At 36.0% G+C, this 62,498-nt stretch overlaps 1 protein-coding gene across 1 annotated transcript; it reads right to left on the bottom strand.

Moving 5' to 3' along the window:
* Nucleotides 1-2,849: 2,849 nt before the first annotated feature.
* LOC139484640 (uncharacterized) lies at nucleotides 2,850-24,540 on the bottom strand. The gene is made up of 6 exons (XM_071268468.1): nucleotides 24,407-24,540; nucleotides 21,496-21,610; nucleotides 17,421-17,509; nucleotides 16,567-16,683; nucleotides 15,530-15,586; nucleotides 2,850-4,738 (listed from the first exon to the last, which is right to left on the bottom strand). Exons 1-6 carry the CDS (start codon nucleotides 24,476-24,478, stop codon nucleotides 4,631-4,633), a joined length of 558 nt encoding a protein of 185 aa, XP_071124569.1. The 5' UTR covers nucleotides 24,479-24,540; the 3' UTR covers nucleotides 2,850-4,630.
* Nucleotides 24,541-62,498: the final 37,958 nt, after the last annotated feature.

Below are 62,498 nucleotides of genomic sequence, written 5' to 3'. Positions count from 1 at the left end.
CCCTCGATATCGTATTATTCATCTGTTAATCAAGCTTGCAGTAATGGAAAATATGAAATTAAAAGATAACACATTCACATACATATTTTAAATAGCAAGAACAATCAAAGTTCCAACATCGTCAATCTTAACGTCAACGTAGTTATTCCTGTTACTAAAACAGTTAGCTAATATATTGAGTGTTTGATTAAGTTAATTAATTATTGCTTGTTAACACAAATGTAAAGAGAATATTAAGCTATATATAAACAAATTTAGAGACATTATGAACCAGTATGTATATTTTTAGAATACATTATAACGACATTTATAATGAAAATACAGAGATAATCAAAAGGTTCTAAAAAGTCAAATGTCTGAAATAAAATGTAAAGTTGTGAATCGATCCAAGTCTAAGAACGTCTTGAATAAATGAACCAGGTTATATAAGAAACATCATCCTCTATAATTCCACTGCAGATCAAGCAACAATAAGATACAATCTGAAACTCAATAGTGGAAATTGTACCAATCTGGCCATCATTTTCAGTTTTAGATGGATAACTTGCATGGGTTTTTCGCATTGTTGTAAACTGTACAATGGTTTTACATCCTTTTCCTTTGGTCATCATACTATATCTATTTACATGATATAAAAAACGGATTAAAAAACCTGTTTACAATATCTTACCCCAAGTTCCTGATCTAAATCGAATAGTCATCTATTAATCAATATCAAAAATATTTAATATGGATGATTGGTAGAAATACATTTTCATTTGTCGTGAATTTCGCTGTTTACATTTTCTGTCAATGGACCAGTGATCCGCTTCTAGATTTAAATAGCCCCTTGCAACAAGCCAGTCATTCTATTGTAATTGACATGTGAATTGAGACTTGATTTAAATTGGCCTTTGTGATTGGTATGTTATTCTAGAATTCAATGGCCCTGTAATGGGCCTGTGTTATTAGATTTCATTTGCCTTGTGACATAAGATTTAAATGGCTCTTTGTTTTCGGTCTTTGAAACTGGATTTCAATGGTCTTTGTGATTGGCTAGTTACAGTATATCAATATTGCTAAAAGTATTTGAGAAACGGATCTAAAAGGAAGTAATGGTTGTCTTTCTGATGTTATTTTACATTTAACCCTTTGTTTTATCAATTTTGTGTTTACTTTGTGTCATAAATTTACTTCGTTCGTTCAGTTTATGTTCACTTGTTTTTCTTAACACGTCTTTTGAATGAGTAAAGCCATTTCAACTGAAAGTCTAGTGTGTCTGTATTTGTTGTGATCTTATACTATTGTTTCGGGTTGGGTACAGGTTGGCACCTATTAATTCGATTAATCTCGCTGTATTTGTTTGCACCTGTCCTAGGACAGCAAGCTGATGTTCAGTGGTTGTCGTTTGTTGATGTGGTTCATAAGTGTTTTCTCGTTTCATATGTTTGTATAGCTCAGATTGTTGGTTTTCCTGTTTGAATGGTTTAACACTAGTCATTTTTGGGGGCCCTTTATAGCTTGCCATTCTGTATAAGCCAAAGTTCCTTGTTGAAGGTCGTATAATAGTTTACTTTAAATTTACAAATTGTGACTTGGATGGAGAGTTGTCTCATATTATGAGACTGCACTAATATCACATCATGCTTTATCCATCAACCCTGAAAACAGAATGCTGAGTATTGAACAATGAGAATGAGATACAGTACAGCGGAACTTGCGAGACGGACATATACCACCATTTCAGACACCAAATACAGTTGACATAATTCTGATAGAACCTGACATACAGGCCTTGCCATGTAAACTTAATGAGGTCAGTCAGATAAATTCTGCCAAACAGACATGTATACCATGATATCATTCAAATACACCAAATATTATAGTTAGCCAATTGTTTATAGTATCTGAGAAACGAACTTAACCATGGAAACATTACATTCATAAATGAACCATGAGATTGAGGCTCAGGTTAAATGAACTGTGCAAGACAGACATGTACACCATACAATCATTCAATATACCAATTATAGCTGACTTAAATTTCCGAGAAACGAATACAAATAGCTTATATAGCTATTGTCAAGGCAGGTTTGTAATCCCTATCATTCACATTTTGCAATTTTTCAAGCCATGACAAAATGAGAAAGAATTTAAAATAATCACAACCAAAAGGACTGTAGATCAAGTTAGGAAAGATCCTGAGTCACAAAATGTCAAACAATACAACAGATAATACTAATGAACTCATTTAATGAAAAAAACATGAAAATAATGATGGAAGACTGCAATCCAGGACATCCTCTGAACCACATGTTTATGGCTTGGTGCACACCAATCTCCGTACAGCGGTTGTTTCCTTTCCATATACTTAGTACACTACAATACATATTTAGTGTAGTGATACGAAGTAAGTACGGAACGGATGTGAGCTCTGCTCCGGAGATTGGGTGCACACATGTATAAAGAAATTGATGGAGTAAAATGTTCATTGGACCATGAAAATGGGATAAACTCCTCCTTTGGCATTAAAATTAGAAAGAACATATCATAGGGATGTGTACTAAGTTTCTAGTTGATTGGACTTCAACTTCATCCAAAAACTTCCTCAACCGAAAAAACTTTAACCTGAACCAAACAGACGGACGACAAAAGGAACGTACGCACAGACAAGAAAATATAATGCCCATAAATTGGGCATAAAAATACATACAGAAAACACCAAGGGGAGATAATCTAAATATTCTCTGCCACAACTGTTAAATGCCATGTCATAAGAAAATTAACAATTATAAAAATAAAGTAATATAAAGTATAAAGACAATAAATGCCAATCTTATTTGGAACATAACTATTGAAGTAATAAACCATTCAATTGTATATCAATTTATTTATTAAAATTATGACAAAATTATATGGCTTATATACATGCTAGGAATGTAAATGAAACTAGATAAAATGGTTCTTTAGTGAACATGAATGAAAACAACAAGAGATTCTCATTATTAATTATAATAGAAACATTTCTTATCCTTTCCAAGAGTCTTATTTCTTGGTTATTATTTATTTCTAATTTACTTTACATACACATAAACCATTTCTATATTAATAATGTGGTAAAATTCCTCACAATCTGAATATAAAAGTGATAATGTATGCCATAACCCTAACAGATATGAAATGTGTGTGTATAGTGAAAATGATCCTTGTGGTCATTTTATTGTCTATAGTTATTGGTCTTTGGAGAAGTTATAATTTAGCTAATGCAGTAAAAAAGACTTCAAATTCAGTAAAATGATTTGCATTTTTGAATGTGATGGTTTTGAAAGTATAAATATTATGATAAGACCTTGTTGGCTAGACATTCAGGCCACATTAAGAGAGTCTCATCCACAAAATTATTTTTGTTCAAAATTTAAAATAACTGCTCAGGATAAACTTGGCATCAATATTTTAAATCCAAATAAACTTTGTTCAATTAATCTTATTTACATTTGATAGTAAATAAAATTAACAAAAACATCCCTGGTCCATTTAATGCAGGCCCGATAGAAAAGAAGAATATATTTGAAAATATCTGCATACTCATGTATGAAATGTTGATTCCATCAAATAAATATACACCTAAATTTCTTATTTACAATAGTCATTTTTAGCATGGTAAGAGCTCGAGGGAATAATTAGATTTGTCTACAAAATTATTTTACAAACTGCTTTCTCTGGATCTTAATAATGAGAAACTAAATAGAAATGTTCTCAATATTATATTTATCCTTTTATTCTTTACAAAACCTTAAAAAAAGAAATTTTGTATTTTGCTTGATTTGTTTTTGATTACTGTTTCATTCATGCTTTGAACTTTTTCAATCATCCCAAAATAGAAGAACAATAGAGCAGCAAAATTTCACTTGCTGACAAAAAATTAAAATGTGTCTGCAGACAAATCAAGTTAAAGCTTCATTTCATAATAATTTTATCAATGATGTGTTTGAACAATATGTTATTATCCATTTTAATCATATCTCAATTGAATGTACATACAGTATACAAATGAGTGTAGGTCTTGTTCAGAAAATGATATTTATAATTTTCCCTGTGCAATGACAATGAAATGGCACTATAATTATATTGATATGTACAATACTATATGTATATTATTTACATCACTGATCAAAACAGACTGATATGTATAAAATCAGAAAATTAGGAAAAGTCCTAATGTTTGAAATGGATTGACAAAATCCGACAAAATCCTCAAAATGTGTATCCATGGATATGTGCTTACTGATATGTGGAATGTAAAGAATTCTTCTCAAAACTTACACAACAAAAATATTTTAGCGTTTTGTAATTCAATATACTTACACCCAGAACTTTACAACCAAAAGAGAAAATCTATTAAACAACCTCTAGTAGCAAAACTTAAAATGTATATAAAATCATTGTAAAATAATTATTAAAATGCTCATAAAAATAAAATTTCCTATATTGTTTTATTTACACCCAAACTTTGATAACTTGAGGCAGGACATGTCAATAGACATGTTTTAAATGTAATTTTATAAGTATCGAAAGACAATCTACCAGCTTTTGTTTAAACAATAGAATTTCCATGTATAATAATTGTAATTGTGTAAATTCATTAAAAAGTTTAAGCATAATAATTTCCTCTTTTCTTCTGTCCAGCGTAACGTAATTCCATGTCCATCTGTTCAGCCATTTCCTGTTTTCTGGCAATCATCACAACAACAAATATAAGCTGTAATTGATAAATACATATTTGTACATTGTATATATTTACATTTTAAGGATGAACATAATATAACCAGATGCTCCGCAGGGCACAGCTTTATACGACCGCAGAGGTCGAACCCTGAACAGTTAAGGCAAGTATGGACACAACATTTAAGCTTGAAACAGCTCTGAATTTGGATTGTGATTAAATAGTTGACACAACATAGGTTTCTGACACAGAAAGAATGTGAGCTATGAACTTAAACTTAACAACTTAAAAATTTTAAATTGGACATTTGCCTATTATGGTCCAAAATCCAAAATCTAAATATATGGTTAGATTCAGCATATCATAGAACCCAAGAATTCAAATAATGTTCAATTTTAGACCCTTTAGACCTCAATGTGGACCAATTTGATAGCCCGGCCCAAATATCAAAAATCTAAATACATGGTTAGATTCAGCATATTGAAGAACCCCATATTTTCAATTTTTGTTGAAATCAAACAAAGTTTAATTTTTGACCCTTTGGACCTTAATATAAACGGGACAATACTGTGCAATTGAATATTTCTTGCTATTGCGCAAAACTGTGCAATTGAAAATTCCTTGCTATTGCACAATATTGTGCAATTAGATATTTCTTGCTATTGCGCAATACTGTGCAATTGAAAATTTCTTGCTCTTGCGCAATATTGTGCAATTAAAAATTTCTTGCTATTGCGCAATATTGTGCAATTAGATATTTCTTGCTATTAATCACTACTGTGCAATTGAAGATTTCTTGCTATTGCACATTACTGTGCAATTGAAGATTTTTTGCTATTGTGCAATACTGTGCAATTGAAAAATTGAGGCAAAACTTAAGTTAAAGAACAGAAACCAATCAAGGGACGTACAGACATATGTAATTAAATTGAGAATGGAAATGGGGAATGTGCCAAAGAGACAGCAACCCGACCATAGAAAAAAGAAAAAAAAACAACAGCAGAAGGTCAGTAGCGAGAAATTCCTGCACCCGGAGGCGTCCTTCAGCTGGCCCCTAAACAAATATATACTAGTTCAGTGATAATGAACGCCATACTAATTTCCAAATTGTACACAAGAAACTAAAATTAAAAAAATACAAGACTAACAAAGGCCAGAGGCTCCTGACTTGGGACAGGCACAAAAATGTGGCGGGTTAAACATGTTTGTGAGATCTCAACCCTCCCCCTATACCTCTAGTCAATGTAGAAAAGTAAACGCATAACAATACGCACATTAAAATTCAGTCCAAGAGATGTCTGAGTCTGATGTCAGAAGATCATTAGATGTAACCAAAGAAAATAAACAAAATGACAATAATACATAAATAACAACAGACTACTAGCAGTTAACTGACATGCCAGCTCCAGACTTCAATTAAACTGACTGAAAGATTATGATTTCATCATATGAACATCAGGCACAATCCTTCCCGTTAGGGGTTTAGTATCATACCATCATAACATATATGAGAAGAACATAACCTGTGTCATGCCAACAACTGGTTTTTGGAAAATGACGCAGTCATTGTTCCATAACTGCCGACCTGATTTCTCTGCCTACCGCGCTTGGTTTCGTATTTACTAATTTCAATACAAACTGGAATGTGCTTGTGTTATCATTAATATGCATGAGCATTGTGTAGTAATCAGCCAGGAACCAGTTTACAAACTAACTGGTTCCTGTTTGTATTCCACTACAGTCGAACAAAGTGTTGTAGTTTGACAGGAACCAGTCTAGAATTTTGTAAACTACAAAACGTAATCGGTTATTATCATTCCGTTTTGGTGTTTCATACCGACTTCTATGGTTTGAATAAGCTTAAGACCCTTCAAACATTAATGTGATAGGTATATTAAAGACTGTTTTACAAAAGGATGAAACTGTTTTGCTTTAAAAGTCGTACTATAGTGATATATGTTATGTACGGATTTCCACTCTCACCGGTTAATTTCTTCTTTTACACGTGCTTTTGAAACTTCCTGTTTAAACATCGCAAGTTTTAAAATAGTTTTTTGAGTGAATTAAACTTATTTTAACAATCACGAAGCGTTCGGGAATCATTTCAATCAGTTTCTTCTTCTCTTTGATGATGGAAAATAGGTTTTCTCAAGAAAATACCGCAAACGATCGCAGAGGAATTGAAACGTACAAGTCAAGTCGGCACCTGGTTAAATTCGCATCTAGTCAAATCGGCACCTATTTGACGTCAATTCGGCTTCCAATAATATTTATTATAATATTTTCTATTCAATTAATTAATAACTGTTACCAAGTACATAGTGAATATTAGGTAAACAACGAAACCAAAGTGAATATGTTGTTGTGTATAAAAGTAAACAACGAAGCTATTGTTTTAACCATTAGACAATTATTAAAATTAAATGGAAAACTATGAGTCCCTTTCAATAAATCAAACTTTCATGCCAAATAATTAGCAAATTTAAGGTGTTTTTTTTCAGTAATGTTTAAACAGCATTAAACAAACAATCCTGTAAAAGACTCAACTGGTTAAATAATGCATAAAAATATCCAATATCTCATGTATTAGTCCAAATAATAATGACGTCTGACAAGGCTATTTTATTTTTTTCTGGGACGCCTTCCTAAGACGTTCGTAGGAAGGCTTCCTAAGAAGGCGTCCCAGAAAAAAATTAACATAGCCTTGTGGTCATAGGAAGGTGTCCCAGAATAAAATTTAAAAAGCCTTGCCAGATGTAATTATTATTTGGACTACTCATATATATCATTAAAAATACACCAAAAAAATCATGTAGTTGAGAAAAATAAATACATACAAAATGTACATGAACATCCAAAAAAGTGAAAGTTAGTATTAACTCTTTTTGCTTTAAAAATTTACAACTGCATTTAAGTGTTGAATGCTTTTTTTTTGTAAATTCATTGAGGTGTAAAAGCGTTGACCGAAGTACTTTTTGTATGAAGCGCGTAAGCGTAAGCGCTTCATTCTAAAAATGTGCACACGGTCAACACTTTTGCAACCCTATGAGGTTACAAAAAGAAACATTCAATACTTATAATTACTTTTTTTAGCTAGGATCATGAAAACACGAATTTTTTAACTTTTTTATTCAATTCATCTGTGCACTTTATTGTGGGACCACGTGTTATCATGAATGAAAAGTTTTATTGAGTGATGCAATTGCTTGAGGAATAACATGTGATGTGCAGTTAGCCAATCAGAATAAAGTATTATAATGAAACATATATCAAATGTAGTTATAACAAAATACATTACGTTGTAAGAGTTATCTCCCCAAACACTGTTTTTCTTGTGGCCACCTCTCCTTCGTAACCGTAAAAGATTTTATTTTACCAAATTGCTCGTTACATATTTAGGATAAGAATATTTGTTTGAACCATAGCTCTATGGGGACTCCATATGAGAGTTATTCCCCCTTTTGCATTTGATTCAAGCGATATGCATTTTCAACTGGTAAACCATAACTGATAGAGACCTAGGGTCTTCATGAGGTCATTGGTACTAAAAATGAAAATGAGGTCAATGTCAAAGGTCAAGGTCATATTATAAATTTTGATTTTGGCTTATTTTCACTTCTTTTCAAATACTGTATGACATTTTGACAAATAATTTTTCATAAATTATTAGTTGCGACATGTCCTTACTTGTATATTTTGGTTGAAAGGCTGCGCATACAATAAAAGGGAGTTTTTGTCCATCTTACATTTAAAATTACGCGTCAAGTGGTAGTACTCATAAACCAAACATATTAAAGACCTAGGATATTTTGATTCAAGGTCCATGGTTTGTGACCTTGAAATTGAGGTCAAGGTCATAGGTTAATAGGACGTCATAAAGCCATAGGAACTAACATTTTAAACTGATTTTTCATATTTCAATATAAAAATAGATCTTTTCTAGTGGAAAGACTTCAATTGTTCTCTGAACAATTTGTTTTTAATTTACTTCATATTTTGTGGGAGAAGGGGGTTCAGACTATGTGGTATCAGGTCTGTTTGCGCCCAATACACTTTCGCACCTCGCACGTTCACACCCAAGGTCCGTTCGCACTCTACTCATTCGCGCCCAATTTTAATTCAAATTCAAGTTGAATAATTGGAAAATCATGATTGTTGTTTTAAATTGCTTTGGTGTAAATACTGAATGTATTTATAGCTTGGTATGAGTAAAACATTGAAGATTTTAAAGGAAAAACACAAAAGATAATTGTTTTTAAGCCCTTTGATCTGAAACAACGAAACAATAAAATATAGGAACCAAAATATAGCAATCCACTACTATAACCAAAACATGATAAAATTTATTCAACACACAGAAAAAAAAATAGTCAGAATCTCACTTCATTATGAAAGAGGTCAATGAAACAAAGTATAGCAATACACTAACCAAAACATGAGGCCAAAATAAAAAGATTGTATGTTTGCCCAAACGCGACCGACCCAAAATAAACCCGCCGACTCAAATTCTTTTTTTGACGTTTTTTGGAAGAATTTTTTTTTTCGGATTTATTTTGGGTCCGCTCCGTCATCGTACGAAACTTAATATTTGTTATCTTTGCGTTTGAAAGTAACTGTGAATAAGATTAAAAGAAAGCGTATAAGAGACGCAGTTAATCGATATTCGATGTTCTCTGTTTTTATCTTCTGATTTAACGAACGTAAAGAAGTAAAACATGTGAAGTGGCACAGTTTTTTTTACGCTGTAGTTGTTTGTACTACCAAACCCTTACCTATATGCTCAATGTTAATTTCATCGTGTTATCGAATATCTGATAAGAATATTCAGGTAGATTTGTTCAAAACCATGTGCAATCGAATATTTTCAAAGTTATTCTGACAGGAAATGGATCCGGAAGTTGCGAATTTACAATCATGCAAAAAGATTTTGTTTTTACTGAATAAAAAGGAATTATTTCTTGATAAATTGTTGTCTTTAATTATAATCTTCCTTTATCATGTAAATTAGATGCCCTTTTATTCAAATAGTTCAAATTTACAAGTCTCATTTATAGACAGTCAGCACGTTGCTGTTTGGGAGAATTTGATAAAACTATAATTGCTCACAGAATCAGAAATATAATCTTAACTGAATGTAGATCCTTCTGAATAATTTATTGCAATATAAATATAAATCCCTTTTGACAAGAGAAATCTGACTTTTGTCAGAAATATTTTTTCACATGTGCAAAAGTAAAAACATGTTATGGACGCCATATTGGATTTTTATACAACTTGTGAGGAAGCCTGTAGAACTATGACCTAAAAATAAAGTCTTCAGAAAACGTTAACTTTATGCAATTATATTTTATCAATAATGATTATTTTCAAAAATTTAAACTTGATTATTTAAAGAAAATAAAATTATAACAAATACGTTTTTAGTTTGGAGATTCTACAGAACATGCTTTGGTCTATTTATGACACAGGTACAGTATTCGACAATCGATTGAATAGACAGTTTACAAAAATTACTATCTATTGTATAGTCAATTCAAATCAATTGACTACTGTTGTAGGATCAATCAATTGTTGTCAGTGTATTACTATCATTTGTAGTCAATTCAGTGAATCTATTCAATCAACCCTTTTTTTTTTAAAGTTAATTGTATTCAATCGTTAGGATCGATTAAGAGTTGATCTACTCAATCAACTTTATCTTTTGTATTTCAAGGGTCACGATCAGATCGATCGTGTTTAATCGTTACGATCGATTAAGAGTTGATCAACTCAATCAACTCTATCTTTTGTATTTCAAGTGTCACGATCCTATCGATCGTGTTCAATCGTTACGATCGATTAAAAGTTGATCAACTCAATCAACTCTATCTTTTGTATTTCAAGGGTCACGATCGTATCGATCGTGTTCAATCGTTACGATCGATTAAGAGTTGATCAACTCAATCAACTATATCTTTTGTATTTCAAGGGTCACGATCGTATCAATCGTGTTCAATCGTTACGATCGATTAAGAGTTGATCAACTCAATCAACTCTATCTTTTTTTATTTCAAGGGTCACAATCGTATCGATCGTATTCAATCGTTACGATCGATTAAGAGTTAATCAACTCAATCAACTCTATCTTTTTTATTTCAAGGGTCACAATCATATTGATCGTATTCAATCGTTACGATCGATTAAGAGTTGATCAACTCAATCAACTCTATCTTTTGTATTTCAAGGGTCACGATCGTATCGATCGTGTTCAATCGTTACGATCGATTAAGAGTTGATCAACTCAATCAACTATATCTTTTGTATTTCAAGGGTCACGATCGTATCAATCGTGTTCAATCGTTACGATCGATTAAGAGTTGATCAACTCAATCAACTCTATCTTTTTTTATTTCAAGGGTCACAATCGTATCGATCGTATTCAATCGTTACGATCGATTAAGAGTTAATCAACTCAATCAACTCTATCTTTTTTATTTCAAGGGTCACAATCATATTGATCGTATTCAATCGTTACAATCGATTAAGAGTTGATCAACTCAATCAACTCTATCTTTTGTATTTCAAGGGTCACGATCGTATCGATCGTGTTCAATCGTTACGATCGATTAAGAGTTGATCAACTCAGTCAACTCTATCATTTATATTTCAAGGGTCACAATCGTATCGATCGTGTTCAATCTTTACGATCGATTAAGAGTTGATCAACTCAATCAACTCTATCTTATTTTTTATTTCAAGGGTCACGATCGTATCGATCGTGTTCAATCGTTACGATCGATTAAGAGTTGATCAACTCAATCAACTCTATCTTTTGTATTTCAAGGATCACGATCGTAAACTGAGCTTGTAACTGTGTATACCTTTTATAAAAAGTGAATTACATTTATATTCTAGTCAGCATAAGTCATGTAAGTAGCCATACACACCTTTCAACTGTAATATATCACAAAATGTAATATATAAGACAAAGTGAGGAATACCATTAAAAGCAGAATTAATTTTCAAAGTGTTTGCATATAATTAAAATAATCTTAATTTTTCGGAAAATTACCAGATCCTCTTTAAAAGGTCATAGGTATCAAATTATGTTTGTTGAAAAAAATGTCTAGAATAGAGACCCCATTTTAAAAATACTAATCAAATATTACTTTTTTCAAAGATATGCAACATTTTAACCAAGCTATGCTAATGTATAACATTTTGCGTTAAAGTAAGTATTTGTTTTTAATTTTAGTTAAAAAAATACGTTTTTAAAATCTGAAATATTGCAAAAACAATTTTTTGTGTGTTTATGTCTAAAATCATTGCTTTTAATTCAAAAATTGAACATTGGACCATTTGGGCCATTTCTAAGATTAAAGCCGTGTATATTGAAGACACATTGTATTGTATCGTTTCTTTTGTTGACTAGTATATTACTAAATTAATTAAACGTGCCTAAATGTGTATTTCCAATACTGATAATGCATATAAGTAATCAATATCTGTTTCTGTATAGTATTTCGTGTACTTCACTTTTATTAAAGTTAGTTGATAGAATTGAAAACTGGTTATCAATCGTGATCAATCGTATCAATCGTTACGATCAAGTGTTTGCAATTTCGTATTGAGTTGATTGAGTTGATTTTTGGTAATCAATCGTATCGATCGTTACGATTGAGTCGTTGTATTTCGTATTGAGTTGATTGAGTTGATACATGATAATCAATCGCATTTATTGTTACGATTGAGTGTTTGTATTTCGTATTGAGTTGATTGAGTTGATTTTTGGAAATCAATCGTGATCAATCGTATCGATCGAGTCGTTGTATTTCGTATTGAGTTGATTGAGTTGATATATGATAATCAATCGTATTTATTGTTACGATTGAGTGTTTGTATTTGGTATTGAGTTGATTGAGTTGATATTTGGAAATCAATCGTGATCAATCGTATCGATCGTTACGATCGAGTGATCGAATTCAGTATTGAGTTGATTGAGTTGATTTTTGGTAATCAATCGTGATCAATTTTATCGATCGTTACGATCAAGTGTTTGTATATCGTATTAAGTTGATTGGGTTGATATTATATAATCAATCGTATCTATCGTAACGATTCATGGTTTGTACTTTTTAGTTAGTTGATAGAATTGAAAACTGGTTATCAATCGTGATCAATCGTATCAATCGTTACGATCAAGTGTTTGCAATTTCGTATTGAGTTGATTGAGTTGACTTTTGGTAATAAATCGTGATCAATCGTATCGATCGTTACGATCGAGTCGTTGTATTTCGAATTGAGTTGATTGAGTTGATTTTTGGTAATCAATCGTGATCAATCGTATCGGTCGTTACGATCGAGTAGTTGTATTTCGTATTGAGTTGATTGAGTTGATTTTTGGTAATCAATCGTGATCAATCGTATCGATCGTTACGATCGAGTAGTTGTATTTCGTATTGAGTTGATTGAGTTGATTTTTGGTAATCAATCGTGATCAATCGTATCGATCGTTACGATTGAGTGTTTGTATTTCGTATTGAGTTGATTGAGTTGATTTTTGGTAATCAATCGTGATCAATCGTATCGATCGTTATGATCGAGTCATTGTATTTCGTATTGAGTTGATTGAGTTGATTTTTGGTAATCAATCGTGATCAATCGTATCGATCGTTACGATCGAGTCGTTGTATTTCGTAGAGTTGATTGAGTTGATTTTTGGTAATCAATCGTGATCAATCGTATCGATCGTTACGATCGAGTCGTTGTATTTCGTATTGAGTTGATTGAGTTGATATATGATAATCAATCGTATTTATTGTTACGATTGAATGTTTGTATTTCGTATTGAGTTGATTGAGTTGATTTTTGGAAATCAATCGTGATCAATCGTATCGATCGTTACGATCGAGTGTTCGTATTTAGTATTGAGTTGATTGAGTTGATTTTTGGTAATCAATCGTGATCAATTGTATCGTTCGTTACGATCAAGTGTTTGTATATTGTATTAAGTTGATTGGGTTGATATTATATAATCAATCGTATCTATCGTAACGATCTAAGGTTTGTACTTTTTAGTTAGTTGATAGAATTGAAAACTGGTTATCAATCGTGATCAATCGTATCCATCGATGTTTTAAAGTCAATTGTTATTGTATCAATCGATTGTCGAATACTGTACCTTAATGCTATTTATAGCCAAATTAGTTTACCTGTGTGATAATGTAAAATATAAATTTGTTTTCAAAACATAAAAAGACACAAACTAAGGATGGTAGATAATAATTCATATAAATATTTTAGGACATTTAATCTATTTTAATAGAAATAGGATTTAAAAACTGCAAACAAATTTAATCATTACATAATCAGCTGATATTTTTTTTACACAAACATCGTGTTGATGGAACTGTTGAAAATCACTTCACAAATCCAACAGCCCTTTCACACAGTTAGCAATTGTCAGGGTTATAAACATATCAGGATACAAATCATATAGTAGACTAATTTATTTATAGAGGTTTTAAATTCATGGCTTTTGGTTGTCACGGCTCTACAAAGGTTTGACAGAGAAAAAAAAGATATACTGTTTAAGATCTTTTAATATTTTCATGCAAATTCGGATGAAAAAAAAAGAAAAAAAAAGAATTTGCCTACCTACCTACCCACACCCAGTCAACATGGGTCGGGTTTGGGCAAACTGAAATATTTTTAATTGTGGCCTGATTAAGAGTTATTCCACGCTAAATAAAACGTTGACAAAATACCACTTTATTTAGAAAGGATTATTATTATCTTTAACAATACGCTATCCAAAACATGATTAAGATTTATTCAACACAAAAAAAAATGCTGTCTCACTTTATTTTGAGACAATGACAACAATTATACTTATAAGAAAACACTTGCTTACAGAGTTATTAAACACAAAACCAATTAAGATTAGTTGCGAACATGTAGGGTGTGAAAGTGAAAGGGGGCGAACATGAGTTGGCGCAAACGTGAATGGGCGCGAACGGACCCGGATTCAGCCTATGTACCAGTGAGAAATATAGAAGCCTTTCTACAGTATTTATTTGTACAATTCAGGTAGTCTTGACCTATTCATTTGTCTTAAAAAAAGCACCTTCACTTCACACACACACATATATGAATATCAATTATATGCTTACGATACATGTTGCATTGTTAAACTAATTACGGTATGTGAAAATCAAGACTTGCATAAAAACTATCCCAATATTAGAGACAGTGGCGTCATTTTTCCTCAGAGCTTTCAGCTCTTTGATTGAATAAATGTGTTTAGTTCCGATGCAAAGACCCTATAAGTAAATCAATATTAACGCCAAAATATGCAATCTTAATGTAAGCACATACAGACAAGGGTAAACTTAATGCCCCCTCTGCTACAGGGTGGGCATAATGAAGGGTCTGTGTAAATTAGAGAGATCATATTATAGGGAACATTCGTACTAAGTTAACCTGAAGCGGGACAGACGAACGAACAGACTGACAAACAAACAAAGGCACAGACCAGAAAACTATGCACATAAATGGGGCATAAAAATAAAAAGGATTTAAAAAGATTTTCAAAGTAGCATTCTAAACTATATGTTATAAAATTATGAAATTTGAAGTGGGCACAAATACATGGATAAAACAAGATTACAAATATCTGGCAAACATTCATTAACAAGAGGAGAGCCCATCCAGATCCTTTAGCAGTATTGTTACTAATTAAGTAATATCATCATATTATTGATCAACAAGAGGAGAATCCATCCAGATGCTTTAGCGGTATTGTTACAAATTTAGTAATATCATCATCAGATCATATTATCAACTTACATTGATTACATTCCTCATCATCCAGAACAACCAGGTGAATACAACAAAGGATAATCGCTGAAAGTAGAAAGATAGTGCTCAAAATAATAATGTCTTTATTCATTTGTCTTTAGATTCTATTTTATTACAGTACAATGGTATGTTTTGCTAATGACATGGATTAAATACACCCCAAATCAATATATTTGTACTACAAGGATCTAGAAATTTTTTCACATAATTTCAGTCATTTTGAGATTACTTAAAATTTTGTGCCCTTTTTAAAAAAAAACATTGCTGAGTTAATAAGCCAGAACGAACTTGTTTTACTGGTCCTTGCATTGCATTTACTTCATGAATTTTCCTACCATTCCTTTTCCTAAAATCATTCAACAGCAATTAACATGATTAAGGGAAGGGAATGATTCAAAAATGAAATGATTTTAATGACTGAAAACGATAAATTTTTCAGACAAGGCTTACGTGTCTTTCGATTTTGATGACAAAATTGTAACCAGATGTTTTGCGAAATTCTAAAACTAGCAATTTCGGACTCATTCCCGTAACATGTAAATTGTGTCCACTAAATTATAAAGAGTGTAGTTTTAAAATTTTTGTTTCGAGAAGTATCATTCTATGATTATTATTACTTCAGGGTTCTCATAATGACACCCTGTTGTACCCTTCCTTTAATTTGCTTCAAACTTATAACCAATGTAAATATGAAAAATTCCACTAAAACTTTTAGCAATATCAGTCAAAGCAGTTTAGGATGTGTTGCACTTTTAAAAAGATAGATGACATATTATATATAGAGGTTAGTTTTTATTATCTCCCCTTTAACATACTTCTATGGGAACATGATCATATTCCTTGACGCATATCCTTAGGTATTGCTTTATAGCTGTTTTAAGTTCATCCAAGACCGCTTATGAGGAGGAGTACTTTCACGGTACATGGACAGGTGGACAGAGTGATTCATATGTACCCAATACCTTTTATAGTAAATCAACTGTTTGGGGTATAATAATAATTAGAATATTGAAAAATATACTTACAAATGTGTTCATTCCATAAAATGAGTACTCAAACACTGAAAAGGCCAGCTCCACCAATATGTAGGTTATAAATGTACCAATGTATATCTTGTGTTGTAGCATGTACATCACAAAATGCTGAAAAAAAGGAAAATCATCATGATTATTGTTCACAATTACACAAAATGTACAATTGACATGTAAATTTCTGTTGAAGTGTGTACAATGTACCCTACATCAGCCATATTTATTTTCTAAAGTTAGGTTTCATAACGAGTGAGAATTGGATTGCACTTGATATCGACTCCAGTTATTTAATTTCAATATAATAATAAAGAAGCAGGTTTATTATTACTATTTGAATTAAATACCAAGAGATGATATTTCACAAGTTGTTAAACCTATAAGTATATATTTGGCCAGTATAATGTATATATATGTTCTTATCCAGTGTCAAACTTTAACATAAGACATTTTAAGACTTTTTGTACACTTCAGAATATAATACAATTTGACAAAAAGAAGATTATCAGTTGAAATGTGTCAGTATTTTCTTTATCATTGAAGAAATCACATAGATGTATACTGCCATTGACGGAATGTTCATTATCTTAACCTTTCAAAGTCATCATTGATGTAACAAGTAACCAATGGAAATGCTTTGATATCATCTTGTGATACTCAATAAGCCAATCAAATTAAAGCTCATTATCGTATATTTTTTGTATCAAACAACCATAAGAGAAAAAAATTTATGAATACAGTTGGAATAAAAAGAGATTAGAAATTACCTGATTACAAAATTTACACAAATGAAATTATACAAAAATAGATACATTATAAGTTATTGTTTATTGTTGCATAAATAATCGTACCCTGTGTCTAACTTGGAAGATCATAAACAAACTAAACAGTACAATCACAACATGGAAAAATGTCAACACTACATCACTGGCTAGAAAGGCTAAAAAAGAAAACATTCAAATTATACTAAATAATAAAATCACAATTATGTAAATAACTAAAAATACTCATACAAAAAAGTACAAGCTAATTAAAGATACTCCGAAATGTAATTCAAAGTATCATAAAACTAGAAGTCGGTATTTGACAGATCTTTAGAGTGCTTAATATCTTTTTCCAAATCACCTCTGTTTTGCCAAAGAACAAATATAAATCATCATGCTAATTTAAACTGACGAAATATGTGAATAAACAAGAATGTGTCCATTGTACACAGATGGTCCACTTGCACTATCATTTTCTATGCTCAGTAGACCGTGAAAACTCTAATTTGGCATAAAAATAAGTCAAAGACAGTTCACATAGGCGGATCCAGGGGGGTGGGCCTGGGGGGCCCCGGCTCTCCCTTTCGTGGGAAAAATTTGGTTGATCATATAGGGAATCACTGAAGCATGACTGGAGAGGGCCCTCCTTAGGTCAGTCAGCGGGAAACCCCCACCCCCCTTTAGGAAAAGTTCTGGATCCGCCACTGGTTCGTAGGAAACATGTGTACTAATCTTCAAGTTTGATAAAAAAAAACTTAAACCTGAAGCAGGACAGACGGACAAACAGTCCAAAAAATATCCAGTTCATACACTACATTAAAGAATTTGAAGTACATTTTGTATTTACAAACATGACATAGGTGTCTGATGGATCCAAAAAGTGCTCAACTTTTCAATTAAAGACCAAACAGCCTATTGTTTATGCGCATCAACTAAAGCAACTTAGTGAGTGACATTTAAAAGCTCTATGACGTTGTTTCTAGCAATAAAAAAAATATCAAATTATAACGTACTATTTCACGTTTTTCATGGATTCCGACATTCTCGCTTTAAAATACGTCTCCCAAGAAAAGAGGAATTAAGATTCGAGCTGATATCTTGTGGAAATTTAACACAAATGGACACAAAACATACTACACTATATTTAACCTTTGTTCTAATAAAATAATAAAATATAAATTCTGATCTCGGCTTTTTGCGTTTGCGCCGATTTGCATTTCATTTTTTATTCTTTCACATGCGTAGATTCTGTCTAATATTTGCGCTGATCTGCATTTCATTTTTTATTCTTTCACATGCATAGATACTGTCTAATATTTGCGCCGATCTGCATTTCATCTTTTTTTTATTCTTTCACTTGTCACTGCTTGTATAGATTCTGTCTTCCATTTGTGCCGATTGTGTACAGGTTAGATAAGTGAAAGTTATTTCTATGCCCTATTGATGGGCATTATGTTTTCTTGTCTGTGCGTCCGTTCGTTCGTTAAAGTTTTTGGTCAAGGTAGTTTTTAATAAAATTGAACTCCTATCAATTTAAAACTAAGTAAACATGTTCCTTATGATATCCTCCTTCTAACATCATGAACATGTCTAATTTCAATGTTAATTTTTTCTTTTTTGACAAAATCTTATAGTTAAAATAAAATTATGACAAAAATTATTTCAAATTATGTTAAGGAGAAATGATAAACATTTCGCCTGATCTCACTGAAGCTTACAGCTTATTTCCTACTGTATGTAGATCAACACTTTGGTTAGCTTGCTTGATTTGTTTGTATGTTTGTATAATTATATTTTGATAACGTCCAATTGAATTTAAATATCATATATACAGATTTATGTACCAATACATATGAAGAAGTCAATCTTAATAACAAAGCTTAAATAAACATGTATACAAACAGAGCAAGGAAGCCAACCAAAGTTTTACCACACATGCAGTAGGAAATTAGCTATAAGACAAAACATATTAATAAAATCAAAATTCTCGGTGTTTAAAACTAAATTGTTGTAAATTTAACTTAAATGACTTGAATGACAAAAACAATTGCTCCAAGAATAATATCCAACATAAAATCTCCCACCTTTCATTTAAATACAACTATGACCGGAAAGATTGACAAAAAAATTCAATTTGCAATGCCGACAACAACCTTGTCCTTGTTTTAATTTCCAAAATGAGCAATTTAGATTTATAATATTTAATCCTGTTGGAGAAATCGTACTTTGTAATGTTCAAGGGAAAATTATTTCTTAATTAATTTTTGAATTAAATCTTTTTGTATTTTAGGTTTACTGTCTCGTTTATTCAAAGCAAGTGAGGTAGTGAATAACAGGGATTGTAGTTTGATAGATGTATAACGTTTTAGAATCAAAAACTTTATTTCATATATTATACCTATAATCTTGATTACCTTATATCTTAAATATTCAGAAATAATGAATTCACCAACTAGATGAAATAATTTCTATGCGTTCAAATTAATGGTATAAAGAAGTCCGTCCATGCTTTTGTATGTCCGTCTGTCAATGAGTTTGTTACGGCAAACTTCAGAAATTGATGCGAAAAAAAACACACATCTAGTCTGATATAGTCAAATACTGTGTAAGTTAGCCAGTCCCATGCATCTTTCATTTCTTTTTATTTTCAATAATTTTGCTAATGATGTGCAGAGGACAAAAACGGATTTTCCTAACAAAAGCGAGTGTAAGGTTATTTCAAACAATTTTCCTTTCCGACAGATGGTGTTTAAATTCTAAAGATTAATATTGTGCGGCAACAACTTCATAAGATCTGATACTAGTACATGCATTTAATCTCTTGTATTACCGAATAATAAAGAATGTGAATATAGTTGTTATTCTTGGAAATTTAAATGTGGGTTTCAAACGTCTAATTTGCGATTTTTTTTCAAATAGTGCGCCAGCAAGGAAAGTTTGTACTATGACGTCAGATGCAATGTTTTGAAGAAAGACAATTCTTTTCTTCAAAACGAATGAGAAAAAAACATGAAAATTACTTATAACTTTTTTAAAGGTCGGTGACATACACTTTTTTTGGCTTTATTTTAAAGAGCACACATGGCACTTTCCTAATTGCAATTTTTATGAAGAAATCACTGGTAGATATTTTTTAATACTGAAAACGTTTTTATTTTTACGTTTTATTTTTGGCGGGAATGAAATAAATCATATTTCTAAAGAACAAAACAATATGAGTCTTAAACTCTTGAACCTGTTTTTGATAGATACAAATCTACTGTTTAACGTGAAACAAGAGTTACATGTATGCTAGTAGGTTTGATAGGAAATTTTTTTAGAGTTTAGATAACAAGCAAATATTATGTTAATATTCGGAAAAACACGAAACTGAGGTTGCTATAGTGACAAAACTAAGTCGGTGACCCCCAATTTTTTTCATCATATTTTGTTCCTCAAATCATGAAATACCTTTAAACAAAATTTTAAGGAAAATCACTGGTAGAAATGAATAGGCTGTTTGGTCTTTAAGAAGGTAACAACCATTTTTTATTGACCCAGGCTTATGTAATTTAAAACATATTTTATTTAAGGGACGACATCAAAAGATCGATGTAGGATAAACAAGAATGTGTCCCCAGTAAACGAATGCCCCACTCGCACTATCATTTTCTATGTTCAGTGGACCGTGAAATTGGGGTAAACCCTTTTATTTGGCATTAAAATTTAAAAGATCATATCATAGGGAACATGTATACTAAGTTTCAAGTCGATTGGACTTAAACTTCATCAAAAACTACCTCGACCAAAAACTTTCACCTGAAGTGGGACAGACGGCCGAACGAACAGACGGACAAACAGACGGACGAACGAACAGACGGACAAACGGACGCACAGACCAGAAAACATAATGCCCCTCTACTATCATAGGTGGGGCATAAAAACTTAGTTTTAGGGTGGGGGGTCAACATTGCTGCAAGTTTTGTTAATCTAAAATCGATTTTACATATATCCCTATTGGTCAATCAATTTTTCCCAAATTAAGTTAAGAGGGGGGGGGTCAGTGAAAAAACTATGTGAATTAAGTTTTTTATACTTCATTGAACTTTTGATGTCGTCCCTAAATGAACCATTATTTTGCCTTTACACGAGTAGCTTCAACAAATTAAATCAAAACATTTACCTTGCCAGAAATGTGTTCTCCACATAGTGCTAAATCCTCTGCTGATCTGGAAATCTGGGGAAGCTATGGCCCACAGGTCTGCTACCCTCATGGCAAGAGCAAAGGCTGTGGTAGCCTGTAAAAAAATCAATGATAAAAATTAACAACTCATATAAAACATCATAACATATATCATGAATATATACAAATGTAAATCACATGATTGGATCCAAATGAAGTGGAAAAAATGGTAAAAGTCAATTTGGTTGTTTCATACAACAGTGTCCGTTCATTAATGTACTAATATTGATTTCAAAAGGTAGAAAATTGATACCTCAAAAACTTTTTTAATCTTTAATTTTATGTTTTTTATTTGCCGTCTAAATTCAGCCAATTTTTGTTTCAATTGATTTTATTCACTACCTCTAGACTGGAAACAATTTAGTGCTTAGTAATTTGTAGACTTTGATTTACCTCTGCAATTGTACCTTTTCTACACAAAAATGAAAAACTATTCTCCTTGTACCTCATATAAAAAGGAAAGAAAAAGGAAAAAAATAATATTTGGTGCCAAATTGACAAACAAAAGGCTGAATTGACTTTAAATAGTTGCCGCATTGACTGTATGCTGATTTATCCAGGTGCCGATTTTACTTTTTCTAAAAGTGCTGAATTGACCAGCTAGGTTCCAATTTGAAAACACCTAAGCGCTATTTATTTCATTCTGGATAAGTTCTAAAATTGCACAAGTTTTTCATCCAGTTGAAGCTATCTGGGACCCTGTTTAAACAATGCACCATGCATGATACTTTTTAATGAGACCTGTTTAAACTATCGTTATTACTATTTTTTTTACTTCAATTTTAATTTCGAAAAAGTGGATCATAATCTATCAAGTTTACTACTGTATATAAATGATCCCTTTCTAAAGTTTTTCCTCCCTCAGCTCACTACTGATGAGCTCTATTTTTCGGAAGTCTGACCAAAACAGGAAGTTGTAAAAATTACTGTTTTTCCCGGATTGGACTAAATGACGATAAGGTGTATAGGTCATTTCTAGAATCATGTCTTTCACCAGAAAAAATCGTCAATTTCGCACGCCTTTATGACGTCATTTACCAAATATAAGCTAAGGCTCTCCTGTATCCCTGCTCAATAAAAAGTTTCCAGCACTTTCATAATCTTCATTCTTTAAGGTAGTATAGAAATAATTAATGTTCTGTAAGAACATAATCGTGATTGCTGTATGATCATGATGATCCCAGGGAGGGATCCTTTTAGATTTTAATTTCTCAAATATTTTAAGCAGAATAAAATAAAACTTTTTCACCCGTTTGCTCAACATGTGTTAGAATTTCTATGGATACATTTCTGTCACGTGATGATGGAAGTCACATGACAGATTCGTCTGAAAACCGTATCCTGGAACTCAGCCTATTGTTTCACACTCTTATTAATGTTTTTTAAAGTCACAATAAACGAGTGACCGGTGAAAAATAATGTTATTCTAATTCTTGAACCAATGCATACAAACATCATAAACTTAGTCTTCTCTGCACGATTTTATCATTTTTTTTGGCCTAAATTTCGTATAATCGTCAATTTTTTTTTCAATCGGCCAGTGTTGTTGTGAAAATATGGCAGGTAATTAAAGTTCGTGTTTTGAAGCCGAAGTTTAACGATTGTCACCTGTTTGTCAACAATAAACAAAAAAGTGGTTAACATGTACAATCAGATAAAAGTTTATTTAAGGACATCCATGCATATTGCGATCACCGGATTTTTACGAGATGGGTCACACTGAGGTCACTTTGCATACGGAAAAAAATATGTCGGCGAATTGCTTCCTGGAAGGAAGCAATTAAAATAAAGTAAACTTCTTCTAAATATGAACATATTAAAGAATTTTCTTCAGAAAAAAGTATATGTACATTTTACATAAGTTTTACAATGAAAACTTTCCATTGAGTTATAAAAAAACATATGCATTATTTTTTTTTAATTTGAGGTTTCTTACGACTTTAAGGAGGCTCAAAGGTATATAAATTTCAGGAAAAAAAATATATCTATTTTTCATTACAAATTTTATTTTTTACCTTAAGTAGTTGTTACTTTATCATATGGTACAAAAATAATTCAAAAACATAAATTCGTGTTGGCCCCAGATGAATTTTAAAATGTAGATATCATTGAAAACACTCCAAATTATCTCCTTTTGGTATAAAAATTGAAATATCTTTTTTTACTCATCAATGACCTATATTTTTTATTATTATTTTCAAATAAGCTGTACTTAAACTTAATTATTGTAAAATTTAAGCGATTTCTGTAATTAAGTTCTCTTTTTATTTCGATATTACCTCTATTTCTATTATTAGCATTAGTTCAACTGAAAAAAAGGTACCTTTACAAAAAGGTATGCTTCTTTCAAAGGCAGTATGTGAGCGTAACCCCCTTAAGCGAGACAAGACAAATTAACCATGTTAACTTTTTTAAAGTTAATATAATAGGTAAAAAATTGAAAGTCAACAACAAAAAAACTTCTTTTTATCTATGACTGTGACTATACTTTTATCAAATGGCCTAAGTACTAGTGGTACCTGCCCGAAATGACCAAGGCCGAACTGACTCCATTGTCCATGTTTCCTATTTAAAATAAAGAGTTTTGGAACCTCAGCTCTCTTTTAACATGTTACTAATTTTATACTTAAAAAAGGGTCATAAAAAAGTTTTAAATGACATTGAAAATAAGTCTTTAGAATTTCAATTTAACGAGAAATGTTTACAATTATGCATTTGTTGTTTTCATTTCCGGTATTCAGTTCAAACGAAATGCTATATTATTATTGATTTTCGTGTTATTTTACTTGTATATCTTCTACCTAATAGTGCCATAAGGATCATGAACATGACAAAACATCCCTTGACTTACAATTATAAGTATATAGTACAGAAAACATGCTGTTCGCAGCTTCCAACACAAAAATCTGTTTATCAACGCCATTTTTGAACACCTGAATGGAGCAGTTTGTTTACAAATGAAGACTTCCGATTTACCTGCGTTTATCGAAGAAGTTTTCAAAGTCTTTATATTTTTATTTTTCTAAACAATTTATCTATTAATAATTTATTTGAAAAACTGAAAAGACTTTCTAACGCAGAATATATATATATATGATATCAAAATTAAAGGTAAAGATGCAAAATAGTTGATTGAAATTAACATATTCTCCCTCAGGTGAGTCAATTTTTCAAGAAGTATTATCTTTATAAAAAAGCTTGACTAAGTTAGAGACAACATCATTTTGTTCATTGTAGGATAAAAAAAAAACTTAGTTCACATAGTTTTTCACTGACCCCACCCCACCTCTGAACTGAATTTGGCAAAAATTAATTGATCAATATGGGAATATGCTAACAGAGTATACTTTTTATCATGGGTCCTGTTTTTCCTTTAACAATGTATGTTTGTTCTGGATATATTGACTTAGGCACCACCTTTTAAAAATATTGTAAAAAAAGTTATGTTTAGTATGCATAACTATGTCAAGAATGTGTTTTTACTGTAAACCATATATTATGAAAGGTATTGAAATAGTCAAGGAAATTGAAAATGGTAGGGAGACTGGGGTTGAATGTGACACGGGTTGAATGAGACAGTGACTGTAAATCTTCCTTTAGAGAAGAAATTATGGCATATTTAGAAAGTTTTCGTAAAGTCTTTTTCAAATTGTATGGAGATAGAAATGGTTATGCCATAGAAGCGTTTTTGAAGATTTTATTAAGTAAATACTGAAAATCTAAGCCGTAAGTATTTTTTACGATTTTCAAAATATTTTTTATGCTATTGATATTAATGATACCTTGTAAATAATCAAGATATATAAATGAAGATAAAAACCCGGGGCCCAATGTGTGATATCATATAAAATCCAAGTACAATAAGTTTCTCCACGCCTGATCGCCACGTGACCAACACTTCATAGGGGCAGGTTGATACAGCACAAACGGGGCAGGTTGTGACAACCTCAGACAAGTATATTGTGAGTCTTTTCGCCCATTAATTCCAATAAGAATTATTTTCAATCCAAATGAGGGATATACACAAACAACATCTGACGTAAAAAACTTTTGTTTCCACTGTTTTTGTTTCAAGGTAGGAGAAAACTAGATTGTTCAGTCAAAAAGACGTACAATTGGACAGTGAGGAAAAGTTATGAAATAATGCAACATAAATACAATGTAACACAAAATGATATTTTCATTTGAGCAGCATCTGCTATATAAAACCTTATCCACAAATGGCAATGCAAACCACACTCAATCACATACCAACGCATCAGTATATCATTTAACTGCATTATACATGTATATATATACTTAAAATTCAGCATTTATATGTCTTATAAAACAAAGCTTATTCATTCGTCTTAAACAAAATAATTTTTAAAGAGTAATACCATTTCAGTCCAACATTACACAGAAGTATGGTTGTATTTGAGCAGCATCTGCTAGTTTTTATACTTTTACAATTATGTAATGGAGTTTTATATGACAGCACAAACGGTTCTTTTTTTTTTTTTTTTTTTTTTTTTTATCTTCGTTGATTATTTTACAAAGTATTATTAATATTAATAGTATTTTTTTTTTCGAGCATCGTAAAAGATAGCCACTGCTTAGACATTCACTATATGGCATTACCATGTCTGAAATGTCTCGCCTGCTTTTATTATAATTGAATTTCATTCATATATAGATAAAGGAAGACGTGGTGTGAGTGCTTCATTCATACACCGAATACAGTAGACTATTGCATATATTTCTATGGGTATCTGTGATACGGACATGATAACTGATCCATGAAATGAGGTTGTCGGTTAACACTGTCTGAATGACATGTACACCTTGCAAGAATCCAATATACAAAATACCAAACATAGAAATGATCATACTAGTAACTAAATATAAGTGCGGTATTTCATATGACAAAACAGTTCCTTGACCATAAAAATGAGGTCAAGGACAAATAATACATGACTGACGGAAAAGCTCTTAACATATCGTATTTCACGCGCAATACAAGGTATGACCCATCTAGTAGGTCTTCCACCTTCTGAAATTGCGACAAAGCATGTACATCTGAACATGTAAACAGGACTACCAGTACTGTATGTATGTCACAACTTACCCCAACCTCTGTCTCAACGGCACACGGGGTAGGTAGTGACATGCGACAACCCCCATTAAATCGTCAGATGCGACTTCAGAAATAGCTTTAGTGGATTCAAATCCTTTTAAAAATGTACACGAGATGTTTGTCTAGTTTGCTAGGTCTAGCGAGAAAGCTGCGTATAATTGATTTGTATGTATAGACAAGAACATAAAAAGTGTCTCATTCAACCCCGGTCTCCCCTATTTCATTGATAAAGTTAAAAAAAAAAAAAAAAAAAGGATTTTTTTCATATTGATACTGATATTTACATATGTTTTGTGTACATATACCATGAGAAGTCTTCATATTATAATGTAAATGACTGTGACTTTTTTTTAATTAATTGAACATATTGTTTTTGAGTATAGAGAAAAGGAAGTATACTTGTTTGTGGTGATTTTAATAGTAGAGTCGGGTTACTAGATAATTGGCTAGGTTTTGACCATTTAGATAGATATGTGACTAGTGTAGTGCATGATGAAAATCCCATTACTCCGCCAAGATGTTTAAAGGATACAACAGTAAATAAGTTTGGTCGAAAGCTTGTCCAAATGTGTCATAACACGGGTTTAACTATATCAGAGACATATATATATCATGTATATATGTCTCTGACTATATGTCATGGTAGACTACGAAACGATCTGGCTGGACAGTTTACATTTTGACTTCAAACGGAAGAAGTGTGAATGATTATCTGTTAACCTGTCCATGTGATTATAAATTGGTTGAGAATTTTAAAGTTCTGGAACATAATGAATTTTCTGACCATTAGCCTTTATTTTATGAAATTCAGACTAATCTAACGTATAATGAGGAACATTCTTCAAACCATTATGCATGTATAAATGTAAAGTGGGATAATGATAAAGTTAGCGATTACACGCAAGCATTACGGGAGAAACAAACTGATCTGTTTGAACTAGTATCAGACAACATGAATGACAATGAAAGTGCAAACAACGCCGTAAATGTGATTACCGATGTTATATTAAGGTGGCACGGTAGTATTTCCTGGCCCATAGGGATAATGATAGCCTTTTTAGAATTTTCACCACTTTCTAATACCCTAGTCCCACTAGGCCACGATCGCACTACGATCTGTGAAAAAAATGTAAATTTGGATGATCGTGGTACGATCGTGTAGGTCGCAGTAAGGTCGTACCACGGTCGTGGTGAGGTCTTCAAGATCGTGAAGAGCGTGGCCAACTTTGAACATGTTCAAAACAATCGTGGTGCGGTCGTGCCGAAATTAGGTCGTAGTAGAAGCGTAGTGAGAGCGCACTTAGATCGTAGTAAGATCGTAGTAAGATCGCAAAGGTCGCTGTACAATCGTAGCGAGAGCGTGATTCTATTCGGAGAGATTGCGCTACGATCTCACAGCGACGTTATCACGACCTTACTACGACCATCACGTTCTCACCGCGACCCAACTACGCTTCCACTACGACTTTACCACGCTCTTCACGACCATAGTACGATTCTAGCACGCCCTTGCCGTCCTAATCACGCTCTTCTCACGACCTTACTACGTTCACACTACGACCATCATTTTTATTGTCATTTTCACATAAAATATATAAAAAAACTCCCTAGATTTTGTTTGTCTGAATGTATTTATCCATTTGCTCTAACGGCTCAACCATGCTTCTCGTTTTTATATAGAATAGACCGTTGGTTTTTCCCGTTTAAATGGTTTAAAATTAGTTTTTTTTTGGGCCCTTTATAGCGTGCTGTTCGGTGTGAGCCAAGGCTCCGTATTGAAGGCCGTACCTTGGCCTATAATGGTTTACTTTTATAGATTTTTACGTTGATGGAGAGTTGTCTCATTGGCACTCATACCACATCTTTCTACATATATTGACACATCTGTGTCATCTCTGCTATCGTTCTCTAAAATATCGTCATTTGAGCTTTATGGATCAGGCAGAAGCTAGCGAACAATAGCTAGCGAACAATAAGCCAGCGAACAATAAGGCGATATATCGAGAAACCAAAAAACAGAATAAGACAACAACGGCCGTTAAATAAAAAAATATTTAAAAAGGCAGAAAATCAGTTAAAATATAGCAATTTAAACTCAATTTTGAAATGGTTTTTATCCAATCTATTGATTTAACAAGTCGCATAACTTTTTAGGCTAATATTCAGTACCACAATAACTATGCATCTATCAACGGATTATTTGTAGGTGTAGGGCCACCTATGCACCCTCTTCAATTTAGAACGTATGTAAAAGTAGTCCTACCCTGTAAAATATAGCACCTTTTATATCATTGTTTAATCTAGAGCTCAAAATTTGAAAAAAATGTCAAAAAATTAGGAGGGTCGGCCTATTCCAGGGCTTCTAGAGAAAAATAATGAGGGGTGTCACGGGGAATGACTATATAGGTCTTGTAGAGGAGAAACAGGCGCTTCTTTTGCGCTAGGTATCGAAGGGCGCTATGTTCAAAAATCTGAAACTAGAGCTCAAAATTTGAAAAAAATGTCAAAAAATTAGGGGGGTCGGCCTATTCTAGGACTTCTAGAGAAAAATAATGAGGGGTGTCACGGGGTATGACTATATATGTCTTGTAGAGGAGAAACAGGCGCTTCTTTTGCACTAAGTATCGAAGGGCGCTATGTTCAAAAATCTGAAACTAGAGCTCAAAGTTCGAAAAAAATGTCCAAAAAATGGGGGTAGGGTCGGCCTATTCCAGGAGTTCTAGAGAAAAATAATGAGGGGTGTCACGGGGTATGACTATATAGGTCTTGTAGAAGAGAAACAGGCGTTTCTTTTGCGCTAGGTATCGAAGGGCGCTATGTTCAAAAATCTGAAACTAGAGCTCAAAATTTGAAAAAAATGTCAAAAAAATAGGGGGGTCGGCCTATTCTAGGACTTCTAGAGAAAAATAATGAGGGGTGTCACGGGGAATGACTATATAGGTCTTGAAGAGGAGAAACAGGCGCTTTTTTTGCGCTAGGTATCGAAGGGCACTATGTTCAAAAATCTGAAACTAGAGCTCAAAATTTGAAAAAAATGTCAAAAAATTAGGGGGTCGGCCTATTCTAGGACTTCTAGAGAAAAATAATGAGGAGTGTCACGGGGTATGACTATATAGGTCTTGTAGAAGAGAAACAGGCGCTTCTTTTGCACTAGGTATCGAAGGGTGCTATGTTCAAAAATCTAAAACTAGAGCTCAAAATTCGAAAAAAATGTCCAAAAAATGGGGGTAGGGTCGGCCTATTCCAGGAGTTCTAGAGAAAAATAATGAGGGGTGTCACGGGGTATGACTATATAGGTCTTGTAGAGGAGAAACAGGCGCTTCTTTTGCGCTAGGTATCGAAGGGCGCTATGTTCAAAAATCTGAAACTAGAGCTCAAAATTTGAAAAAAATGTCAAAAAATTAGGGGGGTCGGCCTATTTTAGGACTTCTAGAGAAAAATAATGAGGGGTGTCAGGGGGTATGACTATATAGGTCTTGTAGAGGTGAAACAGGCGCTTCTTTTGCGCTAGGTATCGAAGGGCGTTATGTTCAAAAATCTAAAACTAGAGGTCAAAATTTGAAAAAAATGTCAAAAAATTAGGGGGGTCGGCCTATTCCAGGAGTTCTAGAGAAAAATAATGAGGGGTGTCACGGGGTATGACTATAAAGGTCTTGTAGAAGAGAAACAGGCGCTTCTTCTGCGCTAGGTATCGAAGGGCGCTATGTTCAAAAATCTGATACTAGAGCTCAAAATTTGAAAAAAATGTCAAAAAATTAGGGGGATCGGCCTATTCCAGGGCTTCTAGAGAAAAATAATGAGGGGTGTCACGGGGAACGACTATATAGGTCTTGTAGAGGAGAAACAGGCGCTTCTTTTGCGCTAGGTATCGAAGGGCGCTATGTTCAAAAATCTGAAACTAGAGCTCAAAATTTGAAAAAAATGTCAAAAAATTTGGGGGGTCGGCCTATTCTAGGACTTCTAGAGAAAAATAATGAGGGGTGTCACGGGGTATGACTATATAGGTCTTGTAGAAAAGAAACAGGCGCTCCTTTTGCAGTAGGTATCGAAGAGCGCTATGTTCAAAAATCTGAAACTAGAGCTCAAAATTTGAAAAAAATGTCAAAGAATTAGGGGAGTCGGCCTATTCTAGGACTTCTAGAGAAAAATAATGAGGGGTGTCACGGGGAATGACTATATAGGTCTTGTAGAGGAGAAACAGGCGCTTCTTTTGCGCTAGGTATCGAAGGGCGCTATGTTCAAAAATCTGAAACTAGAGCTCAAAATTTGAAAAAAATGTCAAAAAATTAGGAAGGTCGGCCTATTGTAGGACTTCTAGAGAAAAATAATGATGGGTGTCACGGGGTATCACTATATAGGTCTTGTAGAAGAGAAACAGGCGCTTCTTTTGCACTAGGTATCGAAGGACGGTATGTTCAAAAATCTGAAACTAGAGCTCAAAATTTGAAAAAAATGTCCAAAAATTAGGGGGGTCGGCCTATTCCAGGGCTTCTAGAGAAAAATAATGAGGGGTGTCACGGAGAATATCTATATAGGTCTTGTAGAAGAGAAACAGGCGCTTCTTTTGCGCTAGGTATCGAAGGGCGCTATGTTCAAAAATCTGAAACTAGAGCTCAAAATTTGAAAAAAATGTCAAAAAAATAGGGGGGTCGGCCTATTCCAGGAGTTCTAGAGAAAAATAATGAGGGGTGTCAAGGGGAATGACTATATAGGTCTTGTAGAAGAGAAACAGGCGCTTCTTTTGCGCTAGGTATCGAAGGGCGTTATGTTCAAAAATCTAAAACTAGAGGTCAAAATTTGAAAAAAATGTCAAAAAATTAGGGGGGTCGGCCTATTCCAGGAGTTCTAGAGAAAAATAATGAGGGGTGTCACCGGGTATGACTATAAAGGTCTTGTAGAAGAGAAACAGGCGCTTCTTCTGCGCTAGGTATCGAAGGGCGCTATGTTCAAAAATCTGATACTAGAGCTCAAAATTTGAAAAAAATGTCAAAAAATTAGGGGGATCGGCCTATTCCAGGGCTTCTAGAGAAAAATAATGAGGGGTGTCACGGGGAACGACTATATAGGTCTTGTAGAGGAGAAACAGGCGCTTCTTTTGCGCTAGGTATCGAAGGGCGCTATGTTCAAAAATCTGAAACTAGAGCTCAAAATTTGAAAAAAATGTCAAAAAATTAGGGGGGTCGGCCTATTCTAGGACTTCTAGAGAAAAATAATGAGGGGTGTCACGGGGTATGACTATATAGGTCTTGTAGAGGAGAAACAGGCGCTTCTTTTGCACTAGGTGTCGAAGGGCGCTATGTTCAAAAATCTGAAACTAGAGCTCAAAATTCGAAAAAAATGTCCAAAAAATGGGGGTAGGGTCGGCCTATTCCAGGAGTTCTAGAGAAAAATAATGAGGGGTGTCACGGGGTATGACTATATAGGTCTTGTAGAAGAGAAACAGGCGCTTCTTTTGCGCTAGGTATCGAAGGGCGCTATGTTCAAAAATCTGAAACTAGAGCTCAAAATTTGAAAAAAAGTCAAAAAATTAGGGGGGTCGGCCTATTCCAGGGCTTCTAGACAAAAATAATGAGGGGTGTCACGGGGAATGACTATATAGGTCTTGTAGAGGAGAAACAGGCGCTTCTTTTGTGCTAGATATCGAAGGGCGCTATGTTCAAAAATCTGAAACTAGAGCTCAAAATTTGAAAAAAATGTCAAAAAAATAGGGGGGTCGGCCTATTCTAGGACTTCTAGAGAAAAATAATGAGGGGTGTCACGGGGAATGACTATATAGGTCTTGTAGAGGAGAAACAGGCGCTTCTTTTGCGCTAGGTATCGAAGGGCGCTATGTTCAAAAATCTGAAACTAGAGCTCAAAATTTGAAAAAAATGTCAAAAAATTAGGGGGGTCGGCCTATTTTAGGACTTCTAGAGAAAAATAATGAGGGGTGTCAGGGGGTATGACTATATAGGTCTTGTAGAGGTGAAACAGGCGCTTCTTTTGCACTAGGTATCGAAGGGCGCTATGTTTAAAAATCTGAAACTAGGGCTCAAAATTCGAAAAAAATGTCCAAAAAATGGGGGTAAGGTCTGCCTATTCCAGGAGTTCTAGAGAAAGATAATGAGGGGTGTCACGGGGTATCACTATATAGGTCTTGTAGAAGAGAAACAGGCGCTTCTTTTGCGCTAGGTATCGAAGGGCGCTATGTTCAAAAATCTGAAACTAGAGTTCAAAATTTGAAAAAAAAGTCAAAAAATTAGGGGGGTCGGCCTATTCCAGGGCTTCTAGAGAAAAATAATGAGAGGTGTCACGGGGAATGACTTTATAGGTCTTGTAGAGGAGAAACAGGCGCTTCTTTTGTGCTAGGTATCGAAGGGCGCTATGTTCAAAAATCTGAAACTAGAGCTCAAAATTTGAAAAAAATGTCAAAAAAATAGGGGGGTCGGCCTATTCTAGGACTTCTAGAGAAAAATAATGAGGGGTGTCACGGGGAATGACTATATAGGTCTTGTAGAGGAGAAACAGGCGCTTCTTTTGCGCTAGGTATCGAAGGGTGCTATGTTCAAAAATCTGAAACTAGAGCTCAAAATTTGAAAAAAATGTCAAAAAATTAGGGGGGTCGGCCTATTCTAGGACTTCTAGAGAAAAATAATGAGGGGTGTCACGGGGTATGACTATATAGGTCTTGTAGAAGTGAAACAGGCGCTTCTTTTGCACTAGGTATCGAAGGGGGCTATGTTCAAAAATCTGAAACTAGAGCTCAAAATTCGAAAAAAATGTCAAAAAAATGGGGGTAAGGTCGGCCTATTCCAGGAGTTCTAGAGAAAGATAATGAGGGGTGTCACGGGGTATGACTATATAGGTCTTGTTGAAGAGAAACAGGCGCTTCTTTTGCGCTAGGTATCGAAGGGCGCTATGTTCAAAAATCTGAAACTAGAGCTCAAAATTTGAAAAAAATGTCAAAAAATTAGGGGAGTCGGCCTATTCCAGGGCTTCTAGAGAAAAATAATGAGGGGTGTCACGGGGAATGACTATATAGGTCTTGTAGAGGAGAAACAGGCGCTTCTTTTGCGCTAGGTGTCGAAGGGCGCTATGTTCAAAAATCTGAAACTAGAGCTCAAAATTTGAAAAAAATGTCAAAAAAATAGGGGGGTCGGCCTATTCTAGGGCTTCTAGAGAAAAATAATGAGGGATGTCACGGGGAATGACTATATAGGTATTGTAGAGGAGAAACAGGCGCTTCTTTTGTGCTAGGCATCAAAGGGCGCTATGTTCAAAAATCTGAAACTAGAGCTCAAAATTTGAAAAAAATGTCAAAAAATTAGGGGGGTCGGCCTATTCGAGGGCTTCTAGAGAAAAATAATGAGGGGTGTCTCCGGGTATGACTATATAGGTCTTGTAGAGGAGAAACCGGCGCTTCTTTTGCACTAGGTATCGAAGGGCGCTATGTTCAAAAATCTGAAACTAGAGCTCAAAATTCGAAAAAAATGTCCAAAAAATTGGGGTAAGGTCGGCCTATTCCAGGAGTTCTAGAGAAAGATAATGAGGGGTGTCACGGGGTATGACTATATAGGTCTTGTAGAAGAGAAACAGGCGCTTCTTTTGCGCTAGGTATCGAAGGGCGCTATGTTCAAAAATCTGAAACTAGAGTTCAAAATTTGAAAAAAAAGTCAAAAAATTAGGGGGGTCGGCCTATTCCAGGGCTTCTAGAGAAAAATAATGAGAGGTGTCACGGGGAATGACTTTATAGGTCTTGTAGAGGAGAAACAGGCGCTTCTTTTGTGCTAGGTATCGAAGGGCGCTATGTTCAAAAATCTGAAACTAGAGCTCAAAATTTGAAAAAAATGTCAAAAAAATAGGGGGGTCGGCCTATTCTAGGACTTCTAGAGAAAAATAATGAGGGGTGTCACGGGGTATGACTAAATAGGTCTTGTAGAAGTGAAACAGGCGCTTCTTTTGCACTAGGTATCGAAGGGCGCTATGTTCAAAAATCTGAAACTAGAGCTCAAAATTCGTAAAAAATGTCCAAAAAATGGGGGTAAGGTCGGCCTATTCCAGGAGTTCTAGAGAAAGATAATGAGGGGTGTCACGGGGTATCACTATATAAGTCTTGCAGAAGAGAAACAGGCGCTTCTTTTGCGCTAGGTATCGAAGGGCGCTATGTTCAAAAATCTGAAACTAGATCTCAAAATTTGAAAAAAATGTCAAAAAATTAGGGGAGTCGGCCTCTTCCAGGGCTTCTAGAAAAAAATAATGAGGGGTGTCACGGGGAATGACTATATAGGTCTTGTAGAGGAGAAACAGGCGCTTCTTTTGCGCTAGGTATCGAAGGGCGCTATGTTCAAAAATCTGAAACTAGAGCTCAAAATTTGAAAAAAATGTCAAAAAATTAGGGGGGTCGGCCTATTCCAGGGCTTCTAGAGAAAAATAATGAGGGGTGTCACCGGGTATGACTATATAGGTCTTGTAGAGGAGAAACCGGCGCTTCTTTTGCACTAGGTATCGAAGGGGGCTATGTTCAAAAATCTAAAACTAGAGCTCAAAATTCGAAAAAAATGTCAAAAAAAAGGGGGTAAGGTCGGCCTATTCCAGGAGTTCTAGAGAAAGATAATGAGGGGTGTCACGGGGTATGACTATATAGGTCTTGTAGAAGAGAAACAGGCGCTTCTTTTGCGCTAGGTATCGAAGGGCGCTATGTTCAAAAATCTGAAACTAGAGCTCAAAATTTGAAAAAAATGTCAAAAAATTAGGGGAGTCGGCCTATTCCAGGGCTTCTAGAGAAAAATAATGAGGGGTGTCACGGGGAATGACTATATAGGTCTTGTAGAGGAGAAACAGGTGCTTCTTTTGCGCTAGGTGTCGAAGGGCGCTATGTTCAAAAATCTGAAACTAGAGCTCAAAATTTGAAAAAAATGTCAAAAAAATAGGGGGGTCGGCCTATTCTAGGGCTTCTAGAGAAAAATAATGAGGGATGTCACGGGGAATGACTATACAGGTATTGTAGAGGAGAAACAGGCGCTTCTTTTGTGCTAGGTATCAAAGGGCGCTATGTTCAAAAATCTGAAACTAGAGCTCAAAATTTGAAAAAAATGTCCAATAATTGGGGTAAGGTCGGTCTATTCCAGGAGTTCTAGAGAAAGATAATGAGGGGTGTCACGGGGTATGACTATATAGGTCTTGTAGAAGAGAAACAGGCGCTACTTTTGCACTAGGTATCGAAGGGCGCTATGTTCAAAAATCTGAAACTAAAGCTCAAAATTCGAAAAAAAATCAAAAAAATGGGGGTAGGATCGGCCTATTCCAGGAGTTCTAGAGAAAAATAATGAGGGGTGTCACGGGGAATGACTATATAGGTCTTGTAGAGGAGAAACAGGCGCTTCTTTTGCGCTAGGTATCGAAGGGCGCTATGTTCAAAAATCTGAAACTAGAGCTCAAAATTTGAAAACAATGTAAAAAAAATAGGGGGGTTGGCCTATTCTAGGACTTCTAGAGAAAAATAATGAGGGGTGTCACGGGGAATGACTATATAGGTCTTGTAGAAGAGAAACAGGCGCTACTTTTGCACTAGGTATCGAAGGGCGCTATGTTCAAAAATCTGAAACTAAAGCTCAAAATTCGAAAAAAATTCAAAAAAATGGGGGTAGGATCGGCCTATTCCAGGAGTTCTAGAGAAAAATAATGAGGGGTGTCACGGGGAATGACTATATAGGTCTTGTAGAGGAGAAACAGGCGCTTCTTTTGCGCTAGGTATCGAAGGGCGCTATGTTCAAAAATCTGAAACTAGAGCTCAAAATTTGAAAACAATGTAAAAAAAATAGGGGGGTTGGCCTATTCTAGGACTTCTAGAGAAAAATAATGAGGGGTGTCACGGGGAATGACTATATAGGTCTTGTAGAGGAGAAACAGATGCTTCTTTTGCGCTAGGTGTCGAAGGGCGCTATGTTCAAAAATCTGAAACTAGAGCTCAAAATTTGAAAAAAATGTCAAAAAATTAGGGGAGTCGGCCTATTCCAGGGCTTCTAGAGAAAAATAATGAGGGGTGTCACGGGGAATGACTATATAGGTCTTGTAGAGGAGAAACAGGTGCTTCTTTTGCGCTAGGTGTCGAAGGGCGCTATGTTCAAAAATCTGAAACTAGAGCTCAAAATTTGAAAAAAATGTCAAAAAATTAGGGGGGTCGGCCTATTCCAGGGCTTCTAGAGAAAAATAATGAGGGGTGTCTCCGGGTATGACTATATAGGTCTTGTAGAGGAGAAACCGGCGCTTCTTTTGCACTAGGTATCGAAGGGCGCTATGTTCAAAAATCTGAAACTAGAGCTCAAAATTCGAAAAAAATGTCCAATAATTGGGGTAAGGTCGGTCTATTCCAGGAGTTCTAGAGAAAGATAATGAGGGGTGTCACGGGGTATGACTATATAGGTCTTGTAGAAGAGAAACAGGCGCTTCTTTTGCGCTAGGTATCGAAGGGCGCTATGTTCAAAAATCTGAAACTAGAGCTCAAAATTTGAAAAAAATGTCAAAAAATTAGGGGAGTCGGTCTATTCCAGGGCTTCTAGAGAAAAATAATGAGGGGTGTCACGGGGAATGACTATATAGGTCTTGTAGAGGTGAAACAGGCGCTTCTTTTGCGCTAGGTATTGAAGGGCGCTATGTTCAAAAATCTGAAACTAGAGCTCAAAATTTGAAAAAAATGTCAAAAAATTAGGGGGGTCGGCCTATTCCAGGAGCTCTAGAGAAAGATAATGAGGGGTGTCACGGGGTATGACTATATAGGTCTTGTAGAAGAGAAACAGGCTCTTCTTTTGCGCTAGGTATCGAAGGGCACTATGTTCAAAAATCTGAAACTAGAGCTCAAAATTTGAAAAAAATGTCAAAAAATTAGGGGAGTCGGCCTATTCCAGGGCTTCTAGAGAAAAATAATGAGGGGTGTCACGGGGAATGACTATATAGGTCTTGTAGAGGTGAAACAGGCGCTTCTTTTGCGCTAGGTATTGAAGGGCGCTATGTTCAAAAATCTGAAACTAGAGCTCAAAATTTGAAAAAAATGTCAAAAAATTAGGGGGGTCGGCCTATTCCAGGAGCTCTAGAGAAAGATAATGAGGGGTGTCACGGGGTATGACTATATAGGTCTTGTAGAAGAGAAACAGGCTCTTCTTTTGCGCTAGGTATCGAAGGGCACTTTGTTCAAAAATCTGAAACTAGAGCTCAAAATTAAAAAAAAAGGCAAACAATTAGGGGGGTCATCCAGTAGCGGCATAACACAAAAAAACTCATCATAAATACCAGATGCGCGTTTCATCTACAAAGACTCATTAGTGACGCTCGAATCAAAATAATGATTGAAAGGCCAAAATAAAGGACGAAGTTGAAGAACATTGAGAACATAACATTCCTAGTAGTTTTGCAAAATACAGGTAAGGCAGTCTATTCCTGGTGTAGAAAAACCTTGGTTTTTTTCAAAAATTCAAAACGGTGTTAATTTATAAGATTATATCAATGATAAGCCAAGACAACACAAGTGCTGACTACTGGGCTGGTGATACCCTCGGGGAAATAAATCTCTACCAGCAATGGCGTCGACTCAGTGGTTGCATTTTAAGTTTTAACTCATCATAGATACCAGTATTTAAATTTTATATTTACGCCAGACGCGCATTTCGTCTACAATATATCAGTGAATGTCCTGTGAAGGGAAAACAGGCGCATCGTTTGCGTAAGACTTCAAAAGGTGCTATAGAAAAAGGTAGATGTGGTGTGAGTGCCAATGAGACAACTCTCCATCCAAATAACAATTTAAAAAGTAAACCATTATAGGTTAAAGTATACGGCCTTCAACACGGAGCCTTGGCTCACACCGAACAACAAGCTATAAAGAGCCCCAACATTACTAGTGTAAAACCATTCAAACGGGAAAACCAACGGTCTAATCTATATAAGCAAAACGAGAAACGAGAAACACGTATATATTACATAAACAAACGACAACTACTGTACATCAGATTCCTGACTTAGGACAGGTGCAAACATTTGCAGTGGGATTAAACGTTTTAATGGATCCAAACCTTCTCCCTTTTTCTGAAACAATAGCATAACATCACAACATAGAAAAACACACGATAAAATATCAATTGGCAGACTTAATAACTCAATCAAAAAACGTATGATTACACAATGAACGAATATATTTGATCTGCAACATCTGAATACAAATGCATAGTTAATTAAATATTAGAGACAAAAATTCATGAACAAAAAGCTAACAAACAAATTTAAACAAAGCCATGGCAGGACATCACTGAGAAATATTTAACCCTTCGAAAATATTGATCAATATTCACTTTAGAAAAAAACCGGTTTTAAAAAAAATAATTATAATCTTGAAGTTTATACAAATGTAGTAAGAATAATGCTATGTTCAATTTTGTCGAAAGGAACTAAAAACTTTTAATGAAAAACTCAACTGTCAGACAAGAACGCGAAAACCAAAAAAAACATATCATAGTCAGCAAAGACTAATTTGCAATTTCTTGTCATATAAAGTCATAATTTCCCCATCCGAATAACATGATAAAAGAGTTTGTAAAATGTGTTATGTAAATACTGATAAAAAAATGCTGATTACTGGCTGATTTTCTTTTTCAAGGGTATGTCGAAAAGAAAACGACGAAGATAAAAAGAACTTTAGTGCGAATGGCAGCTGGTATATAACCAAATTGGAATTGAAATTAAAAAACCCTCTTTATTTTTTTATGATATAATTTGTTAAAATAGAACTAGTTTAACACTATTTAAATATCACCTGAGTTTGATCAATAATTATCGACTCGATAAGTTCTTATCTGCACATGCAGCTCCTGTACCCGTACACAGCAAAACATGTGTTTCATCCTCATTGTTTTCAACACTTTAAATAACCAAGTTTATAAAGTTATGTGATTGACCCCTTGAAATAGGTCCTCCACAACTCATAACAGCAGCAAGATGGCAGATTATCAGCATGAGAGAGGCAGGAATGTCGCTGTGACAATTGCATGTATTGCCGTTCATCACTTTTCCACTATAAGTCGTTTAGAGAATAAAAATTAGGCAATACACGATATAAAAGACTATCCGAGACCAAAAAGACCCCCTATGCCACCTGCTAGGGAAAATCAAGCATGATGAAGCTTAGTCAGAAAGAAACCCATTGCATACAATACAATCATGAAAAGAGAGAGGTGGGCATACAGGAGCCTTTTAACAATAATTGTTCGAGATTGAATCATCTCTACTGGTTATTGTGCGATAAGACCATTTCAGGGACGTTTGCTTACGAACAGACACACAGTTATCCGTATCAAATGTAGTGCAGAGCTCGCCAAAATTGGAAATTAGCATCTTGGAGGAAGATCCAATGTTCAAATGGAATTCGGTTCATCTTCCTTGGCCAGATCGTAGCCCGGATTTGAACCATATCGAGCATATTTGGGACACTATTGGGCGGAAAGTGCACAAAAGGACACACCAGTTCAAACACATCATGAAATAAACAATGCCCTTCATCAGAAATGGTTGCTGCTACCTTTACATTACTTTATTAGCCGATTCATGGCAGGAATCAAAAGACGTTGAGATGCGGTAATTCGTTTGATTGGAGGCTGCGCACAAAGTACTAATTCTTTGGCGTATAACGACCAACCATGATGCGAACAGTCATCTGAAGATTAATTTTGAAATACCTGACATTGTAAAGTTCGACTACAGTAAAAGTTGAAAAATGCATTTTTTGTACAAAAAACACTACATTTTGTTATTAAAATTGTGGTTGCCAATGTTATCATAAACTATGTTTCAATAATATCCTACACATATTTTATTATATTTCATCCAAAAAAAGAGGCTGATTTTTCAAGTTTTAAAAAATCAAGGTGCTGCAATACTTTTTTCCATGTGTATATATAATACAGCCGTGCGTAAGATGGGTCCATTAGGGTTGTTAACTAAGCGTCTTTTTGAAATAAGTCACTCGCCTATTGCAAATAAGCAGTCGATGCTCAACATAAGAATACAACGACTCGCAACTATGTGAGTTAAAGAACATAGGTTGTTAACTATGCACTATATAACCGACTTCATCTAGTCAGCCGTTTAACAAACCTCATCTTCACAAAAGTACAAATCGGTCTAGGTGTCTCTATAGAAAAGTTTGTTAAACGGATAAAATGTTTCGACGTAAATTCGAGAAACGATGCTTGATCGTTGTTCGTTTGAGTGAAACTTGGATTACAGTTCTGTTTCAACAGAATAAAGAATTCACGTTTATTCTTCGCATCATTTATGTTTTACTTGCCAATATGACTAAGTGCCGCCCAAGACCAAGAAGTTGTGATGATCCAGGTTGCTTTTCATTCCATATTCAAGTCAAGCATTTTCATAAAACTATGAACGGAAAAGATTACCGAATTCAACAACAAAGAGATCAAAGTACTATGTATAATACACTGCGTTGATGTCTACTCTATCGATCCCGTAAGATTTGAGGAAACTCGAGTTTTTCTCGATCACTGAGATCATACCATGATGGGGAAGATGAACTAATACTTTAAAGCCAAATATATTCGCAATTGCGTGATTGGTACTTTAGATGATCTCTTAACCAACAAAAACACCACAAAACAGAGACCGACTTAGGACATGTGGCCGCAACTTATAAGACATATGAAAGATAATAAGGTGAAGTGTAACTTGTATGCAGACATACTAATTATACAGCAGGGTCAGTTCCGCGTGATTACCAATTCCAGAATTTTAACAATGAGGAAAAACAGGGTTCCCGAACTTCTGAATACCGCGTATCGCATCTATAATCGTATAATTGGGGTGATGTAAATGATCTCTTGGAGGAATGGAAAGGTATTCTCAGTCATTTATTTCTTGGTTCAAACAATAAGACATGGAGTCACAGACTCTATTTTCAAACACAAAGGTTCGTGGTTCCATCTCCGTTTCTGGGAGACAATTTCAGGGACCAAATTTTCGGCTCTTCATTCACACCATTTGCGAGTATTATCTTCTGGAACAACGATAGTCTGTCGGAAGGATACGCGACTGATCACGTGTTAAAAGAGAGCCATACCACTTGCACGTAAAAGACAACTTGTTAGCTTCAAAAAAAGAGCAGGCTAATGGCGCTACAAGGCAGCACTCGCACAATAAAAGTAGAAAGGGGTATGATTACTAGTAATTTAACTCATAATAACTTGTTTCCGAAATAACTATGATTAAACTAACATCTCTAGAAGGTCTATATTCTTGATGATTCTCCAAGACTGTAAAGGTTATGAGAATGTAAAGGTTACTACTTGTAACCAATGATTCAGCGGTTTTCTCTGATAAATCAGAGTAACTACTATGAATATATGCTGCATTCTATTAAACAAGAGATGTCGACGTGCATCAATTTAATTTGCGTGCATGCCGGTGCTATTGAGAGGAGTGACTTGCGGGTACACATTGTCTGTAGGTGAAATTATGATATGTATTCTTAAAAAAACGATAGTATTGACGGGTAAGTTATAACTAGATGATTGTGAGGATTGAATAAAAAAATATAATTTGACGGATTTCTTAATCTTAACGAACATTTACGGATTTGTTTGCTAAATCTCTTCCACCACCTTTTTATAAGAGGAATCTTCTGCAATTTTATCATGATGACCTATATAAATGTCATTTTTTGTGAGTATGAATCTAAAATTTCTCAATTTTTATATCGAAACTATCCAGTTATGTATCCAAAATTCTTCTAAAGTCTTGTAAGTGCTCGTTCATTTCCGGAACAAATGGCTTTTAGCTTTGTATTACTTTTCCTTTCTTAAAATAGAAATAAAGGACTTCTTAACTATGTGAGAGATGTATTAATCATAGAAAGATGTCAAAGTGACGTGACATTACATTGAGTGCGGCACATAGTAAACGCCATGTGTGTGGTATTTACGAGAGGTATGAGTATGATGCAACGTATTACCCTCAATTTTTAAGGTTTCAATATCTACTCTAGTTTGTCTCAACACATCTCACTCCGTGAATCTATTCAATTTCTCTTTCTTGTTCTTCTTGTTTTGCTTACCAAACATTCATCACCTGGATCTCAGCTGCCGTTTTATTTTCGTGAAGTTAACAAATCAATGGTTCTGCATGTTTGAATTTGTGGTCATACTTGTCCAGCTTGTTCATCATTTTATTTTCACGTTCTTTTATTGCTGCATCATATTTTATTTGCATCCATTTTATATCCGTTTCATACGTGCTTTTGAATGAACTAACATTTCATTACAGAATCCGAAATGGCCCTCAGAGGTTTCAGGATGGTGATATTGTGGTAATTCATGTTCCAGTATCTGAAGAAACTATTCTTGATCGTCCTTTTTATCAATGACCCTTTCTGTTGTTACTTTCCCTGAAAAGTATTATTCAAGTTGGATGACCGTTTCCGATGGATTTGGGCTCTTTTTGGTGAGTCGTCCAAGTTCGTCCCAAAGATGTCCCATTGGCGATAATCTGAAGACAATACTGGCCACGGCAACACTCGAATGCGATTATTCTCCAAAATTCATTAAAATGTGTTTACAACGGGCGTTTTCTGTTTAGAATGTAGTTTAACGATGCCTTCGGAGAAACGGGAGAACTAGTGGAGCCAGAATTTCGTTCCTATACCCTTTTGCATTTAGGTTTCCTTCACTAATTGTCAGATCGGGGCGTTCCTGGTAGGTTATCCATCCCATACCATTAATTCGCCACCCTAAAGCCAATTTGTTTCCTGTACGCACGCATCAAAAAGCATGCCTTGTACCTGCGGCAGACCATGTCTCTGCCATCGATAAATGTCAAGTTGAATTTCGATTCAGCGGTAAAAAGGATTAGTCTCCATGTTAGTCTATGTCATCGAATCCGTACCCTCTCCATTCAACTCGCGACATCCTTCGATTCTGCGTAAGGATAGATCACTTCAACGAACGACGAGCTCTTAGGCTGCCCAGATGAAGTCGGTTACAAACTGTTTGCGCATATAGCCTATTTTTGTTTCTTCCATGAGTTTCTCCAAATCGATTACGGAGATAAATAATGCGGATTTGCCAATCTTCACATAACTTCGTTTCATGTGAGTTGAAACCTCGGGGACGTTAAAATGTTGTACCAGTATCTCTAAGACGGGTCTTTAGCGCCTTTCAAAGTCATTCTAGAGACATTAAATAGTGCTCGATACATTTAATGATCAAAAGGACAACTCAGTTCCATCTCTATAAAGGTAAATGGTTGAAAAAATGCGTATTTGTTTGAAATCGGAAAATGGCGTAAAGTTATCTTCGAATTTAAAAGAAAATACTAAATGATCATGAATAGATTATTCAGGTCATTAGTTTTAATCGTGAAAATATTACAAACTAATATATTAAATATATTTTACTTAAAAAGCAAAGTAATGTTTCTTTTTTTATATATACACATGGAAAAAAGTATTGCAACATATTGATTTTTTAAAACTTGAATAATCAGCCTTTATTTTGGATGGAATATGATAAAATATTTGTAAAATAATATTGAAACATAGTTTATGAAAACATTGGCATTTTAACGAACAAAAAATGTTTGAAAAAAAAAAATATTTATCTAACCACAATTCTAAAAACAAAATGAGGTGTTTTTTTGTACAAAAAACTGCATTTTACAACTTTTACTGTAGTCGAACTTTACAATGTCAGACATTTCAAAATTAATCTTAAGATGATTGTTCACATCATGGTTAATCGTTATACGCCAAAGAAATAGCACTTTGTGCGCAGTCTCCATTTAAACGGTCAACCGCTACTTAACGTCTTATGATTTCTGCCATAAATCGACTAATTTGTTGCTTAGGTAGCAGCAACCATTTCTGATGAAGGGCATTGTTTATTTCATCACGTGTTTGGACTGGGGTGTCCTTTTGTGCAAATTACGCCCAATAGTGTCCCATACATCCTTGATATGGTTCAAATCCGGGCTATGATTGGACCAAGGAAAATAAACAGAATTCCATTTGAACAATGGATCTTCCTCCACGATGCTTATTTTCAATTTTGGCGAGCTCTGCACTACATTGGATACGGATAACTGTGTATATCTTACCTCCTATACATTTCCAGGAATATGATTGGTTAAAAGCGTCCGCGTGCAAACCGTGTATATTTGATATTAGGTTAGTAGGGAGGCGGGGCTTATTTCATACACGGTTAGTAGTGGAGTTACGTCCATTTATATTCCATATTAGGTAAAAATGGGGCGTGGCTTATTTCATACACGGTTAGTAATGGTGTTATGTGCCTATATAAAAACAAAACGGTACTGAGAAAAAATCTTAAACGTTCCAACAGACGAAGAAATTGATGATTAAGATTGAAATAAATTTATAAAACACATTTTAACCTTACAAGTCGTTATTGTTGGCATCTGTTTTTGTAGGATCAATGGAAGTATTTTCTTAATGCTAACCAGCAGTATTGAAGACTTGCTCATTTTAAGAATCACTAATCTTAAATTCACACGTTCAGATAGTCGGTAAGATAAATTCGTTACATAGTGTGCTAGTGACGTAATACGGTATATATGGGGTCAGTAAATTCCATATGGGGATTCGAGCTTCGCTCTCACCCGATATGGAATTTACTAACCCCATATATACCGTATTAGGTCACTATCACACTATGTAATTAATAGTCTGTTCGTAAGCAAACGTCCCTGAAATGGTCTTATCGCACAATAACCAGAAGGAATGATTCAATCTCGAACAATTATTGTTAAAAGGCTCCTGTATGCCCACCACTCTCTTTTCAGGATTGTATTGTATGCAATGGGTTTCTTTCTGACTAAGCTTCATCGTGCTTGATTTTCCCTAGCAGGTGGCATAGGGGGTCTTTTTGGTCTCGGATAGTCTTTTATATCGTGTATTGCCTGATTGTTATTCTCTAAACGACTAATAGTGGAAAAGTGATGACCGACAATACGTACAGTTGTCACAGCGACATTCCTGCCTCTCTCATGCTGATAATCTACCATCTTGCTGCGGTTAAGAGTTGTGGAGGACCTATTTCAAGGTGTCAATCACATAACTTTATAAACTTGGTTATTTAAAGTGTTAAAAACAATGAGGATGAAACACATGTTTTGCTGTGTACGGGTACAGTAGCTGCATGTGCAGATAAGAACTTATCGAGTCGATAATTATTGATCAAACTCAGGTGATATTTAAATAGTGTTTAACTAGTTCTATTTTAACAAATTATATCATAAAAAAATAAAGAGTGTTTTTTTTAATTTCAATTCCAATTTGGTTATATACCAGTTGGCAATCGCACTAAAGTTTTTTTTATCTTCGTAGTTTTCTTTTCGACATACCCTTGAAAAAGAAAATCAGCCAGTAATCAGCATTTTTTTATCAGTATTTACATAACACATTTTACAAAATACTTTTTTCCATGTGTATACATGTACATCTATTTTTATCAAACAACACCCGCACGTGGACGAGGGTACTTATACCGTCTTTAAGGTTGTGGCGCTTGTATTGTCATTGATAAAGTTAACTGGTCTGTATGTAGTTTTACTATCATACTTTTTTAACAATGCAGTATTCTTTGCTGATTTTGGTTATCTGGTACAAAACCTCCGATATGAAAAAAACTTTTGAAAGAACAAAAAGTAGACTGTCTATTAAGTATGTAAGTGTATATAGAACTTTAGGTTATATACCAGCTGGTATTCGCACTAAAGTTCTTTCATCTTCGTCGTTTTCTTTTCGAAATACCCTTGAAAAAGAAAATCAGCCAGTAATCAGCATTCTTTTTATCAGTATTTACATAACACATTTTACAAACTCTTTTATCATGTTATTGGGATGGGGAAATTATGACTTTATATAACAAGATTTTGAAAATTAGTTTTTACTGACTCTGATATGTTGGTTTTTTTTTTTTTTTTTTTGGTTTTCGCGTTCTTGTCTGACAGTTGAGTTTTTATTTTTTTTTAGTTCCTTTCGACAAAATTGAACATAGCACCTTTTGAAGTCTTACGCAAACGATACGCCTGTTTTCCCTTCACAGGACATTCATTGATATATTGTAGACGAAACGCGCGTCTGGCGTAAATATAAAATTAAAATACTGGTATCTTTGATGAGTTAAAACTTAAAATGCAACCTCTGAGTCGATGCCACTGCTGGTAAAGATTTATTTCCCCGAGGGTATCACCATCCCAGTAGTTGGCACTTGTGTGTTGACTTGGCATATCATTAATATAATCTTATAAATTAACACCGCTTTGAATATTTGAAAAAAACTAAGGTTTTTCTACACCAGGAATAAACTGTATTACCTGTATTTGGCAAAACTGCTAGGAATGTTTGTTTCTCAATGATCTTCAACTTCGTCCTTTATTTTGGCCTTTCAACCATTATTTTGATTCGAGCGTCACTAGACGAAACGCGCGTCTGGTATTGATGATGAGTTTTTTTTTTGTTATGCCGCTGCTGGGTGACCCCCCTAATTTTTTGACATTTTGTTCAAATTTTGAGGTCTAGTTTCAGATTTATGAACATAGTGCCCTTCGATACCTAGCGGAAAAGAAGCGCATGTTTCTCCTCTACAAGACCTTTATAGTCATACCCCGTGACACCCCTCATTATTTTTCTCTAGAAGCCCTGGAATAGGCCGACCCCCCTACTTTTTTGACATTTTTTTCAAATTTTGAGCTCTAGTTTCAGATTTTTGAACATAACGCCCTTCGATACCTAGCGCAAAGGTAGCGCCTGTTTCTCCTCTACAAGACCTATATAGTCATACCCCGTGCCATCCCTCATTATTTCTCTCTAGAAGCCCTGGAATAGGCCGACCCTACCCCCATTTTTTTGACATTTTTTTCGAATTTTGAGCTCTAGTTTCAGATTTTTGAACATAGCGCCCTTCGATACCTAGTGCAAAAAAAGCGCCTGTTTCTCCTCTACAAGACCTATATAGTCATACCCCGTGACACCCCTCATTATTTTTCTCTAGAATTCCTGGAATAGGCCGATCCTACCCCCATTTTTTTGATTTTTTTCCGAATTTTGAGCTCTAGTTTCAGATTTTTGAACATAGCGCCCTTCGATACCTAGTGCAAAGGTAGCGCCTGTTTCTCTTCTACAAGACCTATATAGTCATACCCCGTGACACCCCTCATTATTTTTCTCTAGAAGTCCTAGAATAGGCGGACCCCCAAATTTTTGACATTTTTTTCGAATTTTGAGCTCTAGTTTCAGATTTTTGAACATAGCGCCCTTCGATACCTAGCGCAAAAGAAGCGCCTGTTTCTCTTCTACAAGACCTATATAGTCATACCCCGTGACACCCCTCATTATTTTTCTCTAGAACTCCTGGAATAGGCCGACCCTACCCCCATTTTTTGGACATTTTTTTCGAATTTTGAGCTCTAGTTTCAGATTTTTGAACATAGCGCCCTTCGATACCTAGTGCAAAAAAAGCGCCTGTTTCTCCTCTACAAGACCTATATATAGTTATTCCCCTTGACACCCCTCATTATTTTTCTCTAGAAGTCCTAGAATAGGCCAACCCCCCTATTTTTTTGACATTGTTTTCAAATTTTGAGCTCTAGTTTCAGATTTTTGAACATAGCACCCTTCGATACCTAGCGCAAAAGAAGCGCCTGTTTCTCCTCTACAAGACCTATATAGTCATTCCCCGTGACACCCCTCATTATTTTTCTCTAGAAGCCCTGGAATAGGCCGACCCCCCTAATTTTTTGACATTTTTTTCAAATTTTGAGCTCTAGTTTCAGATTTTTGAACATAGCGCCCTTCGATAGCTAGTGCAAAAAAAGTACCTGTTTCTCCTTTACAAGACCTATATAGTCGTTCCCCGTGACACCCCTCATTATTTTTCTCTAGAAGTCCTAGAATAGGCCAACCCTCCTAATTTTTTTACATTTTTTTCAAATTTTGAGCTCTAGTTTCAGATTTTTGAACATAGTGCCCTTCGATACCTAACGCAAAAGAAGCGCTTGTTTCTCCTCTACAAGACCTATATAGTCATACTCCGTGACATCCCTCATTATTTTTCTCTAGAAGCCCTGGAATAGGCCGACCCTACACCCATTTTTTGGACATTTTTTTCGAATTTTGAGCTCTAGTTTCAGATTTTTGAACATAGCGCCCTTCGTTACCTAGTGCAAAAGAAGCGCCTGTTTCTCATCTACAAGACCTATATAGTCATACCCCGTGACACCCCTCATTATTTTTCTCTAGAAGCCCTGGAATAGGCCGACCCCCCTAATCTTTTGACATTTTTTTTCAAATTTTGAGCTCTAGTTTCAGATTTTTGAACATAACGCCCTTCGATACCTAGCGCAAAGGTAGCGCCTGTTTCTCCTCTACAAGACCTATATAGTCATACCCCGTGACATCCCTCATTATTTCTCTCTAGAAGCCCTGGAATAGGCCGACCCCCCTAATTTTTTGACATTTTTTTCAAATTTTGAGCTTTAGTTTCAGATTTTTGAACATAGCACCCTTCGATACCTAGCGCAAAGGTAGCGGCTGTTTCTCCTCTACAAGACCTATATAGTCATACCCCGTGCCATCCCTCATTATTTCTCTCTAGAAGCCCTGGAATAGGCCGACCCTACCCCCATTTTTTTGACATTTTTTTCGAATTTTGAGCTCTAGTTTCAGATTTTTGAACATAGCGCCCTTCGATACCTAGTGCAAAAAAAGCGCCTGTTTCTCCTCTAGAAGACCTATATAGTCATACCCCGTGACACCCCTCATTATTTTTCTCTAGAACTCCTGGAATAGGCCGATCCTACCCCCATTTTTTTGATTTTTTTTCGAATTTTGTGCTCTAGTTTCAGATTTTTGAACATAGCGCCCTTCGATACCTAGTGCAAAGGTAGCGCCTGTTTCTCTTCTACAAGACCTATATAGTCATACCCCGTGACACCCCTCATTATTTTTCTCTAGAAGTCCTAGAATTGCCGACCCCCCCAAATTTTTGACATTTTTTTCGAATTTTGAGCTCTAGTTTCAGATTTTTGAACATAGCCCCCTTCGATACCTAGCGCAAAAGAAGCGCCTGTTTCTCTTCTACAAGACCTATATAATCATACCCCGTGACACCCCTCATTATTTTTCTCTAGAACTCCTGGAATAGGCCGACCCTACCCCCATTTTTTGGACATTTATTTCGAATTTTGAGCTCTAGTTTCAGATTTTTGAACATAGCGCCCTTCGATACCTAGTGCAAAAGAAGCGCCTGTTTCTCCTCTACAAGATCTTTATAGTCATTCCCCTTGACACCCCTCATTATTTTTCTCTAGAAGTCCTAGAATAGGCCGACCCCCCTAATTTTTTGACATTTTTTTCAAATTTTGAGCTCTAGTTTCAGATTTTTGAACATAGCGCCCTTCGATACCTAGCGCAAAAGAAGCGCCTGTTTCTCCTCTACAAGAACTATATAGTCATTCCCCTTGACACCCCTCATTATTTTTCTCTAGAAGTCCTAGAATAGGCCAACCCCCCTATTTTTTTGACATTGTTTTCAAATTTTGAGCTCTAGTTTCAGATTTTTGAACATAGCGCCCTTCGATACCTAGCGCAAAAGAAGCGCCTGTTTCTCCTCTACAAGACCTATATAGTCATACCCCGTGACACTCCTCATTATTTTTCTCTAGAACTCCTGGAATAGGCCGACCCTACCCCCATTTTTTTGAATTTTTTTTCGAATTTTGAGTTCTAGTTTCATATTTTTGAACATAGCGCCCTTCGATACCTAGTGCAAAAGTAGCGCCTGTTTCTCTTCTACAAGACCTATATAGTCATACCCCGTGACACCCCTCATTATTTTTCTCTAGAAGTCCTAGAATAGGCCGACCCCCCAAATTTTTGACATTTTTTTCGAATTTTGAGCTCTAGTTTCAGATTTTTGAACATAGCGCCCTTCTATACCTAGCGCAAAAGAAGCGCCTGTTTCTCTTCTACAAGACCTATATAGTCATACCCCGTGACACCCCTCATTATTTTTCTCTAGAAGCCCTGGAATAGGCCGACCCCCCTAATTTTTTGACATTTTTTTCAAATTTTGAGCTCTAGTTTCAGATTTTTGAACATAGCGCCCTTCGATAGCTAGTGCAAAAAAAGCACCTGTTTCTCCTCTACAAGACCTATATAGTCGTTCCCCGTGACACCCCTCATTATTTTTCTCTAGAAGTCCTAGAATAGGCCAACCCTCCTAATTTTTTGACATTTTTTTCAAATTTTGAGCTCTAGTTTCAGATTTTTGAACATAGTGCCCTTCGATACCTAGCGCAAAAGAAGCGCCTGTTGCTCCTCTACAAGACCTATATAGTCATACTCCGTGACATTCCTCATTATTTTTCTCTAGAAGCCCTGGAATAGGCCGACCCTACCCCCATTTTTTGGACATTTTTTTCGAATTTTGAGCTCTAGTTTCAGATTTTTGAACATAGCGCCCTTCGTTACCTAGTGCAAAAGAAGCGCCTGTTTCTCATCTACAAGACCTATATAGTCATACCCCGTGACACCCCTCATTATTTTTCTCTAGAAGCCCTGGAATAGGCCGACCCCCCTAATCTTTTGACATTTTTTTCAAATTTTGAGCTCTAGTTTCAGATTTTTGAACATAACGCCCTTCGATACCTAGCGCAAAGGTAGCGCCTGTTTCTCCTCTACAAGACCTATATAGTCATACCCCGTGACATCCCTCATTATTTCTCTCTAGAAGCCCTGGAATAGGCCGACCCCCCTAATTTTTTGACATTTTTTTCAAATTTTGAGCTTTAGTTTCAGATTTTTCAACATAGCACCCTTCGATACCTAGCGCAAAGGTAGCGGCTGTTTCTCCTCTACAAGACCTATATAGTCATACCCCGTGACACCCCTCATTATTTTTCTCTAGAACTCCTGGAATATGCCGATCCTACCCCCATTTTTTTGATTTTTTTTCGAATTTTGAGCTCTAGTTTCAGATTTTTGAACATAGCGCCCTTCGATACCTAGTGCAAAGGTAGCGCCTGTTTCTCTTCTACAAGACCTATATAGTCATACCCCGTGACACCCCTCATTATTTTTCTCTAGAACTCCTGGAATAGGCCGACCCTACCCCCATTTTTTGGACATTTATTTCGAATTTTGAGCTCTAGTTTCAGATTTTTGAACATAGCGCCCTTCGATACCTAGTGCAAAAGAAGCGCCTGTTTCTCCTCTACAAGATCTTTATAGTCATTCCCCTTGACATCCCTCATTATTTTTCTCTAGAAGTCCTAGAATAGGCCGACCCCCCTAATTTTTTGACATTTTTTTCAAATTTTGAGCTCTAGTTTCAGATTTTTGAACATAGCGCCCTTCGATACCTAGCGCAAAAGAAGCGCCTGTTTCTCCTCTACAAGACCTATATAGTCATTCCCCTTGACACCCCTCATTTGTTTTCTCTAGAAGTCCTAGAATAGGCCAACCCCCCTATTTTTTTTACATTGTTTTCAAATTTTGAGCTCTAGTTTCAGATTTTTTAACATAGCGCCCTTCGATACCTAGCGCAAAAGAAGCGCCTGTTTCTCCTCTACAAGACCTATATAGTCATACCCCGTGACACCCCTCATTATTTTTCTCTAGAACTCCTGGAATAGGCCGATCCTACCCCCATTTTTTTGAATTTTTTCCGAATTTTGAGCTTTAGTTTCAGATTTTTGAACATAGCGCCCTTCGATACCTAGTGCAAAAGTAGCGCCTGTTTCTCTTCTACAAGACCTATATAGTCATACCCCGTGACACCCCTCATTATTTTTCTCTAGAAGTCCTAGAATAGGCCGACCCCCCAAATTTTTGACATTTTTTTCGAATTTTGAGCTCTAGTTTCAGATTTTTGAACATAGCGCCCTTCTATACCTAGCGCAAAAGAAGCGCCTGTTTCTCTTCTACAAGACCTATATAGTCATACCTCGTGACACCCCTCATTATTTTTCTCTAGAACTCCTGGAATAGGCCGACCCTACCCCCATTTTTTGGACATTTTTTTCGAATTTTGAGCTCTAGTTTCAGATTTTTGAACATAGCGCCCTTCGATACCTAGCGCAAAAGAAGCGCTTGTTTCTCTTCTACAAGACCTATATAGTCATACCCCGTGACACCCCTCATTATTTTTCTCTAGAAGTCCTAGAATAGGCCGACCCTCCTAATTTTTTCCCTTTTTTTCAAATTTTGAGCTCTAGTTTCAGATTTTTGAACATAGTGCCCTTCGATACTAGCGCAAAAGAAGCGCCTGTTTCTCCTCTACAAGAACTATATAGTCATTCCCCTTGACACCCCTCATTATTTTTCTCTAGAACTCCTGGAATAGGCCGACCCTACCCCCATTTTTTGGACATTTATTTCGAATTTTGAGCTCTAGTTTCAGATTTTTGAACATAGCGCCCTTCGATACCTAGTGCAAAAGAAGCGCCTGTTTCTCCTCTACAAGATCTTTATAGTCATTCCCCTTGACACCCCTCATTATTTTTCTCTAGAAGTCCTAGAATAGGCCGACCCCCCTAATTTTTTGACATTTTTTTCAAATTTTGAGCTCTAGTTTCAGATTTTTGAACATAGCGCCCTTCGATACCTAGCGCAAAAGAAGCGCCTGTTTCTCCTCTACAAGAACTATATAGTCATTCCCCTTGACACCCCTCATTATTTTTCTCTAGAAGTCCTAGAATAGGCCAACCCCCCTATTTTTTTGACATTGTTTTCAAATTTTGAGCTCTAGTTTCAGATTTTTGAACATAGCGCCCTTCGATACCTAGCGCAAAAGAAGCGCCTGTTTCTCCTCTACAAGACCTATATAGTCATACCCCGTGACACTCCTCATTATTTTTCTCTAGAACTCCTGGAATAGGCCGACCCTACCCCCATTTTTTTGAATTTTTTTTCGAATTTTGAGTTCTAGTTTCATATTTTTGAACATAGCGCCCTTCGATACCTAGTGCAAAAGTAGCGCCTGTTTCTCTTCTACAAGACCTATATAGTCATACCCCGTGACACCCCTCATTATTTTTCTCTAGAAGTCCTAGAATAGGCCGACCCCCCAAATTTTTGACATTTTTTTCGAATTTTGAGCTCTAGTTTCAGATTTTTGAACATAGCGCCCTTCTATACCTAGCGCAAAAGAAGCGCCTGTTTCTCTTCTACAAGACCTATATAGTCATACCCCGTGACACCCCTCATTATTTTTCTCTAGAAGCCCTGGAATAGGCCGACCCCCCTAATTTTTTGACATTTTTTTCAAATTTTGAGCTCTAGTTTCAGATTTTTGAACATAGCGCCCTTCGATAGCTAGTGCAAAAAAAGCACCTGTTTCTCCTCTACAAGACCTATATAGTCGTTCCCCGTGACACCCCTCATTATTTTTCTCTAGAAGTCCTAGAATAGGCCAACCCTCCTAATTTTTTGACATTTTTTTCAAATTTTGAGCTCTAGTTTCAGATTTTTGAACATAGTGCCCTTCGATACCTAGCGCAAAAGAAGCGCCTGTTGCTCCTCTACAAGACCTATATAGTCATACTCCGTGACATTCCTCATTATTTTTCTCTAGAAGCCCTGGAATAGGCCGACCCTACCCCCATTTTTTGGACATTTTTTTCGAATTTTGAGCTCTAGTTTCAGATTTTTGAACATAGCGCCCTTCGTTACCTAGTGCAAAAGAAGCGCCTGTTTCTCATCTACAAGACCTATATAGTCATACCCCGTGACACCCCTCATTATTTTTCTCTAGAAGCCCTGGAATAGGCCGACCCCCCTAATCTTTTGACATTTTTTTCAAATTTTGAGCTCTAGTTTCAGATTTTTGAACATAACGCCCTTCGATACCTAGCGCAAAGGTAGCGCCTGTTTCTCCTCTACAAGACCTATATAGTCATACCCCGTGACATCCCTCATTATTTCTCTCTAGAAGCCCTGGAATAGGCCGACCCCCCTAATTTTTTGACATTTTTTTCAAATTTTGAGCTTTAGTTTCAGATTTTTCAACATAGCACCCTTCGATACCTAGCGCAAAGGTAGCGGCTGTTTCTCCTCTACAAGACCTATATAGTCATACCCCGTGACACCCCTCATTATTTTTCTCTAGAACTCCTGGAATATGCCGATCCTACCCCCATTTTTTTGATTTTTTTTCGAATTTTGAGCTCTAGTTTCAGATTTTTGAACATAGCGCCCTTCGATACCTAGCGCAAAAGGTAGCGCCTGTTTCTCTTCTACAAGACCTATATAGACATACCCCGTGACCCCCCTCATTATTTTTCTCTAGAACTCCTGGAATAGGCCGACCCTACCCCCATTTTTTGGACATTTATTTCGAATTTTGAGCTCTAGTTTCAGATTTTTGAACATAGCGCCCTTCGATACCTAGTGCAAAAGAAGCGCCTGTTTCTCCTCTACAAGATCTTTATAGTCATTCCCCTTGACATCCCTCATTATTTTTCTCTAGAAGTCCTAGAATAGGCCGACCCCCCTAATTTTTTGACATTTTTTTCAAATTTTGAGCTCTAGTTTCAGATTTTTGAACATAGCGCCCTTCGATACCTAGCGCAAAAGAAGCGCCTGTTTCTCCTCTACAAGACCTATATAGTCATTCCCCTTGACACCCCTCATTTGTTTTCTCTAGAAGTCCTAGAATAGGCCAACCCCCCTATTTTTTTTACATTGTTTTCAAATTTTGAGCTCTAGTTTCAGATTTTTTAACATAGCGCCCTTCGATACCTAGCGCAAAAGAAGCGCCTGTTTCTCCTCTACAAGACCTATATAGTCATACCCCGTGACACCCCTCATTATTTTTCTCTAGAACTCCTGGAATAGGCCGATCCTACCCCCATTTTTTTGAATTTTTTCCGAATTTTGAGCTTTAGTTTCAGATTTTTGAACATAGCGCCCTTCGATACCTAGTGCAAAAGTAGCGCCTGTTTCTCTTCTACAAGACCTATATAGTCATACCCCGTGACACCCCTCATTATTTTTCTCTAGAAGTCCTAGAATAGGCCGACCCCCCAAATTTTTGACATTTTTTCGAATTTTGAGCTCTAGTTTCAGATTTTTGAACATAGCGCCCTTCTATACCTAGCGCAAAAGAAGCGCCTGTTTCTCTTCTACAAGACCTATATAGTCATACCTCGTGACACCCCTCATTATTTTTCTCTAGAACTCCTGGAATAGGCCGACCCTACCCCCATTTTTTGGACATTTTTTTCGAATTTTGAGCTCTAGTTTCAGATTTTTGAACATAGCGCCCTTCGATACCTAGCGCAAAAGAAGCGCTTGTTTCTCTTCTACAAGACCTATATAGTCATACCCCGTGACACCCCTCATTATTTTTCTCTAGAAGTCCTAGAATAGGCCGACCCTCCTAATTTTTTCCCTTTTTTTCAAATTTTGAGCTCTAGTTTCAGATTTTTGAACATAGTGCCCTTCGATACTAGCGCAAAAGAAGCGCCTGTTTCTCCTCTACAAGAACTATATAGTCATTCCCCTTGACACCCCTCATTATTTTTCTCTAGAACTCCTGGAATAGGCCGACCCTACCCCCATTTTTTTGACATTTTTTTCGAATTTTGAGCTCTAGTTTCAGGTTTTTGAACATAGCGCCCTTCGATACATAGTGCAAAAGAAGCGCCTGTTTCTCATCTACAAGACATATATAGTCATACCCCGTGACACCCCTCATTATTTTTCTCTAGAAGTCCTAGAATAGGCCGACCCCCCTAATTTTTTGACATTTTTTTCAAATTTTGAGCTCTAGTTTCAGATTTTTGAACATAGCGCCCTTCGATACCTAGCGCAAAAGAAACGCCTGTTTCTCTTCTACAAGACCTATATAGTCATACCCCGTGACACCCCTCATTATTTTTCTCTAGAACTCCTGGAATAGGCCGACCCTACCCCCATTTTTTGGACATTTTATTCGAACTTTGAGCTCTAGTTTCAGATTTTTGAACATAGCGCCCTTCGATACTTAGTGCAAAAGAAGCGCCTGTTTCTCATCTACAAGACCTATATAGTCATACCCCGTGACATCCCTCATTATTTCTCTCTAGAAGCCCTGGAATAGGCCGACCCCCCTAATTTTTTGACATTTTTTTCAAATTTTGAGCTTTAGTTTCAGATTTTTCAACATAGCACCCTTCGATACCTAGCGCAAAGGTAGCGGCTGTTTCTCCTCTACAAGACCTATATAGTCATACCCCGTGACACCCCTCATTATTTTTCTCTAGAACTCCTGGAATATGCCGATCCTACCCCCATTTTTTTGATTTTTTTTCGAATTTTGAGCTCTAGTTTCAGATTTTTGAACATAGCGCCCTTCGATACCTAGTGCAAAGGTAGCGCCTGTTTCTCTTCTACAAGACCTATATAGTCATACCCCGTGACACCCCTCATTATTTTTCTCTAGAACTCCTGGAATAGGCCGACCCTACCCCCATTTTTTTGACATTTATTTCGAATTTTGAGCTCTAGTTTCAGATTTTTGAACATAGCGCCCTTCGATACCTAGTGCAAAAGAAGCGCCTGTTTCTCCTCTACAAGATCTTTATAGTCATTCCCCTTGACACCCCTCATTATTTTTCTCTAGAAGTCCTAGAATAGGCCGACCCCCCTAATTTTTTGACATTTTTTTCAAATTTTGAGCTCTAGTTTCAGATTTTTGAACATAGCGCCCTTCGATACCTAGCGCAAAAGAAGCGCCTGTTTCTCCTCTACAAGACCTATATAGTCATTCCCCTTGACACCCCTCATTTGTTTTCTCTAGAAGTCCTAGAATAGGCCAACCCCCCTATTTTTTTTACATTGTTTTCAAATTTTGAGCTCTAGTTTCAGATTTTTGAACATAGCGCCCTTCGATACCTAGCGCAAAAGAAGCGCCTGTTTCTCCTCTACAAGACCTATATAGTCATACCCCGTGACACCCCTCATTATTTTTCTCTAGAACTCCTGGAATAGGCCGATCCTACCCCCATTTTTTTGAATTTTTTCCGAATTTTGAGCTTTAGTTTCAGATTTTTGAACATAGCGCCCTTCGATACCTAGTGCAAAAGTAGCGCCTGTTTCTCTTCTACAAGACCTATATAGTCATACCCCGTGACACCCCTCATTATTTTTCTCTAGAAGTCCTAGAATAGGCCGACCCCCCAAATTTTTGACATTTTTTTCGAATTTTGAGCTCTAGTTTCAGATTTTTGAACATAGCGCCCTTCTATACCTAGCGCAAAAGAAGCGCCTGTTTCTCTTCTACAAGACCTATATAGTCATACCTCGTGACACCCCTCATTATTTTTCTCTAGAACTCCTGGAATAGGCCGACCCTACCCCCATTTTTTGGACATTTTTTTCGAATTTTGAGCTCTAGTTTCAGATTTTTGAACATAGCGCCCTTCGATACCTAGCGCAAAAGAAGCGCTTGTTTCTCTTCTACAAGACCTATATAGTCATACCCCGTGACACCCCTCATTATTTTTCTCTAGAAGTCCTAGAATAGGCCGACCCTCCTAATTTTTTCCCTTTTTTTCAAATTTTGAGCTCTAGTTTCAGATTTTTGAACATAGTGCCCTTCGATACCTAGCGCAAAAGAAGCGCCTGTTTCTCCTCTACAAGAACTATATAGTCATTCCCCTTGACACCCCTCATTATTTTTCTCTAGAACTCCTGGAATAGGCCGACCCTACCCCCATTTTTTTGACATTTTTTTCGAATTTTGAGCTCTAGTTTCAGGTTTTTGAACATAGCGCCCTTCGATACATAGTGCAAAAGAAGCGCCTGTTTCTCATCTACAAGACATATATAGTCATACCCCGTGACACCCCTCATTATTTTTCTCTAGAAGTCCTAGAATAGGCCGACCCCCCTAATTTTTTGACATTTTTTCAAATTTTGAGCTCTAGTTTCAGATTTTTGAACATAGCGCCCTTCGATACCTAGCGCAAAAGAAACGCCTGTTTCTCTTCTACAAGACCTATATAGTCATACCCCGTGACACCCCTCATTATTTTTCTCTAGAACTCCTGGAATAGGCCGACCCTACCCCCATTTTTTGGACATTTTATTCGAACTTTGAGCTCTAGTTTCAGATTTTTGAACATAGCGCCCTTCGATACTTAGTGCAAAAGAAGCGCCTGTTTCTCATCTACAAGACCTATATAGTCATACCCCGTGACATCCCTCATTATTTCTCTCTAGAAGCCCTGGAATAGGCCGACCCCCCTAATTTTTTGACATTTTTTTCAAATTTTGAGCTTTAGTTTCAGATTTTTCAACATAGCACCCTTCGATACCTAGCGCAAAGGTAGCGGCTGTTTCTCCTCTACAAGACCTATATAGTCATACCCCGTGACACCCCTCATTATTTTTCTCTAGAACTCCTGGAATATGCCGATCCTACCCCCATTTTTTTGATTTTTTTTCGAATTTTGAGCTCTAGTTTCAGATTTTTGAACATAGCGCCCTTCGATACCTAGTGCAAAGGTAGCGCCTGTTTCTCTTCTACAAGACCTATATAGTCATACCCCGTGACACCCCTCATTATTTTTCTCTAGAACTCCTGGAATAGGCCGACCCTACCCCCATTTTTTTGACATTTATTTCGAATTTTGAGCTCTAGTTTCAGATTTTTGAACATAGCGCCCTTCGATACCTAGTGCAAAAGAAGCGCCTGTTTCTCCTCTACAAGATCTTTATAGTCATTCCCCTTGACATCCCTCATTATTTTTCTCTAGAAGTCCTAGAATAGGCCGACCCCCCTAATTTTTTGACATTTTTTTCAAATTTTGAGCTCTACTTTCAGATTTTTGAACATAGCGCCCTTCGATACCTAGCGCAAAAGAAGCGCCTGTTTCTCCTCTACAAGACCTATATAGTCATTCCCCTTGACACCCCTCATTTGTTTTCTCTAGAAGTCCTAGAATAGGCCAACCCCCCTATTTTTTTTACATTGTTTTCAAATTTTGAGCTCTAGTTTCAGATTTTTGAACATAGCGCCCTTCGATACCTAGCGCAAAAGAAGCGCCTGTTTCTCCTCTACAAGACCTATATAGTCATACCCCGTGACACCCCTCATTATTTTTCTCTAGAACTCCTGGAATAGGCCGATCCTACCCCCATTTTTTTGAATTTTTTCCGAATTTTGAGCTTTAGTTTCAGATTTTTGAACATAGCGCCCTTCGATACCTAGTGCAAAAGTAGCGCCTGTTTCTCTTCTACAAGACCTATATAGTCATACCCCGTGACACCCCTCATTATTTTTCTCTAGAAGTCCTAGAATAGGCCGACCCCCCAAATTTTTGACATTTTTTTCGAATTTTGAGCTCTAGTTTCAGATTTTTGAACATAGCGCCCTTCTATACCTAGCGCAAAAGAAGCGCCTGTTTCTCCTCTACAAGACCTATATAGTCATACCTCGTGACACCCCTCATTATTTTTCTCTAGAACTCCTGGAATAGGCCGACCCTACCCCCATTTTTTGGACATTTTTTTCGAATTTTGAGCTCTAGTTTCAGATTTTTGAACATAGCGCCCTTCGATACCTAGCGCAAAAGAAGCGCTTGTTTCTCTTCTACAAGACCTATATAGTCATACCCCGTGACACCCCTCATTATTTTTCTCTAGAAGTCCTAGAATAGGCCGACCCTCCTAATTTTTTCCCTTTTTTCAAATTTTGAGCTCTAGTTTCAGATTTTTGAACATAGTGCCCTTCGATACCTAGCGCAAAAGAAGCGCCTGTTTCTCCTCTACAAGAACTATATCGTCATTCCCCTTGACACCCCTCATTATTTTTCTCTAGAACTCCTGGAATAGGCCGACCCTACCCCCATTTTTTTGACATTTTTTTCGAATTTTGAGCTCTAGTTTCAGGTTTTTGAACATAGCGCCCTTCGATACATAGTGCAAAAGAAGCGCCTGTTTCTCATCTACAAGACATATATAGTCATACCCCGTGACACCCCTCATTATTTTTCTCTAGAAGTCCTAGAATAGGCCGACCCCCCTAATTTTTTGACATTTTTTCAAATTTTGAGCTCTAGTTTCAGATTTTTGAACATAGCGCCCTTCGATACCTAGCGCAAAAGAAACGCCTGTTTCTCTTCTACAAGACCTATATAGTCATACCCCGTGACACCCCTCATTATTTTTCTCTAGAACTCCTGGAATAGGCCGACCCTACCCCCATTTTTTGGACATTTTATTCGAACTTTGAGCTCTAGTTTCAGATTTTTGAACATAGCGCCCTTCGATACTTAGTGCAAAAGAAGCGCCTGTTTCTCATCTACAAGACCTATATAGTCATACCCCGTGACATCCCTCATTATTTCTCTCTAGAAGCCCTGGAATAGGCCGACCCCCCTAATTTTTTGACATTTTTTTCAAATTTTGAGCTTTAGTTTCAGATTTTTCAACATAGCACCCTTCGATACCTAGCGCAAAGGTAGCGGCTGTTTCTCCTCTACAAGACCTATATAGTCATACCCCGTGACACCCCTCATTATTTTTCTCTAGAACTCCTGGAATATGCCGATCCTACCCCCATTTTTTTGATTTTTTTTCGAATTTTGAGCTCTAGTTTCAGATTTTTGAACATAGCGCCCTTCGATACCTAGTGCAAAGGTAGCGCCTGTTTCTCTTCTACAAGACCTATATAGTCATACCCCGTGACACCCCTCATTATTTTTCTCTAGAACTCCTGGAATAGGCCGACCCTACCCCCATTTTTTTGACATTTATTTCGAATTTTGAGCTCTAGTTTCAGATTTTTGAACATAGCGCCCTTCGATACCTAGTGCAAAAGAAGCGCCTGTTTCTCCTCTACAAGATCTTTATAGTCATTCCCCTTGACACCCCTCATTATTTTTCTCTAGAAGTCCTAGAATAGGCCGACCCCCCTAATTTTTTGACATTTTTTTCAAATTTTGAGCTCTAGTTTCAGATTTTTGAACATAGCGCCCTTCGATACCTAGCGCAAAAGAAGCGCCTGTTTCTCCTCTACAAGACCTATATAGTCATTCCCCTTGACACCCCTCATTTGTTTTCTCTAGAAGTCCTAGAATAGGCCAACCCCCCTATTTTTTTTACATTGTTTTCAAATTTTGAGCTCTAGTTTCAGATTTTTGAACATAGCGCCCTTCGATACCTAGCGCAAAAGAAGCGCCTGTTTCTCCTCTACAAGACCTATATAGTCATACCCCGTGACACCCCTCATTATTTTTCTCTAGAACTCCTGGAATAGGCCGATCCTACCCCCATTTTTTTGAATTTTTTCCGAATTTTGAGCTTTAGTTTCAGATTTTTGAACATAGCGCCCTTCGATACCTAGTGCAAAAGTAGCGCCTGTTTCTCTTCTACAAGACCTATATAGTCATACCCCGTGACACCCCTCATTATTTTTCTCTAGAAGTCCTAGAATAGGCCGACCCCCCAAATTTTTGACATTTTTTTCGAATTTTGAGCTCTAGTTTCAGATTTTTGAACATAGCGCCCTTCTATACCTAGCGCAAAAGAAGCGCCTGTTTCTCTTCTACAAGACCTATATAGTCATACCTCGTGACACCCCTCATTATTTTTCTCTAGAACTCCTGGAATAGGCCGACCCTACCCCCATTTTTTGGACATTTTTTTCGAATTTTGAGCTCTAGTTTCAGATTTTTGAACATAGCGCCCTTCGATACCTAGCGCAAAAGAAGCGCTTGTTTCTCTTCTACAAGACCTATATAGTCATACCCCGTGACACCCCTCATTATTTTTCTCTAGAAGTCCTAG

This window comes from Mytilus edulis, chromosome 8, assembly GCF_963676685.1.
Source record: "Mytilus edulis chromosome 8, xbMytEdul2.2, whole genome shotgun sequence".
Taxonomy (NCBI): Eukaryota; Metazoa; Mollusca; class Bivalvia; order Mytilida; family Mytilidae; genus Mytilus; species Mytilus edulis.
This window is presented reverse-complemented; position numbering and strand designations above follow the sequence as displayed.

Excerpts from the sequence above, each read along its gene's own strand:
- LOC139484640 (XM_071268468.1), bottom strand. The coding sequence starts at position 24,478 with ATGGCGTTGATAAACAGATTTTTGTGTTGGAAGCTGCGAACAGCATGT. Across the intron at positions 21,611-24,406 it reads TGTACTATATACTTATAATT|GCTACCACAGCCTTTGCTCT; the intron begins GTAAGTCAAGGG and ends ATTTTTTTACAG. Across the intron at positions 16,684-17,420 it reads TCTTCCAAGTTAGACACAGG|CATTTTGTGATGTACATGCT; the intron begins GTACGATTATTT and ends CCTTTTTTTCAG.